The sequence below is a fragment of the Glycine max genome, chromosome 6, assembly GCF_000004515.6.
Source record: "Glycine max cultivar Williams 82 chromosome 6, Glycine_max_v4.0, whole genome shotgun sequence".
In the NCBI taxonomy this organism is placed as follows: Eukaryota; Viridiplantae; Streptophyta; class Magnoliopsida; order Fabales; family Fabaceae; genus Glycine; species Glycine max.
This window is the reverse complement of record NC_038242.2, coordinates 41,509,517-41,581,605: the sequence shown is the minus strand read 5'-3', so window position 1 is coordinate 41,581,605 and position 72,089 is coordinate 41,509,517. Positions and strand designations below refer to the sequence as shown.

The 72,089-nt window shown below is 32.1% G+C and overlaps 4 protein-coding genes and 1 non-coding gene across 5 annotated transcripts; 4 read left to right on the top strand and 1 right to left on the bottom strand.

The window, feature by feature from the left end:
• Positions 1 to 25,212: 25,212 nt before the first annotated feature.
• Positions 25,213 to 25,954, bottom strand: LOC100807760 (uncharacterized). Its single transcript, XM_006582121.4, has one exon. It carries the CDS (start codon positions 25,777 to 25,779, stop codon positions 25,573 to 25,575), a length of 207 nt encoding a protein of 68 aa, XP_006582184.1. The 5' UTR covers positions 25,780 to 25,954; the 3' UTR covers positions 25,213 to 25,572.
• An 11,317-nt stretch (positions 25,955 to 37,271) lies between these two features.
• LOC100814009 (PAP-specific phosphatase HAL2-like) lies at positions 37,272 to 42,952 on the top strand. The gene is made up of 3 exons (XM_006582120.4): positions 37,272 to 37,781; positions 40,754 to 41,441; positions 42,488 to 42,952. The coding sequence occupies exons 1-3, from the start codon at positions 37,628 to 37,630 to the stop codon at positions 42,789 to 42,791; spliced, it is 1,146 nt and encodes a 381-aa protein (XP_006582183.1). The 5' UTR covers positions 37,272 to 37,627; the 3' UTR covers positions 42,792 to 42,952.
• A 12,114-nt stretch (positions 42,953 to 55,066) lies between these two features.
• On the top strand, positions 55,067 to 56,621 carry LOC100807232 (uncharacterized). Its single transcript, XM_003527217.5, has 2 exons — positions 55,067 to 55,372; positions 55,509 to 56,621. Exon 2 carries the CDS (start codon positions 55,531 to 55,533, stop codon positions 56,416 to 56,418), a length of 888 nt encoding a protein of 295 aa, XP_003527265.1. The 5' UTR covers positions 55,067 to 55,372; positions 55,509 to 55,530; the 3' UTR covers positions 56,419 to 56,621.
• Positions 56,622 to 60,950: 4,329 nt separating this feature from the next.
• On the top strand, positions 60,951 to 61,022 carry TRNAQ-CUG (transfer RNA glutamine (anticodon CUG)). Its single transcript has one exon. It is a non-coding gene; the product is annotated as a tRNA-Gln (tRNA).
• A 69-nt stretch (positions 61,023 to 61,091) lies between these two features.
• On the top strand, positions 61,092 to 67,215 carry CYP48 (peptidyl-prolyl cis-trans isomerase CYP48). The gene is made up of 12 exons (NM_001357200.1): positions 61,092 to 61,268; positions 61,372 to 61,644; positions 63,152 to 63,241; positions 63,670 to 63,765; positions 64,253 to 64,360; positions 64,630 to 64,682; positions 64,914 to 65,013; positions 65,220 to 65,273; positions 65,815 to 65,973; positions 66,066 to 66,188; positions 66,401 to 66,450; positions 66,760 to 67,215. Exons 1-12 carry the CDS (start codon positions 61,167 to 61,169, stop codon positions 66,869 to 66,871), a joined length of 1,320 nt encoding a protein of 439 aa, NP_001344129.1. The 5' UTR covers positions 61,092 to 61,166; the 3' UTR covers positions 66,872 to 67,215.
• The last annotated feature ends 4,874 nt before the right edge of the window (positions 67,216 to 72,089 follow it).

The window sequence follows — 72,089 nt, the reverse complement described above, 5'->3', positions numbered from 1 at the left end:
AGTACACGATAATTAAACTCATGTAATTAATTAAAAATCATCTTTAATAGTATAATTTTTAAAAATACTATAAAAATTAATAAATTTATTACACCTGATAATTTACAATGAAATAAAAATGTGTGACGTTACCAAAAAAATAAAAATGTGTGTTAAGATATTAATTTCAGTGCATAAATAATTTATTTTGTATTGTCAATGAGATGGAATGGGAACATGTTAACGGTGTGATCAAATAGAGAATAGAGATGGGAAATGAAGACAATTAATAACATCGTGGGAGAGAATCTGAGAAGACCAGAGACAACCGCATATAGTTTGAAACTTTGACGTTAATGTGTGTACCTAAACAATACGACATATTTAAATAACCGCCGCATTGGAGCACATGGCCTCGCCTCGCACACCACACTAACGTCTCATTTCCAACTATTCTTCTTATCTAATCTAATTACTTTGTTATATTCCATTCCAATGAAATCTCATGAACAATATACCCTTCAAAGTCAAGTATCTTTTCAATAGGATATTTTAACAACTAGCTAGGGATAAGTTTTTATTCTTAAAAATATATATTTATTTATATATAAAAAATGAATAAGTGAACAAAAAATCATTCTAGACAATATTAATTATTAATTATTTCTTATTGTTTCAATAATGTAATTGGCTTTATTACATATTTTTAGACCCACACCATGTGCAGATCATCTATTATGAATTTTTTTAGCTTGATCAATAATAGTTTTGAGTTTAAATCTTATGTATATAAATGTGTTAAGTATTTGAAAAAGGAACTATTACTCATGATATTTTTACCTAGAATAGAATTATATCAAGTGAATAATACATGTAATTTTTAAAAATATATTAAATATTTCTGGATCTTCTATTTCATAACATGAAATTTTACATTTTTTATTTAACAATTTTTACATATAAATGTTAATAACATACTATTTTCAATACTTCCTCTTAAGATCCAGAAATGTTAGTATTTCTCTTAAACTAGTAGATGAAGATGAATTGAAATGTTAAGAAGATACTCGCTATGTTATTTTTCTTATTAGAAAAACATGCTATTAAGAAGAAGAAAAATTCCAAACTTGCTACTATTATTGTTCACACCAACTTTTTCCACCGTGGAGCCTCTAAGGCTCTAACCCAACTACGATTCAAGACTCACCTTAGCATAAAGTGTCTAGAGAAATCATTATCCATCAGATTTCCAGTACATCAGAATTATAAGCATAGAAAATGACAGAATAAAAGGTGACTTTTATACATGGGACACTATTAATTAATCTCCTAACAGTATAAAGTTTTTCGTCAAACTCCTCTAATCTCGGATAACTACTACTTTAATGATTGCAAGTTACAACAACTCTAAAAATGAAGCAGTAATGGGTACGAGAGTCCAATCTTACGTATTTGGTTGATACAACTTGCATGCAAGTATGATATGCATTATTAATTAATAATTTAGTAATCAATAGTTTGGATTTTTATGTGTAGAAAAACATATATTTCTCTTCTAATTATAAGCATTTGCTATGCCTGGACAATTTCTTTTCTGTTTATTCTCTTGCCTCAAATCCTGCATTTAGTTATGGATGAGTTTTTAAATGGTTAATTGTGTTAACTTTTTTCTTGATAAAAAAACTTGCATGTTGTTAATCAAAATATGTGCTTTTTTAATTAATGATTTAGTGAGCGTCGGATTTAAGGTGTAAGAGAATATTTTCTGGCAGTGAAAATTTAAAATTAGACTTCATTTCAATTTATCATTGGTTTAATATTTTATATATATTAAAGTTTAAGGGCTATATCAATGTAAAATTTTATAGTGTCAGTTTATCAAAAATCATCATTAATTAGATAAAAAATAATAAATTTATCATACATATTAGTTTGTGATTAAATAAAAATATAAAATTACTTTAGACTTGTTTTGATACAAAATTATTTTACAATATTAGTATATACCATGTTTTCATGATTATTATATTATCTTTTTTATCGACAAATATTAATTATTAGTTTTTTTTAATAAAGAATTCAAACTCACTATTTGTGCCATTATTCATTCTCTCTTCACCACCAAATCCATTTTATATCTCTGTCATCATTGTAATCTAAATTTGAAAAATACTAAATACTAACACCCAAAATATATTTGCACTTAAAGTAAATTTTAAAATAAGACATTTCTAAATGAATAAAATAAATAAATTATTATATATATATATATATATATATATATGTATAATTTTTTATTTAAGGATTTTTTTGTGTAGAAATTAGTATCTATATTAATTTGATCATTATGTATGAAAATATTGCATTCATTGTTTCATTGATCATTTTATGCAAGTGCTGAAGTGTAGGACAGTTGCAACGAATTTAAGGAAAAAACAAAAAAATAAAAATACACATGTGTCTTGTATGTTTGGCCTTGGAAGGTAAGTCTTTTCATAAATTCTACATAAGCTATTTTTATAAGTTATTTTGGAGAACTTAAAAAAAAAACTAAAAATATCTTCTAAACTAGTTATAAGATGCTTTTATAAGTTCTCCCAAATATGCTCACAAACACTAAATTATAATATAAGTTGTTTATAAACTATCTCCATACAAGGCTTTTATTATAATGACACTTGATTTTGTATATTTATTTTTCTTTGTTCAATGTTTTAAATTAAAAAAATTGGTTTAATGTTTTAAATAAAAAAATACGAAACAATTATCAAATTTAGAATATTAATTAGAAGAAGAAAAAACTACTATATGTCTACTAAAAATTTATTCATATAAGCATATCATTTACTTGCAATGTGTATTTTTTATGTAATGAAATTGGATTGGTTGATGAGTGTAACTTTTTTGCAATTCACTTATATTATCATTTTCGTAATATAATTGTTGAAGAATGTTAGTAATATTTTTTAAAAACATTTTCTTGTTAATATTTTCTTTATTATTAACTGAAATTTATTAAAAATTATAAATTTTTGTGGGTTTTGATTCTCATTTTATGAGTCTCTCGAACTTAGAAGTAAAAAACAATAAATTAAATTTGTGATTTTTAATAAAGTTAGATAGTAAAGCTTCATCAAGATGACGGAAAAAGTGATGGCTACCTATAGAGATTTTGACACCCAAGTGAGTGAGTGAATCAACATGTATAATAATAGTTAATTAGAAAGAATATAACGTATCTAGAGAAGGGACATGAAGGAGTTTACATAGAAATATGAGATGAAACATGTTATTTGATCAATTAGTGTCAATAATACACATATCATCAGAGCAAGTATTAGGAAGGACTCATGTTAAGTAAGTGCTTCCTCACGTAAAACACATGCCTATTATTAGGCATTTAAAATGGTTTTGTGACCGCACAAGAGGTTTGTTACCTATTAGGTCTATGTTATAGAAGGATTGTTTAAAAGTAGGTTTATTTAAATATGACATAACAAGAAACACACTAGAAGGTATTCAAATAAAACTTTTCACAAAAGGAAAACTTAAACAAATTTGGAAAATGATTATCCAAGGAAAATACTATGAAAGGATAAGCAAGAACAAAAGAATACCAGTTTTTTATATTGGTTCGCTCACCTTGAGTTATGTCTAGTTCTTCTTTAACCTTGAAAGAATTTCACTTACCAACACGATTACAAGCAAGTGTTTTTTATGCCATGTTTTGCTACAATCAACAACAGTCAACCAGATATAATTAAACCCAATACTCTTTAACATTAAGTCACTTATGGCTTTCACGAACAAACAGTTTGAAAGATTATAACGAATCAACTCACAATGTAAGGATATAAAATTTTAGCACAAACACAAACAACTTTACAAAACAAAGAATCAATTGTTTAAGCTCAAGATGTTATGTCCAAGAACTTTTTCAGCACAAGAGAAAGTTTCATCCAGAGATTGATAAATACTTGTGTTACTTTTCTTCTCTTCGAACCTTGCTTATATAGGTTTTAGAATCCATATTCCCATTGCGAATGAAGGTTGCTTCAATCTTCCCGTTTTGATTCTTCATTAAATGAATGAAGAATTTAGTCATGTTTTCTCTTTGGCATGTCTACTTCTATAGAGGAAAGAGAAAAAATAGGTGTCCTTTTTTTATGGCTTCTAGCATGCGAGAGTAGTATAGGTCCTACATCATACGAAAGTTTTGTGAACTGTGGGATATTGGAGTCACATAACGTAAGGTGGAGATTCTCTTGGAGGAAATGCAGTGGATCACACTTTAGCTTTTTAAAAAACTGAATTTAAAATGGTATATGACCTTGTTGTTGGAAGTTGCAACGTATAAAATCGGGATGGTGGTGTTTGAGGGTTGGGGAACATCGAAGGTGTTGCTCGCCCCTGAATTGTTGTGTCTGCATCGTTCAACTTCAGATTTGGCGACAATTGTAATACCCCGACGAATCACACCAGAAAGAGAGAGATCCAAAGGTTGTTTAGGTAAGAGATTGTACAGTTGACGATGAATTAAAGAAATTAATTGGTATTACCTATACCAACAAGATACATCTAATTTTCAATAGTCTATCACTTAAAAGCTTCACAGTTAAGCGTGCTTGGTTTGGAGTTATTATGGGATGGGTGACCTTGTGGGAAGTTTTCCGACAGGTGTATGAGTGAGGATAAAACACGTTGAAAAGTCTCATGTTGGTTTGTGGGGACAGTCATTAATCTTGAAAGCAACCAAAGCAGATTGTCGAGATCTCAAAAAGGACTACTTACGAAAGATTCTGACTGATGAAGGGTTCTGACCAACGAGGTAGTTGAGTAAAGTGTCACCGTATGAAGTGTTCATAGTGTGTGAGCCGCTAAGAATTTGAAAATCATGTGCATAACAAAAATGACAATGACTTTGCTTCAGGTTGGGGTTAGGGTTTATTTTTCTTTCATTGTCACAATAAACCCATGGTTTTAGATTGAATGGGGTTGGGCCCAAGGTCAAGACTTTCTTTTGCTTTTGTCGTGGATCTTGTGTTGGGCTTCCCGTTGTTAAAGAGGGAGAGGGTATCAAAAGAGTTATTGCATACCTCTGTCGTTGGATTCTTATCATAATTAATGGAATTATATTATTTAGTTCTTTTTATTTTCTATTAGAACCTTGTGCTTAGTTTCAATTCATGGAAGGTAGTCATGGGAGATGACAATGAAGTTGTCATCGTTGGATTTGCAAGCAGTGAAGTGGAGCATCAGTTTGGATGAAGAGGAAGTGAGAGTATGCAATGAGAGAGAAGAGCATTAGGGACAAATTAAAAAAAAATACAAAGAAATAGAAAGAAAGAAAAGAAAAAGAATGAAAACATGTAAAGACTTTTTTCTCCAACACAACTCTGCATGTGTGAGGTCCTCTACTATTGTTGTAGTTCACCTGGAATTTCACATTGATTTTTGTTATAAAAAAAAAAGTAAACTACAATCAGGTGCGATCACTCCCATATAATCCAAAGCTTCCCTTACGTACAACTCTAATCTAATGACCTATGACAGTTTTGCACTGTGTAGGACCTATACGACTTTTGCATGCTAGAAGTCATCGTACTTTCTTTCTCAAAAAGTATTGACACTCTTTGAAAAGTGAGCAAATTTTTTATAAATATTAAATTTACTAACAGAAGTTTCACAAAGTTAAAAAATAGATTAAAAGAAATACCAAAAAACAGAAAGGTGACGAGTATAACAAGAGCAAATCACTGAGATAGACATTGTAATTAACTCATTTTGTTATCATCAAAACTATGAATTTTTCAAGGGTTTGACATTTTCCATATTTTTGGTTTCAACAAAAAAAATCAAATAATTTAATGAATTACAAATCAATTGTACCTAGTTTAGAAAACATGATATTATTTAGACTTAATTGCAAAAATAGTCCCTCTATTTATCCCAACTCATTAAATTGGTCCCCTTATATTTTAATGTACCATTAGAGTCCTTTTTTTTTCAAATTGGCTATTTGGGTCCTCATGATTAAAATTGGACGTTGACTGTTAACAAAAAATGTTGACTGTCATGTATCATTATCTAATTGGACGTTAAATTGTTGTACGAAAATCAACCCTCATTGGTAATTTTTCTTTGCAACCTTCTCTTTACCTCAAAACCATAAACCCAAAAGCTTTTTCCTCACACTGCAACCCGTCGTAAGCTTCTCCCTCTCATTACCCCTCATGCAAAGAAAGAAATCACCAGAGTCACTAACCCCAACCCCATAACACCGTTTGTTCCATTAATCTTAGTGGATCATGTGCCTTTTATTGAAATTTCTGGTCTAAAATACCTCTTTCTTCTTCATGGGCTATACATTAACAAAAGCAACAATCATGATTATTATTGCAAAACTTATGAGGTCGAATCAAATGAAAATTTCAGGAAACACCAACCCAAACATACAATGAAAAAACAACATCGAATCAAATGGGATCATCATTGCACATACTAGTTACAAGGAAACAAATTGAAAAAAAAGTAAGAAAAACAAAAAAAATAGGGAACAAGAAAAATGGCATTGCCTTTAACATTGATGCATCTAGTGATACAAATAAATTCACACCTCACAACCTAGTGAATAAGGAAATTTGAAAAACAAGAAAAGGCATCAACAATTTCTACCTCCAGCTTCCAGTGTTGCTTCTTCAACTACTGTCTCTTGTCACAACACCATTCAACAAAAAAAAAAATTACAAACTTGTTTCCAAACCATAGAAAACACAACGAGATCCAAAAGAGAGAAATAATAAATAAATAGAAAAAAGTTTAGGAAACCTAAGATTGAAAGAGCAACAAGACCCAGAATCGAAACAAAGTCGAAAAACACATAGATCTTAGGAAAAGAGGAAAGAACAGTGAATACGAGAAGGAAACATTTAGGGGTTCCAAGTAGAGGAATAAGATTATGAGGTCTTGGGGTTGAGGTAATTACCAATTAGGGTTAATTTTCATATATCATTTTACCTTCGAATAAGATATTAACACGTGATCGCCAACATTTTTCCTTAATCATGAACGTCCAATTTTAGTCATTAGGACTACTCAAATAGTCAATTTAGAAAAAAAGGAGGAGCCTCATGATGAATTAAAATATAAGAGAATCGATTTAGTGAATTGGAATAAATGAGAAACTATTTTTACAGTTAAGCCTATTATTTATAAATAGTGTGCAAAAACACAAAGAATAATTTGGTCCTAAAGTCACGGTCGTCGCACCCGCAACGACACTGATTTTAACCTGCTTGATAGCCACCAGTCGTGGGGAGATATGAGAATCCCAAACGCAGTGCTCTAAGCATCACACAAACAACTTTTCATATGGACGTGCCTTCTGTCAAAGGCAATTAATTAAAAAGGACACAACATCATATATGAAAGTAAACATGTATTATGAGTGAGTATTGTACATGGATCTTTCACGTTGAAGTTTTTTTTTTTATTATTGTGTTACTTTTTTTGGTACGTGGAACAGTGGAAGAAGATGGATCATGGATGAGTGAGTGGTTGGTGTTCGTTATGTGTTTTTTTTTTTTTAAGGAAGTCGTTAGTTGTGTGTTTATTAAAGAATACGAAAAACGATTTTTGGATACAGAGATTTTTGTGGGTTATGATTTATGAATGATTTAGAATATTTCATTTTAAAAAATTATTCATTTTATTATGATAAAGAGTTTAGATGAGTTAAGTCTTAAAAACATATCAGATAGAATGATATTATGGGATATGAATTTGTATATTACCAACAAGAATTGTTATCATATATTTATGTTTTGGAAATTAATTTAAAATATATTATTATATTTAGGTAAGTTTCTTAAAATATTAACATTAAAAAATATATTTTGAATTATTTTGAGTAAGGATTAGCTTTTAAAAAGAGAAACCACTTTTTATACGATATTAAGAACATTTTTTTAAAAGAGAAATCACTTTTACATGATCTTAAGAATATTTTTTAACAGAAAAATCACTTTTTACCTGACTTTTAAATTTAAATTACTTTTTCTTAAGTGTTTTTTTATTATATAGATTCATAGTACAAAAAGAAAAGTATTACATCATAATAGAAAGTAAAACCTGCCGGATCATGAATTTAGAGAAGAGTATTAACAACAAAAAATTTTCTTAATTATATTCTTTTGTTTCATTTTTTATTTTTTAGACAAATTTTATCACCAACAAATTATTCTAGTACATTTTGTCCCTCACTTTGAATTTTTTTACAAATTGTATCTTTTGTCATATATTTATTAAATTTTGATTGACACTAATACTTTTTGGTAATTTTTAACTACTATCTTAACTAACCTATTTAAAGTAAGTCTTTGTAACATAGTGACCATTAAAAATCACCACAATTATTTAGTTTTATTTTTCTCCTTTTATCATTCTCTTCCTTTTTATTTGTCCTTACTCCAACCCTTTGTCTTTCACCTACAGTTCGAGCTTTGCGACTTGCACTATTTCATCACCACCAAAATTACCCAACTCTCCAACCTCCACACAGCAACACAAAGCTCCTCCAATACTCCATTTGCTCCCTTTGCTTCTCCAAGAAGCTCTAAGACCTCACAATCACTGATCCCGAAAAACTTAATATAACCAATGACGTCCAACTACACTTCAAGATCTTCTGGTCTATAATGAATACGACCTAGTTGATATTAATGTCATCGGTGAAGAACTCAATTTGATCAATGGAATAGGAGATTTACTACAAAGAAAGCCAATGAAGGTTATGAAACATGGAATGGAAGGGTTGAATCAGAGTGAGGTTGGGATAGGGTTGTAGGTTTTGTACAACCATAAAAGGGCACTCTAGATGAACGATGGAGTAGGTGACAAAAAAAGAAGAAGAAAAAGGACGAGAGGGGTAAAGGGAGAAAACAAAACTTAATAATAGTGACGCTTTTTAGATGTCACTATGTTAAAAATATTTATTTTAAATATGTGCATTTTATGGCATTTAAAAATGCTAGTAATGTTGGCACTATTTGGAATTTAATGGAGATATGACGAAAGATACAATTTGTAAGATTTAAAAAAGTAAGGGGTAAAATGTGTCAGAATAATTTGTTTGAAAAAAAATTTCCAAAAAGTAAAAAAATTACAAGCAAAAGGTGCAATTTATCGTTTTTTATGTTAGTTAGAATTTATATAAACAATTATAAGTGAGACTCCTCACATATTGTAAATTGACACTTTTTGGTCCTTATCAGTTTTTCTTTTCAATTTTAATTTTTGTAAGTTCATTTTTTTTTTCATTTTTTAATTCTTGTAAGTTTTTCTTTTACCAAAAAAATGTTAATGATAATGACATCATGTATCAAATTAGAGAAAGATATCATCATCACATATCATGTCAACATAATATCATGTCAGTAAAATTTCTAACTCATTACATCACATTTTTTTAATTCTTTTTCATTAGTTTATATATGATGGTGTCAAGAGAACTCTCATTTTTGCTCAAAAATACTTGAATGCACACCCTAACTAGTCAAAATATATGTCACATAATTAGAATATGTGACATACATGCAAGTGACAAAGCTCAAATGTTTATCACTAATGTTTTTATTTCTAGAATCTTGGATGAATATTTGTGCATGAAACAAACAGAATTCTGGTGTAGATAGGTGACTCATATGGTAGACATGATTGAAGGAACAAGGTTGGGTTTCAAAAATATTATTGCATCTCCTCCCCCTGTCCACCAAGTCAAGGTGAGGGTTGTGCGGGAAAGGATTAGGTGAAAAGATAAGAGATATTAGCCATGATGAACATTAAGAGTGAAAACGAGATTTTTCACATGGGTAGGTAATTGAACATATAGTTTGTCAAGATCCGAGATTCCATTTGGACAAAGTTCAACCACCTTGAGATGTGAATCAATAATTTGCACATACCACACCATATTGCTAATGGGGTCAATCACAAGCCAATCTAAAAAATAGACTAATTCTTTGTTTGGTTTACAAAAGAAAATAAAAAGAAAGAAAAGTAAAAGATAAAAAAAAAAAAAAGAAAGGAAAGAAAAAGAATGGAAAATGAGGTGATTTTTTTATTGTTTGTTATTAGAGAAAATCAAAAGAAAGAAAAAATGAGTTTTCATTTTCTTTGTTAGATTGTATAAAAAATGAGAAGAAATAAAATTATAAATTTATAAAAAGACAGGAATACCCTTAAACAAAATTATTTACAAAGTTAAAAAAATGAATTAACAAATTTTGAATATATTAATATATTCTTATAAATTAAATAAAAAAATAGAAAAATATGAAATAATTATAGAATCAAGCAATGGAACCCTTTGAACACCTTTGGAATCCTCATAGTAAATTATCAAACATTGCAAGTGATGAAATAATGAAAAAGAAAAAAATTACAAGAAACATCACGGCAAATTAATAGCACATAGAAGAAGGGGAAAAAAAACCTTAAATAAAAGGCGAAGAAAAGAATGGGAAAATGAGGAAGGAGAAGAACATCTCACATAAAAGCAACAACAAAAAAGCATGACAGAAATTCAATAATTAAATTGAGGATTTTTTTATCTTTTCATATATAAATTTGAGTTTTTTCTCTTTTTACTTTCCAATTTGAGTAGAAACAATTTTTAGAATGGAACCCACATCACTCAATTTTTCTCTCTCATTTTCACTAGAAACAAATGAAAGAAATTACACAGAATTTAATATTTTCTTTCCTCTATTTTCTTTTCTTTGATTTTTCAGTCCAATCAAACGAAGCCTAAATGTTAGCCACATGGAGAACATGCACAACTTTAAAGAAACTTTCTCATAGGTAAATCTTGTAATTAATTTCTTCTTTTTTACATATTAATTCTTAATTAAATTTATATATGATATTTAAAGCTTCAATATTTGTTTGTGTCCACAAATATATTACTTTTTTCATTTTTTTGTTCCTATAAGTTTTTTTTCATTTTTTTGTCATTGTAAAAAAAAATTTAGTTCTTTTAAGTTTTATTTTTCAGTTTTTAGTTCCTAAAACTCTTTTATTTATTTTTAAATTTTTAGTCCTTTTGACATCACTGTTGACATGATATTATTATTGACTTGAAGAAGTAACATGACACGATATTTAACTTAACTTTTTATGTAAATCAATATGGTTAACATTTAAAAAAATAATAAATATAAAATGTAATGCAACATAACAAATTAATAATAATGATAAATATTTATTTATTTTAAATAAGTCGCTTGTTAGGCATAGAAGGTTTTTTTATGGCCTAAGACCTGAGTTTTTTTAAATGAATAGGTATAATTAAAGTCTTAACCTGTTACTTTCTTTTTTTTTGCTTCCATGTATACCCCAATTTAACATGACCTAGATAATTATGATATATTCAACCACTACTCCCAGTATAGATGTTATAAAGTAAGGGTATTTTGGATTAAATGTGTAGTTTTTTTCATCCGTGGAAAATAAAGAAATCAATACAAAAAGAGAACTGCACTCTTAAGGAAGAAATCCCATGAACATCATACATCATCAAAGGACGTAACGAAACTGGACAAGAAGCCAACTAAATATGTAATTTATGAATAATAAATATTTCTTAACATTTGTATACTACTCTTAAACATCAATAGTTTTAGAATTGAAAGAGTAATTTTTACATCAGTTAAGTCCAATAAATCTCCAAGTGTGTTGTACACTTATCAAACATCTTTAAATTAATCCTCTCTCTAGTCTTTAATATAAGACATTTATAATTGAATTGCACACTTCAATAAAATTAGATGAATTAGTTTATTTTATTGATTTTTTTTAAAAAAATATTACTAATATATTAATTTTACCTTTGTTAATAATTATTAGCTTATTATTATGAATGACAAGAAAACGTTAAAGTCTTTTTATGTACCACTATCAAATATGGTCACACCTCATGATCTTCTAATTAATATCTTTCATTAAATTTATACATACTGAATTGAAAAATACTCATTAAAGTAATACGTTATTAACTTATCAATTAAATAACACCTTTTACACCTCTTTAAATTAATAAAAAATCCATGTTCGTGACATGATTTTTTTACGAATTTTCCTACATTTTTTTTGAAAGGAAACATTCATACATTTTTTCTTATAAACATGTACGTGAAAACATTAGAGTATAAAATAATCACTTGGAAATAAATTTGTGTGACGATGGTATGAATAATATGCGATATATGTGTGATGGCAGAAGAAGGCAAACATTTTTATTTACAAAAAAAGGCAAATATTTTTATTTACGGGTATCGACAACACTCCGTAGAAATTTGCTAAAAATCGTGTTTGCATTGCGTTGGGAAGCGTCTTGGTGAAGTTGATGAGTGCATCACTGTCACGCATATCTTTCCAACGCCACGTGGTTGACGTCATTCTTGTTGTCCATTCTGTCCCTTTTTCCTTCCTTCTTACGTCGTATTTTGTTGGATTTGTGTTGTCGACCGTTAAATTTTCAACTGCAGGAATCTTCAACGTTCTAAATTATTATGGATTATTATAAATAAATAAAATTAATTCTTTTTTCTGAATGGCATGACTGTGTACTTTATTCGGTATACTCTCCATGTCTTTTCATCTTCCCACATTGAGCATCCAAACTTTCGATGCTCTCAACCATAGATTTGCTTTGATTGAACGGTGGGGAAGTGTCATTGGTTAGGCCTTATTTCAGGCCCAACTCTTATAAATAGGGGGAGGTCCCCCCTCACTTTTCGCCCTTAATATTTGCTTATTTGCTAAGTCGAATAGTGCTTTTTTACTCTCAATCGAGTAGTCAAAAATCAATTCTTTTGTGAGGTACATAATAATGGTGTTGGTCAAAGGTTCGTTCTCGAGAGAGTCGGTCGAAGGCAAGTCTGAGGTACAAGTGTTCCGTGACGAAGTTTTTGAGGCGTCATCTGATTTCCACTCCTAGAGACTGGTTTCTCCCAGTTTGATTGACCTCTTGGCCACTGAGGGGCCCAGCGACCTTTTCGACTTTTTATGAGTCAATTGCCACCCAATGCGACCGAGAAGGTGGGTAAGAGTGTGGCCGTTGCTACTGAGGTGGGGACATCCGAGAGGGCCGCTTCTTGTCCCAAGAAGCACTCGATGCTGAAGGAGAAATGCCTGCCTTCTCCCATCACGCTTTCAAAGTATATGTGGGTCAACATAGAGATGGGTATCTACTTTTCGTGTTACAACCACAAATCGGACTTGACCAACCTCATTAGTTGGCGCTCGATTAGTGACATGATGAATTTGAAGACGTGCCCGATCACTCTTCGCACAGTCCGATCTGATGCCACTCCGCTTGTAGAGTTCGTGTTCATGAACCAAGAGGGGATGAACCGAGATTTCTTCTACATGTATGATTGCTTATTCCGTAATTTGCATGTGATGATTTTACCATAGGTGTCCTTCGGATACTCAATGTTGCTTCAATGCAACTACACCAGAACGAGTGGGTAGCCATGCAGGCATTTCGAGCACTTTGCTTATATAGCTCTGTGTCAGCAACGGTCGGACTCTTTTCCTGCATTATTTTTGCAGTCGTCCCTAAGAGAATGCTCAGTGGATATCACTGATTCGACTGCCAAAGTGTCCACTTTTCTATCCTTTCACTTCCTCTTATAAAAATTTTAAAACCAGGTACTTCAAAGTTACCGTAAGGCCTATTTTTGGGAAAAAAAAATCATTTTTATGCTTTGGCGGGGAACCCACTGTTTCCCTTCTACTGGCAACAGTGTCCTTAGCGGTATGACAATTATCTAAAAGAGTTGTTGACTAATGATGAATGTCGAGACCTCTCTTTCCTCAATCCCTTGAAAACTACCTACCCTCTGCCAGCAAGGATCCTAGGGGGAAGCAGAAGCACAAGAAACGGAGCCACTGAGACCATCAAAGTGGCTTGGGGGAACACTTTGGGCACCTAGAAGGCAGCTCCCGGGAGAAGAGGCTAAAGCAACCTATGCTTGAGTTTCAACTTGTCGTCACCTCCACTTTGGGCAACCTCGTGGCTCTAATCAATCAAAAAATTTTCAACAACAATTTCCAGTTGGATCTTCTTGTCTAGTCGAAGATGATCTCGGAGCATGGTCGCCAAGTGCTAAGTAGAGGCGACGACACGACCAACTGGGCCAACTTTTGGGCTTTTCTCTCTAGGGCGTGGATAGTCACTCAACACCTGCAAGGGTCATCCAACATTGAAGGCCTGAAAGATCAGTTGTTGAAGGGCGAGGACTTCTTGAATGTGGCATTTCAAGCCAACATGAAATTGGTCGATGATAATAAGAACCTAGAGGACCAGGTGCCTGCCTTGTCAAATGATGCCAAGGGATGGGAGACACGTTCCTTAAGTGTCGAGGCCTTGGTTAGGTCTTGGGATATTGATATTAGTAAGTTGAGGTCAGCCTTATCTAACGCCAATAAGGAGATGAATGAGGCTAATGCTGAAAAGGAATGTATTCAGCAAAAGGCCTTTGATGATGTCTACAATGCTCATGAGGTTGGCTTCAACCATTGTCTCCTGCAGATGCTGCAAATGTGTGATGTCTTGGACTCTAATGTCTTCGACATCGACAAAGATGTGCATTAAAGGGAGTTAATGCTAATTAATGAAATCACAGAGGATGATGCTGACCTTTCACCCTCGAGACCAACGACCCCCGTCGAGGAGACCCCTACCGAAGAGGCACATGCTAAAGACGTAGAAAATGTAGAGCCTAAGGACTAAGTTCTCTATGTTTTAGTTTATGATTTTTTGTAATGCTTGGTCTTCAACATCTTTTGCTTTTTGTGATGATGGCCTCAATATCTTTTTTGTAATTACCTTTTGCCAACTCCCAACTATTAATGAATGATTATTTCTCTTCCAAGTGTTGGTATTCTATATATAGTAGCTACTTTACTGTTGTTTTCGACAAGATGACGAGCTCGATTAGGAAACGATAAAGAAATTTGCACAAGTTTAAATTTAATTGGTATCTTTAATGAACTTAGTTGAATTGTATTTGTTACTGATCAATGAGTCTTTGTAGTTGAACCTTTAAGTAATCATGAGTCTTCTAGTTAAATAATTTGAATAAGTTTACCCTTGGCCAAGGAGAGTACCCGGGAGGGAATTGTAAGTAAATTTGGTGAAGCTCAACCTTAGTGGAGGAGCTTACTTAGGAGGGAACTGTTTATGAGTTTTGAAGTTCAACCTTGACAGAGGAAGGTACTCGTGAGGAAACTGTTTATGAGCTTTAAAGTTCAACATTGGCCGAGGAGGGTACTAGGAAGGGAACTATTCATGAGCTTTGAAGTTCGATCTTAACCGAGGGGGGAGGGGGGGTACTCAGGAGGAAACTATTTGTGAGCTTTGAAGTTTGACCTCAATCGAGCAGGGTACTTGGGAGGGAATTGTTCATGATCTTTGAATTTCGACCTCGACCGAGGAGGGTACTCGAGAGGGAACTGTTTGTGAGCTTTGAAGTTTGACCTTGGCCAAGGAGGGTACTCGGGGGGGGGGGGGGGGTGGAATTGTTCGTAAGTTTGGTTCTGCCAACTTGTAAACAAAGATAGACGATAAAAAATATATTAGGAAAGATATTTATTAGTAGTCGGTTGCCGAAGGATTCCTCGTTAAAATCTCCTCGAAAAAAAACCTTTCACATTTTTATAGGGATAAAAATTCAAGGTAGGAAAAAGAGTACATGACTCATTACAGGAAGGTAGCTAACTGTAATAGTCTTTTTAGTGTATGGAGTTCCTAGTCCTCAAGATGACCTTCCCGAAAAGTTCTTTCAACCTGTATGCTCTATTCTTCAGGTTGTGTCGAATCCTGAATGGTCCTTCGCAGTTGGGCGTGAGCTTCCCATCTGACAGGGGCTTCTGAGCTTTGCCGCATGCTCTCCACACTAGGTTCCCTTCCTCAAACTGTCGAGGGGCTAGCTTAAAGTTGAAGCGTTGGTTAATACGTCATTTATAGGTTTCAGTTATGATTACCACATCTTCACGTACTTGGTCTATCAGGTCCAAATCCACTTGTAATGCTTCATTTTTCTCGGCTTCAACGAAGTAGTGTCTTTGGAGAGAGACTTGTCCTACTTTGACTGGTAACATCGCGTTCGCACCGTATGTGAGCCAAAATGGGGTTTCTTGAGTTGTACATTGAGGGGTGCATATGTAGGCCCATAGGACCTTTACCAATGATTCTTCTCACCTCCCATTAACTCTATCTAGTCGCTTCTTAAGTTCATTCAGAATCACCTTATTCACAGCCTTGGCCTGCTCATTGGTTTGAGGGTGCCTTATGCCGAGACCACCAAAGAATTCATTGAGCAGAGATGAGGAGAACTGTAGGCTGTTATCTGTCACTAATGTATTCGAAATTCCAAAGCATGCGATGATGTTTTTCCAAAAGAACTTTTGGACCACTTGCACATGAGAATGTTCATTCCCTAAATAACGAATGGCTAAGGGGAAATTGTCAGATGCATTTCTTTAGCTAGGCGATGTATCAAGTTGCCATGCCTTTGGTACTAGAAGCAATTCTTTACAAAGTTTGAGTAGTTCGTCCTAAAGGTTAGCCAATAGTAGCCATCCTTGAGAACTATGGTGGCCATAGTTCTTTCTCTGACATATAGATCGTAAATGCCCTCGTGCAGTTCTCGGAGGACATCCTCAGCCTGGTATTGGTCAAGGCACTTGAGCAAAGGTGAGGAGAAACCCTTCCTATATAGTTCATCGACCACCAGGATGTACTTGATGACTTGCATTCTTATCTTTCTAGCTTGACTCTTGTCTATTAGGAGTACCCCATCAAGTAGTTAAGTATCTCCTTCTTCCACCCATGGGAGCCTTTTTCACCCTGTAGACATTCTTTTCCTGAGACGCTGGGTCTTGGCACCGAATGCAGAATAAAGGTTTTAAGCTGCCCAAGTTTAAGGGAGGTAGCTAATTAAGCCAATTCATCGGCCTTGTCGTTGACCTCTCAGCTTATATGAGTTACTTGCACTTCCTCAAGTTCTCCCTTAAGCTTTTCAAATGCATGATAGTACCTTAGGAGCTATGAGTCTCAGATCTAAAACACCTTGTTGATCTACTCGGCGACGATCTTGGAGTCGCTTAGGCATCAAACCCTTTGAGCGCCGACCTCTTTAGCGAGCCTCATACCTGCTAGGAGTGCTTCGTACTTGGCCTGATTGCATGTAGCTTTGAATCTGAAACGTAAGGAGTAGGCCCTGGCCACCCTAGTGGGTCCTTCCAGAATGACCCCTGCTTCACTCCCATACTTGTTGGAGGAGTTGTCCACATGTAGTGTCCACCATTCTTGTTCGAAATATGGTGGTGAGGGATGGAATTGGTTAATGAAGTCGACTAGTAGACAATATCATATTCCGAGAGCTTAATTAACCTTGTCATCATCTATCCAACCAACTTGGGCTTACGTAATATCTTGGCTATGGGGCAGTCAGTCCGAACAGTGATCTTGTGGCTTTGAAAGTATTGTCGGAGGTGATGGACGATGTTGACCAATTTGAGGGCTACCTTTTTCATAACCTGGTACCTCTTCTTCGGGTCTTGTAGTACCAACACCGCATTTGTGGCTTTGATTGAAACTGAGAGGTAAACAATCAATCTTTGATTGTTACCTTCAACTTCTGAAAGGCTTGTTCACAATCCTCATCCCAAACAAATTTTTTGGTCCTTTTGAGGAGGTGTATGATGGGCCTAACCTTTTTAGCAATTCTTGGTAGAAACCCAGACAGTGAGACTATCTTGTCGGCTAGACATTTGGCTTCTTTTATATTCTGAGGACTCTTCATCTCCAAGATGGTTTGACATTTGTCCAAGTTAGCATGTATTCCCTGGTGGGTGAGCATGAAACCAAAAAAATTTCCTCTTTCTACCCTGAAAATACACTTCTCAGGGTTTAGCCTTATGTTGTACTTTCTGAGCTGACCGAAGATTTTTTCTAGATCTCCCAAATGAGTTGTCACATTGTCGGACTTGACCACCGTGTCGTCCACATAGACTTCCAGGTTTCGGCCAAGTTTCCCCTAGAAAATTTTGTCCATTAAGCGCTGATATGTTGCTCTGGCATTCTTCAACCTCGAATGGCATGACTCTATAACAATAATTTGTGGATTTGATGTTGAACATCATATTCTCCTTGTCTCTCGGGTCCATCCTTATTTGATTGTATCTAGAATAAATGTCTAGAAAGCTTAACACTTGGTGGTCGACCGCTCTATCGACCAGGCGGTCAATGTTTGGGAGTGCATATGCGTCCTTAGGGCACATTCAGTTTAAATCTGTGTAATCTGTTCACATTATCCACTTGTCATTCTGCTTTTTAACCATGACCATGTTGGAAAACTAAGTGGAGTAGCAGATCTCTTGGATGAACCCGATGACTGCTAACTTTGCCATTTCTTGGCACACTACTTAGCATCTATCTTCACCTATGTTCCTCTTCCTTTGGGCGATTAGCTTGGCATCTTCACATATGGCTAACCAGTGACAATGGAAGCTTGGGTCAATACAAGGCATGTTTTTCATGGACCATGCAAACAAGTTGGTGTGTTCTGGGATCACTCGTGGTATTCAACTATTGTCGTCCTCGGGTAATTGATTTCCTAATGGCATAACCTATCCTTCTCTAGGGCCCAACTAGAAAGTGGTCCTACCTTCAATTAGAATCACTAGGTTGTCGTCATTGGTTTTGGGATCAAGCTTAAGTTCTTCTACCTCTTTGGCCTTACCTCCAGCCTCCATGTAGTGGACGGCTTCTGGGGTTCCTTCCCTTGCATGGGGGCATAGCCTAAGGCTGATCATATAACATTCTCTTACCGTCCTCTAGTCCGCATGCACGGTTATAATGGTCCCAACATTCGACGAGAACTTCATCGCAAGGTGAGGGGTCGATACAATTGCGCCGAGGACATTGAGCGAAGGGTGGCCAAGGAGTATGTTGTACGATGTGTGGGCATCTACTATCACGTATCGTATCTTCAACCTTTTTTGCAGTGGCCCCTCGTGCCCAAATTTAGTGTAGAGCCAGATGAACCCTTTGTCCCAACCTATTCTCCAACTAAACCAAACATGGGGTCGTCGTGTGGGAGGATCTCAGACTTAGGTATATCCATTTGTTTGAAAGTTTTCCAAAAAAAGATGTCGGTCGAGCTCCCTTGATCTACAAGGGTCTTCTTGATGATGTAGTTGGTTATTTCCACGCTAATAACCATTAGGTCATCCTATACCGGGTCAATTGCCTTGAAGTCCTCAATTGTGAAGGTTACAGGTGACATGTTCAACACTTGATGCAGGGAAATCATGTTGATGGACCAGACCTACTGAAGGTATCTCTTTCATGCAGAGGGAGTGGACCCACCCCAAGAGAAGCCTTCACCAATAGTGTTTATAACCCGCTTTGGCTGGTTGAGGGGTCTTTCTTCTCTCTCCCTAGAGCGGCTTCAGCTCCCCCGCCTTTCCGGTCATCCTGCATGTTCTTGGTGTCTCCCCCGGCTAGACTCAAGTCTATTCCTCCCCTCGGACCTATACGACTGCGACTTGTGGATGAACTCCTTCAGGTGGCCGAGCTTAATGAGCTATTATATCTTATCTTTCAAGGCACTGCACTCCTCCGTTGAATGGTCGCGATTGTGGTGATACCGACAACGCTTTGAGTGATCAGTCTTCTTATTGCCAATAGATCCAAACTTTTCAACTGTGACTTATGGATGAACTCCTTCAGGTGGCCGAGCTTGATGAGCTATTCTATCTTGTCTTTTGAGGCACTACACTCCTTCATCAAATGGTCATGGTTGTGGTGATACCGACAACGCTTTGAGTGATCAGCCTTGGGTGGGGTGTTGGCTCTCTTGGGCTTAGCCAAAATGTTGACAACTAAGGCCTGATCCAAAATGTTGGATTTGTTGGCAGTACGAAGACTATATTGAGGGAATTGTGATTGTCGCGATGACCGATTCATCTTTCTTTTGTCACAGACCTTGTTGTAGTCAGGCCAGTCGTTATCTTTCTTGGCCAATACAGCCTCGACCCACACCTGGTTTTGGTATTAGACCAATTCTTCCATTTGCATGTACTTGGTCTCTCTCGTTCGCAATTCATCCAGGTCAGATGCCGACTTCTTGCATAAGCTATTGACAAAGGGTCATGGCCGCAATGCCGTTATCAAGTGGTGCATAGCCATTGCTGGAGCTAGGTTCCGAATAGTCAATGTAACATTTCCAAAGTGTTCCATGAAAGTCCGTAGCCTCTCCTTCTTCTCCTGTGGTATATTGACGAGGGCAACTAATGTTAGATGGTGTGGCCGACTTGTTGCAAACTATGTCCCAAAATGGGTTGCTAAAGTGTCGAATGAGTCCACGGAGTTAAGGGGTAGTCGTGTGAACCAATGAAGAGTATGCCCCTTTAGTGATGTTGGGAATACCCGATAGAGGATCATGTCCTCCTTGGTGTACAAGCTCACTTGGGTAGTGTAGATGTCCAAGTGCTCTTCAAGGTCTGTAGTGCCATCATACTTGTCAATAGTTAAGTTCTCCCAATTGGAGTGAAGAGTTGCCTCCATAATGCTAGGGGCAAAGGGATTCTTGAACTGTGACAACTGTCTTCCTAAGGTGTTCCTAGTCGGGGGAACAACGTCTGAATGCACGCTCAAATTAGTGGCTCTGGGTAAACCTATGGTGGTTGATTCAGCCTCCCCTCTTCCCAGTGGGTTAGCCTCAGGTTCCCAAGACCTATGTGCTTCTCGAAGGTGGACGTTCTTTGGGCAATGATTTCCTCGGCATAATAATGTATTTTTTACATAAATAAATTTTAAATAAAAATCAGGTTTCATAAAATTTTATATATGTAAACAAATTAATTATTAGATCAAAATTAATTGTCATAAAATTTATTATGTAAATTTACATGTGCATTAAATATACATTAAAAATTTTATTGTTATATATAGTGACATTAATTATTTTATAACATAATTGATCTATTAGTTCAATTGGTTAGAACGTTATACTAATAACCAGAAAGTCACAGGCATGAACATATGGATTGCCAATCTGGTAGGAGGAAAGACAAGTATTTTGGGAATAAAAAAATCCAAAAATATTCGGAGGAGTGAAGAGCAAAAGGCCAAGGTTGGGTGTAAATAGTATAGTCCATAAAAGCATACAACAGTACAAGCCCCATTCAAACATTTTTAAGTACTTTGAACATGTCTATACATTGATGACAGAAAAAACAGGACGTGTTTATTAGATCTCAGTCTTTTTCTTTCTAATAGTCATTAGATGTCACTTCTGGGCTTCTAATAAAAGATGCCAGGACCCAAAATAAAATTTTATTAAGTATCACTTTGGGCTTCTCAAGACTTAAATGTCTAAAGATATTGCTTCCTGCACCTCTAGATAAGTGTAAAAATTTGAATATTTTTTTGGCTAATTTGGAATATAAAATTACATTTTGGATTAAACTTTTCAAAAGGTTAAAAAGGTGCAGGAAGCCATATAGAGCTGCAGAAAGTAATTGACCTTGCCCAAACTAATAAAAAAAATGCATACTACAGTTAACCCAATTTAATTTTTTTAGGACTCTTGATCATATTTATACATTATGTAGGTCCAAACTACAAATTAGTTGGTACCTTTTTTTTTTCTTTTTTTTCTAAGTTCACTTTTATTTTGTCAATATAGATTAAAGAAGTAAAATATTTAAAAAAAAACCAATTTAATTTTTTAATAACGAATATTAGTTTGTGATTAAAAGTAAAATTAAGAATAACACACGTTGTTAATAAGAAAAAGAACTTATTATCAAATACAAACACTCTAATTTAATAAATAAAGATAAATTCAAATCAAATAAAAAATATAAATAAAGACTTATTTATTATCAACTAAATTAACTACTTGAATTATTCGTTTTTATAGATAAGATTAGATGAAGTATAATCTTCAAAAAAAAATTATTAATTATTTTTAAAATATTAATTAGTTATCTCATAAGAAAATTCTTAAAGAATATATCAACTTTTTGAAAAGGTAGATACTAATAATGAATAATGAACCTTGTTACCAACCCAAACCCGTACCTTAGGTCCTATATATCATAAGGGTAGTGATATTTGAACACCTTTATATTTTAAGCACTTCATCAAAAAAATTTATTTATTTATTTATTTTTCTCTTTTATCACATCATATCATTTAATCATACTTATATTTTTCTCTGTTTTTTCACTCTCTTTCTAGGTATTAAAATGCACTTGGGTGTCCAAATATCTTTTTTCATATTTTAAATAAATACCTAATTTATCAAGACTAACAAATGTAATTAAATTAATTAATTTTAATTAATATTGACATAAATTTAAAATTTATTTAAAAAATACCCATAAATTACTTAATTTAATTGGTGGTTAGATATAATAGCATTACTCATAATTCAAGGAATATTTTTTTCAACCAACGAGAATATGTTATATTGTTAATAGCTCATTAAATACATTAACTTTGATGTGAAATTAATGATATCTCGTTGATAAATTTTATAATAAATTAAGGATATAAAAAGAAACTAACAATTAATACATTTGAAAATGGTAGTATGTTTTTGTAATTAGCACAATTTTTTTTCTTAAATAAATGAAAAAGGATAGTATTAAAATATTTTTTATTTAATTCAATTATGTTTGAACCAATTGTAAATTAATTAAAATTAAAATCACTTTAAACTATATTAATAATATTTTTCATTTTTAATTTCTTAGTTAATCTTTTGACGTTAAAAAGGTTAGTAAGCCGATCTTAATAAATCAATTTCTTAGTTAAAATATTGATTAGTATTCGTTAAGTTTTTTTTTTTAGTTATAACCCTACATTTTTATGTACAATGCATGCCCTCCTTTAAATTAATTAATAAATAAACAATTCCCTTAAAATGATGCCCATCATCTTGAGTCATGAATCATGATATATTGGTGCCCAATATAATGCATCCCATCCAATTCATCTTCCTTTGTTAGTTTGTTTCAATTCCATGTCGCATGCTGTTTTTGTAGTACCAGTTCTACTTTTCGTCCGTTGACAATTGTAAAGCATTTATTGCGTATGGCTTAATTTCCACATTCCCATGCCATAAAACCACTTTACCTAATTGCATATCAATCATGCATGCTATATTGCTATCCCTTTTCACACGACATAGAATTTTAAAAAACAATGTAAGAAAATTGCTATCCTATCATTTTTTTTATTGTATTTCTTAACTCATTTAAATTTAATTTGTTAAATACACATTAAAAAAATATACATTAACTAATTGTTAAGAATGAAATTAGAACATTCTTAATTATTCACTGAAATTGTAAAGCCTATATATAATCAAATTATAATTAAAAACTACCAAAACGTCAAACAAAAGAAGCTGACAGGAGTAGTTGGGAAGTTTTCAGTAGGAAATTTGATTTTTTCCATTTTTTAATCCTTGTTTGAGTTGAAAACATACCACTTCAATTTTTTTTCTTAAACCTACATCTACATTGAGTTGCAATTTTGCGTCGGCAAATTCAAACCGAAATCATGTATAATTTTCAAAAGGTAGTAAACATTTATTGGGCATAACATAATTTCCACATTTCCAACTTGTATATATCTACATTTACACATGAATCACACCGTTGCCAATTAAATTCAAATTAAAAAAACACATAGTTATAGACTTTCTAGCTCAAAGCTAGGTAGCTTCGTTGTCATTCATTCTAATCACTATTGTTCTAGTCGACCAAAACCTCACGTATGGAATGTGTCTTCTTCTATTAATGATACCCCTCTTACACTACGACACTTATGAAGGGTTCATTCACTTCTTTTAAAGGTACGAGACTAGTTATCGTTTTAGATGTTTGATTGCATGAATCTACAAACAATGCAAATTAATGTCGTCCTTTCAATGTGACTGATCTTGAGAAAATTAAAATGTATACACAATTATTTATGAAAATAAAAGTAGTGTATGACGTACTAGAGGTTTTTTTTCCTATATTATCATAAAAGAATTTCTTTTCCCTTACAATGTATGGATTCGTACAATATATATTGATTTATTAATATAATAGTGAGTTACCATGTATTTGCATGACTTATTGGCTCCTTTTTTCAATTGATGAATTTAAAAATGTCTTCCTTCAGATAAATCACCATGTCCAGATGGTTTGAACCCAATTTTTTTTGTGGCTCGATCGGAACTTTACCACACTGTAGTTACTTGACTTGAAACTGAAAATCTACCTCCTCAAGTGAACAAAACCAACATAGCTCTCATCCCAAAAAATAACAACCCCACAAAAACCCCAACTGATCCTACTATAGCTTTCTCCTTGGCAATTCAATAGTTTAGAGAATGGAAGCATGTTCAATTGGGTTCCTCCATGCTCGGGCCACATAAAATGTAACTTGGACGCAGCTAGCAATTTTCGAATATATTTGCTCTTTCGGGCTAGGTATTTGCCTTCGTAATGATAATGGAAACTTCATGAAAGCAAGAAAATTTCTAACAATGGTCTTCCAACATCAAAAGTGGCAGAAGCTTGGGCTCAAAAATCTTCAAGTTTTAAACTTTGTGCTGGAGCTGGATTGTAAAACCGTGGTTGACAACATCAAAAGTACTATTAGTACGTTTGTTACATGCAACTGTTTCCGAGCACACTTTAATAAATGCCCGTTAAACTTCTCCTCCAGCTGTGTCCAAGGACTTGGTCACAAGTGCTCCGCACTAAAGAAAACATGGGACCGGAAATGGCTCTTAGGACTAAAAATAATTATGAATGTAATTGGCATGATAGCTAAGAAAATTATAGTGAGTGCATTATCTACCAAAATGGAAAAATAAATTTATTTTCTTCTTTGTTTTTTCTTAGAGGCACAAAAACAAAAACATGCATGATATGATGATGATTTCTAACTTCCAAAGAAAAACATGCATGATGCATGATGATGATTTCTTCTTTGTTTTTTCTTAGAGGCACAAAAGTCTTTTTGATTAAACCATCCTCACTCACCTCAAGAACAATATCATATAGATAGATTGGAAGTATTTATCGAAGGCTTTGCATATAAAAAAACCAAATAGGAGTCATACACCAGAGTCCAGAAACACATGAACAGGAAATAAAAAAGACTTAAATTAATATTTTTGCTCCAATATTTACAACTCCAGAATACATTATAGCTTATCCCCAACTAGACCTCAAATATAGATATGTATTCTATACATTTAAAATATCCTATATGTAGCTATTTATAACAGAGAAATGATAGTTTGGTGCATACATGTTGATCTCATCATTAGCAATCTGTAACATCAAGATTTTTTAGTGTCTTTTGACACTACACAATTGCAATTATGGCTGCAGGTAGCATATATAGGTTGTATTTATCTGCAATTTCTTATAATATCAAGAAATGCAACAAAAAATCATGACCGCAATTACAATTTAAAACCTTGTTAATTTGTGAGTAATTTCTCATCTATAAGACTTTAGCATGGCTCCACAGAAAGTGCACATAATAGCCTTCCAAGATTTCCAATAGAAAGGAACGAAGCAGAATCTCGTTTGAGTAATCATGTCCGCCACGCTGGCACCGCCGCCGCACCGCGAGCACGACCCCGCCACCGGCTTGCTCTGCTTCACTTTCTTTGTCTGATCCACAAGAAAACAAAAGCACACCATGTTCTTCAACAACGTTGTTGCTCCAAAAAAATGAACACGTCTCTTGATTTTGTATCCGAAAGAATCAAAGATAATTAAAAATTTATAAAAATAAAAGCAAAACGTGTTCTGAAGTAGCCTCTCCTCTACCACGTTGTTGCTCCAAGGTTTTTGGCTATGAATTATTGAAGAATGCTTCTATGATTTGGGGAATTGGGTGCTATTAAGATTTTATAGAGGGAACAGAAAGAACTGACAAAAAAGTGAGGTTCGTTAAAAGGTCAACTATAGTATGGGCGATTATGGGCCGTTGGATGTGTGACGCGTGTCGCGGTGGAATTGAATGGTTGGACAGGTGTTGGAATCTGAATGGGTGTTCCTAATGATTGTGGTCATGTAAGACCTACTCGGTTCAGGTATATTGCGTGGATGATTACCACGTGGACGGTCAAGATGAGTTTGTGTAAATGAGAGAATGGGAATAGCAAGAATCATTCAGAATTTGAGGAATGGAAAGAGACTTTACTATGGCCTACTGCTCTACGGATAAAATCTCCTTTAGGGGTGGCAAAATGGCCGGTCTATACCGGGTGGTCCATCATAGGTTGGCACTTAAAGGGATAGACTTACTTTTAAATTAGTCACAAAAATACTAAACCAACATCATTTATTATGTATTGGTGGATTAGGTGAGTTGGATCATTAAATTTTGTATAATAGTAATAATTTAAAATAATAAATTTTCAAAAATATAAAACATTTTTCTCTGTTTTTTTCTATAAAAAAGTTAAATTTTTTAACCAAATATCTTAAGTAATCAATTAACCATTCAAGTAATTAATATAATCATGAAAGTGACTATTTAAATGTCTCAATTGTGAAATACATAAAATACCATTTAAACATCCTTAAACATCAAAGTCTTAAATCTAAATATTAGTCATAGTTCTACAACATTATAATCTTAAAATTAAAAATACCAAATTGTCAAGACAACATTATTGGATATATTATTTATTTATTTTAAATATAAGTGGGTTGGTTGGCAAACCCGGCTCGAACTTATGAGTTAAGTCCGTCAAATTCATTTTTTGCAAGTACTATGAAGTTTTTTTTTTAGGTTGATTGACTAGGTTTGGGCTCACTTTTAACATGTTACATGTGTCAAGTATTTATAGGCTATGTTAGTATATACTCTAAGAAGTAATTAGTTTTGGTTGAATAATTTGGTTTTTGGCAAACTAATTTTTAGTGAAATCTCTTTAAATTATATTTTGTTTCATTCATAAGTGCTTTAGAATAAGTTACATCCATTAGGGTTAGAGGTCTCTTACTAGAACATAAAAGTGTATTATATCCTTACTCCTAGTTCTAGGTGAGGTGTGGATTATACAAAGTTTCATAAATATGGTAAAATCTAATTGTAAAATATGACTAGATATGATTGAGATATACTAAAATATGATAAGATATGGTTACACATGACTAGATCCTCGGAGATTATAGAATGAGACATTGTCAATAAATATGATTAGAATGATCGACCGGAGACTTATTGGGTTTGATCTGATCGGTCTAGTGAGCCCAATGAAAATAGAAGGATCCAATAACATTCAAATCAGGAATGTTAATTAAGAAAATCACGACCAACTCTACTTGGATAAATGTAATATTGATTCATTGTATAGTATTATAATTATTTATAATGAGACATATTATTTTAAATTTTTTTATTATTAACTAAAATTTATTAAAAATTATTAATTTTTGTGCATCACACTTTTTATTTAATGTCACTCTTTCAATTTTTTTATTCAATAAATACTAAATAATGGAATGCATGTCCGAAAGAGTATGATATTAATATTTTTAATTTATAATATTTTTTTATTAAAATTAATATTTATTTTATTTTATGAATTTCTACATTTAAATAAAACTTAATGTAGAATTTTAAGTATTTATAATATATTTTAATTAAAATTGAAGTTTTAATTTACGAATTTCTATATTAAAAATTGATCAAGATAAATTTATTTTTTTAACTAATAAATAGCACCACAAACACTAAAAAAGAACAGTACTTAAATTTTTGTCCTTACTACAATACATATATGATGTGTATGTACCCGGCTATGATAGGTTGAAGTACTTGTCATTATTTCTCTTATAAGACCTACACTTTGAATCCTAATTAACCCTTGTACCGGCTAAAATATAATTTTTGTTATCATATTTTTTTAAATTTCTAATTTTAATTTTTTATTTTTTAATTGAGATATTTTGTTTTTTATTATTAGAAAATTTATAATTTTAGTCTCATTTTTAATTGATATTTCATCTTTTATTTTTAAAAATTCACAATTTTAATTTTTGTGATCAATTTTAAACATTGATATGTGTATTTCATTAACGCTAAATGACATGTGTCATTGTATTAGGGATGTAACAAATTTTCTTATTTATTTAATTGATAATAAGCTTAATTTATATAAAAAAAATTAAAATAATAAATCGTCAATATTTGAAATTGGTCATAAAGATTAAAATCATAAATATTTTAAATCTGAAAGATAAAATATCTTAATTAAAAAATAAAAAATTAAAATCGCAGATATTTTAAAAGTAAAGGATATAATATTTCAATTAAAAAATAAAGAATTAAAATTGTGTATTTTAAAAAAAATATGAGAAAAAAAATTATATTTAAGCCTACTATAAAATAAATCCAAATTAACACTTGTAAAAAGATATAGTTATCGTACACTACAGTAAAAAAAAAAAGGTGTTATCTATGTTATAGTTTTGATTTGAAAATATTATGTCACTTATTATGTAAAAGTATAATATAAAATACTATAGCACTCGTACGTTAAATGATAAAATTGAATTAAAATATAATATTTTTTAAATTATAATATTTTAAAAAATTAATAACAAATATTATAACAAAAATAAATTTATTAAAAATCAAAGTATATATAAATAAATATAAATTATTTTGAAAGCAAACTGTGGGAGTGTTATTACTTGCAACATACACTTACTTTTTTTAAAAGGACAGCATACACTTACTTAAAAAAAATAATAATGGCTATTTTAAAATATTTCATAGTAAGTTTCTACATGAAAGAAAAACTCAAAATATTTTGTAGTATGATTTATTATCCTTAAGTAGTAAAATTTAAAAAACATATGTAAGAAAGAAAAATGATATTGTTTTGAGTATAATTAATCGCAAGAAAAATATATTTATTAAATTATTCATTTTGGAATCATGATCTCTTCGACTGATGATAAAATAAAATAAAGAAAATTAGTTACATAAACCAAGAAAAATCAATAAAAAGATGAAAGTGAATATTAATTTTATAAAATTAATTAAATTTATTATTTTTTTTTTGTTTTTGTAGTTCTAATCATTAATATTATAAGGAATATAATAAAAATAATAATATTATATTAAAAAATTAGAATGATAATTATTTTAAGATAATTTATTTTATACCATAATTATTATGGGATGAAAAGAATAATATTTTTTATAAGAATAACATGATATTTTGGTCCTTCATAATGCATCTCGGTCATAATTTAGTTCTCAATTAAATTCTGTATGATATTAAATTTTAAGTTATTTAAACTCATGCCAAGTTACTTCCATAATAAATAACAAAATGAATACCAAGAAACGAATTTTAATAATTTAACGACTGAATCATACATATAATTTAAATAATCAAGTGGTATATAGTTAGCTAGTTTAATTTACTGTTTGTGATATTAACAGTAAACTATTATATTAGTTCTGTTTTGCGAAATTCAATAACTCATGCAAGGTACGTGCTACGTAATGGCATAATGCTAGCAATCTCCTTAAAAAAAAAAAAAATCTTGTTTCATTCCTTTCGTGTGCTATTTTCTTGAGTCTGATTTTGAAGATCTTTTTCTTTTTCGCGAGAAAAAACTTAGAAACAAAAATGGTTTTCATGTCTTTTTACAAGTTTCATGGCAGGATGTCTTTTTACAAATATGGGTGCTGATGACATTTGATGACAAGCAACATGCGCACACACAATCGTCATATTTTTCAAGCTTACAGACTAAGGAAAAGTTCTAACTCAAAATTGAAAGGTATCTCCCCACATGATTTGCTCTCTTGCTATATTAATTTTCTGCAATATTAATTAGATATTTGACCATCATGCCAATGGAATTTGAACAGGAGTCTTATTCACATAATTTTCTTTTGTCTTAATTCTCTGCTTTAGTAGGTTAAAGAAATTTTAATTAATTCAAAGTTTAACTAAAAAATAAATAAAATATAATTAATAATTATTTTTACTAAACATCAAACATAAATAGTACAAATAAATTTTAATATATTAATCATTTATACTCCATCACTTAATTAATCACAAATAAACTCCTACTTCATTTTTGTGTTATCTTAAATATTAATGATGTTCAATCTTCTCTTATCATCAAGTGTATCTATTTATATATATATATATATATATATATATATATATATATATTAATAAAGATTAGAAATCACAAACAAGAACGATGATTAATTAAACATGCATGACACCTAGACTGGGTGGGGTAGTCTATTTTGTTGGGAATTTGACAATTTGTTTTTAGACGGAAAGGAAGAGAAGAATAAAAAATTTCTTTTAGCAATTATTTTAAATGAATGAGATAAAATAATATATTAAAGTAAATTAATTGTTATAATCTCTTTTTTTATATAAATATTATATAGCTGTTTTTGTTTTAAAAAAATTACGTACCCTACTCTTTTGGGCCACATAACCCATGTGTTTTGGTTTTGGGTCAAAACCAATACACTATTTTTGCATTAAGATAAATGGTAAATATATCTCCCTTATTTTCCTTTGAATCCCCTTTTAATTTATTCTCAATTTCAGATAAAACATTATTTTGTTCACCCCGTTTCTTCTACCACCCCCGCTTCGCATCTCACCATCTTCCTCGGCTAATTATGACACCGTTAGGATAGAAATATAACAATTTAAGTACATTGTGAAATGATTGTTTAGCTTTTAGCAATAGTGCCTTTTGCTTGTGCGTGGCTCTTCATTCTTCAATATCCATTTATTTGAATTTCATGAATTGTAATGAGTAGAAGAAAAGGCATCCCTGGCTCATAGATCCCTTCTTTTCGTACTTTCTAATCATACAAGGTACCACATTTATTTTCTTATTCCTTTTTGGCATGGTCTAACAGAGGATCCTAGTGTGGTGGAGATGGTCCAGTTGGGCAAATCCAATTGGTTGGAGTTTGTATGGAGATATAAAGCAGATAAAAGGCAAATACATTGAGCAGAAACATAAATTAACAAGAAGACAAATAAAAGTTACAAAAAAAAAATATTAAAACAAATGTTCAATGGTGTTCTATGATTATAAGTGAACAAATATATATGTTCCAATTAACCACACATAGAAAAACTAATTATAAGAAACTTAACAAACATAGAAAGACTCTGAAGGGGAAAAAGGAAAAATGAACCACAAACGGTGAGGTAGAGTGAAGTGATTGTGAGTGCTAGGGCATGCGGTGACGACGATGACAACATGAAGATCTTCGATGTTTGCGCTGGACAGCTTTGAGATGACTAACTCGAAGAGAGAGAGAGAGAGAGAGAGCAAAGAAATTGAGAGAAAATGATGAGTAAGGGACTCTGAAAGCTATGGGTGTGAGACTATACAAAAAATACTTCACTTTCAAAGACAGATTCAATGATATTTTCACTAAAAAGTTGTGGATTTGCAATTTCAATGATGTTTTGTTTTTAAAACTGTCATTGAAATAGTATTATTATTTACAAAAATGTCACCATCTCCTTAACAATAATGACTTTCGTAAAACTGTTGTCAAATCCCAATTGTAAAAGATATGTTTTGTAGTAGTGCGGACACCACAATGTAGATATTGCAAGAAATTTTTGTGTGGAGCAAGATACCTAGTACTTCTATGCTAGTCAAGATTGCAGTAATTTCAGGTCTCATCTAGATTATAAAAGGTGTTTGTCATGTTTCTCTAGCACAAGAGGGTCATTGCAGACCTGAAGAGGTCTTGTTTGGTACTAATTGTCACACCACATCAGCTAGAGCATTTGGTCAAGTTGCCACCCTTAAATTAGGGACATGAAAGATCTTATTAAAGGTGCCTCCAACATTAATGTTTGTATTGGATGGTGAAATGTCCAACTATTTGCTTCCAAAGGGTCTAATTTTAAATATCATTGGTGCAATATCTACGTCTAGTGCAACATATTTTTGGATGGAGTTTGTAGGGACAACAGTTGAATGTTTAAGTATGGAAGAAATGATGGCACTATCCAACATGGTTATTGACGTTGTCAGAAAAAATGTTGTTGTTGCTGTTGATATGACCACATACAAATACCTTAGGGATATGACTCTTACACCGTATGAACTAGTTTTTAGTGATGAGAATGGAAGATTTCTAATCCAATATAGATTTAATGTATCAAAGATGGAACCATTGGTCCCAAAGCAACAATTCCCTGATAACCATACACTTTGGAGAAAATACAATAAAGTGAAAATGGATAGAATAGACAATGGATCCTGCATTGCTGGAAAGATTGAAGATTTTATGGTTGCAACAAATTCTTAGCTTGTGGTAAACAGTCACAGTTCCTACGTTTCTAGTTCTTGCTACACAAAATGGTTTGGATAGTTTTTTTTATCTCAAAATCGGTTCAAGGAAAAGTTTTACACCCCTAGACAAGAAATTCTTCATCCAAGAGAACATGTAATTTCTTTATCTTCATCCAAGAAACTTTTTTAAAGGCTTAATATATTTTTGGTCCTTCAAATTTAGCATTTTTTTTCATTTTTGTCCATGCCATTTTTTTTTCGTTTTAGTTCTTACAAAATATGATTGTTTTATTTTTCGTTCTTAAAGTGCTTTAGATAATATTTTTTCACTATTCGAAATACTTTTTTTACTAATCACAACACTATTTAAAATACTTTAAGGACAAAAAATAAAATAAATATATTTTTCAAGGACTAAAACAAAAAAAAATATAGGGATACATTAAAAAACGCTAAATTCCAAGGACTAAAAATGTATTTAAGTTTTTTTTTTAAAAAAAAATTACACGACAATTATAAAAGACAATAGGCACGAGCGAACACAAGTAGTGTCTATTTACTACCCACCTGCGTGCTAAAATATTTGCTCATGCCTGCCCCATGAACATGTGAATATTTGTAAACCTGTGGATACCCATGGATATCTATGAATATTTAAAAAAAAAAACTAAAACATTTGTTTTTTTAGCCAAACAAAGAAAATATATAATGGTCAAGAACTTCATGAGAATTAAACTCTTTAAAACATGTTCATTGCATAACTTCAAGGCATATATTCAAATAACATTAGTCTCTTTAAAATAGTTAAAATAAAATTAGTCTATCTAAACATAAGTCAAATAAAAATATTAGTTCAATTCCTTAAGTCTAAATAATAATAAAAACAAATTCAACTTTTGTTTTTCAATTTATATTTTACTATTCAACAACTTTACTCTTCAACACACACGAGAGGTTATTTTGGTAATTCTACGGTTAAGCGATACCCCTGGATGTGGGTACTATGATATTCATCTCCGTCAATTATGAAAGACAATAGACACAAGCGAACACAGGTAGTGTCTATTTACTACTCACCCTGCATGCTAAAATATTTGTTCATGCCCGCCCCATGAACCTATGGATCTTTGTAAACCCACGGATACCCACGGATATCTATGAATATTTAAAAAAACTAAAAAATCTATTTTTTTTAGCCAAACAAAGAAAATATATAATGGTCAAGAACTTCATGAGAATTAAACTCTTTAAAACATGTTCATTGCATAACTTCAAAGCATATATTCAAATAACATTAGTCTCTTTAAAATAGTTAAAATAAAATTAATCTATCTAAAACATAAGTCCAATAAAAACATTAGTTCAATTCCTTAAGTCTAAATAATAATAAAAATAAATTCAACTTTCGTTTTTCAATTTATATTTTATTATTCAACAACTTTACTCTTCAACACACACACACGAGAGGTTATTTTGATCATTCTACAGATAGGCGATACCCACAGATGTGGGTACTATTATATCCATCCCTGTCTCATTAACTAACAGATAGCTGAAATACTTGTATCCACAGGTAACGGATATCTGTTTACACTCGTTTCATATCCATTGTGGATCTTATCTATGGATATCCAAGACCAATCCAAAGATAAAACAACTAAAACTTGAACTTTAGGCTTATCAACATTATCAACATTTTTTATTAGTTTAAAGTAAAAAAAGTCTCACATGTTAACTAAAACACTTCACATAAGTAAAAAGAAATCTCTCTCAAATTTTTATTTAGGCCTCACATTCTATTGAGCTCTAGACTTATCAATATTTGTTATTAGTTTCTTAAAGTAAAAAAAAAAAAAAGTTACAGGTATCGACTGAAAGACCTCACATATATAAATAAAAAATCTCTTAATTTTTTATTTAGACCTATCCAAATATATGAATTTTTTGTCATTATCAACCACAATTGTAAAGCCGAATAAGAGGGAAAGAGTAGTATATTTCTTCTTTTTTTTTAAGAAAAATAGAAAAACGAGATAAGGTCATTTGCACGAGTTAGTTAGGGAACCACTGAACATTTTAAATTACTAATTATCATAATTTGAACAAAGAATTGATTAAGAATGTATATCTCCTAGCATCATGGGGACTCAAGTATAATCTAATACAAGTCAAACGATGACGTGGCAGGATCTGCGTAGCATGTAGAAATAAAAAGACCAAGTTGCCCAACTGCAAAGTGCACATGAATGTGATCCTCTGGGGTCACGAACGCTCACATCCTTTAATGTCAAAATAAACTGCGGAGTGAATAATTGTTAGATTGAAAAATCTATCAACTGTATCATTTTATTGTACACATTTATTATTTATGTATTTGAAGACAAGAGATATTCATATTTTTTATTTTAATGATACATATATAATTTTTTTTTTCAGATTCCCCTCAATTTATAAATTTAAAGGAAGGCAGTTTGTATAAATATTTTGAGTTTATGATAAAAGAAATAAAATTATAATATGGAATATTTTACTACAGAAAATGTTGATAAACTCATGTGTAACTATCTCAATTCAACTAGTGATATTGAATTAGAATCTTAGACATATATATGTATTAAATATTAGAATGTTTGCATAATGGTTTTATGTTTAAAAAAATGGTTTTATGTAACTTGTACAATACTATAGAAAATGTATTATTTTTCATGAAGACATATAGTTTGTAAAAATATGGAAAAAAAGTTATTATTATTATTATTGATAATTTGTTTTGAAAAATTATTAAGATTTAATTTAGAGATAAAAAATAAAAAAGGGTATATTATAAAGAAATAAATGGTTAAGTGGTCAATTGTATAAATAAAAGAGAAAAAAATAGTTTAAGTGTGTGTTTTATTTTATGTTAGATTCTTTAGAATTACATTAAAATATAAGTTAAAATTTTAGGTAAATTTTGATATATTTAATTTTATGTTGAGAAATTAATTTTGGATCTAAAATTGATTATGAGATGAACCATTTTTATGTTGAAAATTTTTATATTTTATGCTAAATTTTACTATCAATTTATTTTTATAATTATAATTTCTAAACACAAATTACATCATTTCAAAATCAATTTTAATACAAATTAATTTGACAGCTTTACTAGTACTAATCTAAATACACATTAAAATAGTTAAGATAATTATTATTTTTTATCTAATATCAAGAAAGTGTGTGAAATGCACAACCAAACAATAATACATGAACAAAAAAAGTTATTGGTGTGAGTGGTACTTGATGTAACTCCATGTAGAGCTTGTAGGTCTTAGATCTTCTTCATCAATGGAGATCAATGGTAGCGGAATGCAAAATGAGAAAAGATGATTAAAAACGTCACTTTAAGGAGAAGATAAGTCAAGAATAAGTTCACCACCATAGGAAGCCATAGATAAAAGTTTGAAGGTAGGAGAAGATGAGTGGAAGGAGAGGAAGAGAGGGGGGCACAAAATTTATGCCTCAAACTAGGTCTGAATTTTGAAATCTAATTTCTCATATGATCAAAGTTAACAAAATACACACGCAAGACCTCTATTCATAGCATAGTGTCACACAAAATTGGAGTGAAATTTGAATTTCTATTCAAATTTCAGTTGAATTCGAATTTGAATTTTAGCTATGGTTCAGTCCACTAATCCAAGATCAAGTCCAAGATTCTTTACTAAGTGTGCTTAGGTATCATGAACCATGTAAAGCATGAATGATATGTACAAAGTGTACTATATGATGTGGTGGCAATGAGGTGTAATGTTCACCTCCCCCTTAGGATGGTCCAAAATTTAATTAGATTGAGCTTCTTCCAATTCAATTAAATTTCTCTCCCAACACACAATGCATGTGAAATTACAAAACTACCCTTAATACAAAAATTAGTCTATGTGCCCTAAAATACAAGGGCTGAAAAATTTTACATTACTAGGGTACCCTCCCTACATTATGGAACCCTAAATACAAGACCCAAAAATAATGAAATCCTAATCTATTATGTACAAAGATAAGTGAGTTCATACTTAATCCATTCGTCCAAAATCTATCATAAGACTCATGAGAACTCTAGGGTCTTCTCTTGCATCCCTGACCCAATCTTCTTGGAGTCCCCTAGCCATGACTCTGGTGATGGGTCCTCTCCTTGGGAGAATTGCATCAGTACTAGCCTAGACTCAGTCCCCAAGTAATGTTCGAGATTCATGTCTTCTCATTGGTAGAAAAAACGTGATGAGAAGAAAAGAATTTCGCTAAAAGATTCTCAATGAAAATTAATCATTGATAAAACTAGTAAATATTTTATACAAATGACATGATAAACAAAAAAATAATAATCATCTTAGATTATTTTACAGTGATCAAGAAAAAAAATAGATAAAATAAAATAATAATTTTACAAAATTAACCTTATATTATCAATAATTTATTTATAGATTTTATTATCGTTCATTAATATTCTAAGGATATAAGTAGCAAATCATAATAAATATTACATTTAAAATCTAAAATAATAATTATTTTGAGACAATTTTTATTTTCTCTTATACAATAATAATAATGAAACAATACCAATACTAATACTCTCACTTGTATCAAAACATAAGAAGGAAAAAAAATATAACACACGTCTAAAAAGTTAATATCATATTTAATTGTATTAATTTTAATTTAAAAAATATATTTTTAACTTACCCTTGGTTGGAATTTGTTATAAAAGATAAAAAAAATAAATAAACTAATACCTCAATTAAATAAAAAATATTTTTAAAATTATAATATTAGATAAGATAATGGTAGCATTAAATGTGGATATACATATGAGAAAAGATATTGAAGTTCGCATGTGCATATAATTTGTGCTTATGTTTTATCATGGACAGAGTGCAATTCAGAGAAACCAAATCCCAGACACCATACAACACAACACAGCACTTTGGTCGTGTTTCGTTTCATCTTTTTCTCCGAGAAAGATCCACCCCACGTTTCAAAATCACTTTTTTTCTCTGCTTTGGGAAATGATGCCATTGTTGTCCCTTGCGAAGCCAAACCCCATCACCACCATCATCATGTAGGAGCGACTCAACAACTCGAGTCTCGCGTTCCTCTTCCTCCCCCTCTGGGCACGTGAGAATTCTCCGATTCTGAAACCGAGGCACGTGACGTTAGCGTGCGTGTGTTTTTGGCTATGGAGGAGGACAAGTACGCGAAGGAATTGGAGGTGGCTGTTAGGGTGGTCCACGTGGCGTGTGCTCTCTGCGGGAGGGTGCAGGAGAGGCTCCTTGCCACCACCAATGATCACGTTCTAGCCAAGGATGATGATTCTCCCGTTACTGTTGCAGGTACTTTGCATTTAATTTTAATTTCAATTTAAATGTACCCTTTTGCCGTTTTTTTAATTTCTTTTCTTGAAAGTGGCGTTGGTGTGAATGAATTTAATAATTGATGTTGGGTTTGATCTTTTTTATTGTTTTTTTGGTTTTTGGGTGTTGTGGGAAAGTGTGCATTTGAATCATCATGTGATGATAGTTGCTAGGAAGATTGGTTTTTTTGGTACGAGGAATCGAATGAGGTTGTAAAAAAAATCTTCGTTTTTATGAGTATTGTAAAGTATAGGATGGCCCGTTTGGATCAAAATCCTGGGAACCATTGAAATTTAAATCTTTAATGGGTAATGCAGCTTCAAGATTTATGTGGGGTGGGCAAAATTTTCTCTTGGCTTTGTAAACTATAGAAGTGTGTTATGATGGACCAGTTTCGAAATTAATCCAGTGAAGTATTCTGTTTTTTTAGTGAGGCTGAAATCATTAGTGGGTAATAATTTAGCTTAAATTGTGATATTGTTTTCAATTTTCAAAATGCAACTAAACAAGGTTGATCTCACAGTTGGTGGAGGGTGATGCATGTCACATAGCAGAGTGTAGAACTGAGGTAAAGGTTGAGCAAGATGAAAACAGGAGAAGAAAAATGAGAAAGCATCTCCCAGCTGTTTTTGGTTTTCAAAACACTTGTTTCAGAAACAATTTTCAAAACTTAATAGATTTTGGATGAGAAGTTTATTGCTAAATAGTGCAAAATTGTTCTAAAAACAGTTTTTAAAATGATAAAGTGAGAAGAGAATCAAACAGACCCTAAAATTCTATCATGAGGATTTCTATTCCTTTTCTATTTCTTTGCTGAAGTCTGTTTTGTGTTTTTTTGGAGCTCTGACTGGACACTGAAGTGCTAGGATAATTCTTAAGCAGATTATCTGATAGCATTGTTTTTTTCATCTTCATGATTTAATACATTAATTTGATCTTGGAATCATAATAGAATCTCTCCATTTATCCTAGTCCTTTGTTAATGGTGTCATTATAATTGCATTGTGTGTGTCTTATAGATTTATGATTTCAGCATCCACTCTGCACCTGCTTGTTCATCTTATGTGCTGTATTATATAATCTATAATAAAACTAAGAAGATAGTCGTGGCCATGGTAAGGGACCATAAAATGTAAAACAACTTGTTAGAGAAAAGTACATTGTTCATTGGAGCTTGAGTATTTGTTTCTTTAACATTGTTGGTGAACTTTTCCATTAAAGCTCTTGAGAAACTTCAGCTGTTTCTAAAGCCTAAGTTGTTAGATGAAAGCTCATGTTTGGTTTTATATTTAACACATTCCCTCTCAAGTAATCTTTCAGACTTAAAGGCTTGGCAATGCATAAGCCGACCTACCTTATACTCAAATTCAACTTTTATTTATAAGAATTAGGGCAGAAAGGATTAAACTCCTAACTACATCATAGAGGCTATGATACTATATCATGAACTAGTTATCTCCAAATCTTTTTTTAGGTAAATACTCATAAATGATTTTATAGTAATAAGCTATTTCATACCAGGAATTTTAGGCTGTGGCATCATTTATATTACGAGATAAATGTAGTGGGTGTACAGATGCATGATAATTATACATCTAGGTTGGTGGTTGAAATTATGTGAAAGTTTTTGTACATATCTATTTTAAGTTTACACCAAATCTGTATGATGGTTCTTACAGGATTAGATTTCCTTGATCTTAGACTCATAATCATAAACAGTCAGAAATGCATAAGCGGTTTGTAAATTCACATAAGCATTCTGGCCTAGTTGAAAAGTTTCTGGTGTGATTATCCACTTACCCTATTGCATAGTGCACTTAACATTTTAATGCAGAAGAAAGAAATATATTGTTTGTCCATTATCATCCGGCTGGACAGGAGCATTCGATATATATATTTTTCCATCACAAATTATTATAGTAAATGTTAAACCTTGTATCGGCCCCCCAACAAACTCATCTTGGATGCTTTCTGTGTTAAAGCAAACCATTGAATCTGTGATGCAATTAACTGCTGGACTTGTGCAACCAGTAGTTGAAAGTTTCTAGATGGTTGGGATAAATTGAACTTTCAGAGAGAAACTTTTGTTTTAGAAAGAAATTTAATCCAGCAGTTCAAAAACTGTTGCAGATAGTTGTAATGGTTCATTCAAATGAGCTGATTGCACAGTAGGCCTAGCCAGTATATAATGCCAGGAGGTTTGTTTTATTGTTAGAATAAGGTATGAATCTTTTGCAAAGGAGAATCCAATAAGTTGAGTATGGATTACAAGTGACTCTTTGGAAATATTGCAGACAAGGTGTATTTTTCCCTTCATTTCATGGTGCCACATTGTTTTGATGGCAGTATACATTTTTTTTTTTTTTTTTTTTTATGTTTGGTTTCTAGTTGGCGTAAATCATATTAACATTGCAGCTGGAAGGTTTTAATTTTTATTTTATTTTAGGTAAATATAAAGTTAGCTTTATCAACATTTTGATTTTTTGGTATTTTACTTTGATTGAACATATGACTGAGCAATGTTTGAATGTCAACTTATCATTTCCAAGTTGTGACTATATAGAAATTGTTAAACCTGTTATACGGGACTTCATAAGGTGGTGACTTTTTCATTTTTGTTATTAGTGACAGTTCAAAGATCCAAGCTCTAACGTACTGCACATTTTTGCTTCTACATAGTGGAGCTAACAACACTTTTGTCTTTTTCTTTCTCTAGTAGATATTATTAATTTTCACAATTTTGCAGTCAGACCAAACTAGTTTATTTATATTCCTATAGCCATGAAACAAATCAGTCGTATTGGAAATGGAGATATTTTAATCTACTATAGTAGTCTGCTCCATTTTATCCTTGCAAATAAATGCATGGTGCTCAAAATTTTTGTTTCTGGTGCAAATATTGCTCACAGTTAATTGACTGATTATTTCATTTCATATCTCTGCATGAGAAGACTTTAGTGTTCAAGCAACTATTAGTTGGTTACTATCAGAAATTTTCGGGGTTCAAAATGTGTCAATCATTGCCGAAGAAGACATACAAACCATCTCCAAGGATGAATCAGCAAGCTTACTGGAAGCTGTTGTGAATACTGTGAATGAGTCTTTAGCTTTTGCATCCAAGTACGGTTTTCAAAGTCCGGAGACAACTCTAGGGACATCTGAAGTTCTTGAGGCCATTGCCCGTTGCAACTCAACTGGAGGCTCCAGGGGAAGATATTGGGTGCTTGACCCTGTTGATGGCACATTAGGATTTGTACGCGGGGATCAGTATGCTATTGCTCTAGCTCTGATTGAGGATGGAAAAGTTGTTCTTGGAGTTCTGGGGTGTCCTAATTACCCAGTAAAGACAGAATGGCTTAGTTATCATTACCAGCATCATCAAACAGCGCCAGAATCATCTCTAACAACTCCTGATACTGGGGGAAAAGGATGTGTATTGTATGCAAGAAAAGGAAGTGGTGAGGCATGGCTGCAGTCATTAATTGATGGAGATAACATGCTAGAATGGTCGAATTGTGCTAGACTTATTCGTGTTTCTTCGATTGAAGATCCGGCATTGGCAACTCTTTGTGAACCAGTGGAAAGGGCAAACTCAAACCATTCATTCACAGCTGGGCTTGCTCACAGTGTGGGACTTAGGTATAATGTTCCCCCCTTTTTCTATCAAAATGTCAATAGTTTGGACCTATTTCATTCGCAAATTGACTGAAACTTAAAGTACTTCCATATAAGTGCATTAGAATGTAAGGATGGTGTTAAAAGGTTTAGGATTTAACTGCCATGGCAGAAACCATTTCTGGACCAACAATAGGGTCACTACAAGTAGAAATTAGTCAGTTTTATAAATAGAATTAGAATTAGAATTAGTGAAGAGAATATAAAAAATGAGCCATACATTGTAATTTTTGTTACTTTAATGGGAATTTAAGGAGCGGAAAAAATTCTTGCACAACATATCTACTGATCATAGAAATTGGTTTGTCGTTTATGTATAATATTTTTACTGGAAACATTGGAAAATTATAACTGAATTTGTATATTGACGATTATACTAAGTTATCATACAAAGCTTTAGGTAGTGTTTGGCTCAACTTTTTTTAGTTTTTCTTTCCTTAAAAGGAGAAATTAGGCCAAACACATCTGAATTCTGAAGAAAAGCTCTTAAAAATTAAGGACTTTATTTTTTATAAAAGAAAAAGGGGAAAGTAGCTTGAAAATAAAAATAAAAAACTAACTGAACTAGCTTTCAAAGATAAGTTGCATACTTTAGCCTCCCTCTCCCTTTCATCCAGACCAGAACTACTCAATGTGGGACAGAGAAATAAAAACTTAGTTTTAAGGAAGGTTTTAAGCTAAAGCTGCCAAATATCTTAAATTTATTTTTATACACTTATTTTGAACTTTAACTTCAAAGTAAAAAAAGAAGTTAGAAGGCTCAATTCTGTAATGCATTTCTAGAAGGGAATTCTGAACCAGACACTTTACTTGTAGCCTGTTTTAGTTCTATCATTCCATGGTTTCATTGTTAGCAAGTGTTATGGTGAAAGGTTTAATTTTCTGTTCTCTGAAATTCCATGTTTGCAATTTCTTTCCGAATTGGATCTGAGCTTATGAAATTTATATTTTTCTCTTTTGAAAACCATTGCTGGTATTGAATCATTCTTCCCTTTCAAAATCTGGTACAGAAAACAGCCCTTGCGTGTGCACAGCATGGTAAAATACGCAGCAATAGCCCGGGGGGACGCGGAGATATTCATGAAATTCGCAAAGTGTGGCTACAAGGAGAAGATATGGGATCATGCTGCCGGCGTTGTTATTGTTGAGGAGGCTGGTGGTGTGGTAACTGATGCCGGGGGGCGCCCTCTGGACTTTTCAAAGGGAATGTACTTGGAAGGTCTTGACAGAGGCATAATTGCATGCTCTGGTGTCACATTGCATGAAAAATTAATTGATGCTGTTTATGCTAGCTGGGACTCCTCAAATTTATGAGCCATTCTTTCTTCTGTCAATGAGGCAAAATTTTGGTAGAGGCAATCTGGATCACTTCTTTGTTTTTTTTTTTTCTTGTGTTCATATTAGTAGGCAGTAGCTAGCTAACTTTCCACTATTATACTCTGATAGCATATTATATTAAACTGAAGATATATTTATATGTGGGATTTAGCTCCTCTCTGAAACAAGGGAGTATAAAAGAATAATTATAACCATTGATTAAAAAATCAAAAGGGGTGTTCGATTTGACAAAATTGTTTTCCGTCTTTTGTTTTCTATTTTTATTTTTAATTACAAAAATGTCAAATCATGTTTACTTTGTTTCTGGTTTTTGAAAGTTTGTATTGGAAACAATGAAAATAACTTGTTTATTTTTTCACTGGTTCTTTTATATACTTTTGAAAATAGGAGACAAAGTGAGAATAATGCGATGTTTTTGTAATTAAACCCTAAAACAAAACTAAACAGTCTTTAATGATGATATACAAATGCATTTTGTAATCTCAATTTGGTAGCACTCATTTTAGATGAGTAAAATCTATATGTGTGCCCCTTCACATAGCAAAATGTCACACATTGTGATGTGCAAATAGGATATAAAAAAATAAAGGTTTATTTGGTTTGATAAATGTCTTTTATTTATAAATAATTTAAAGTATATATTAGTAATTTTTACTTTGTATCCCTTTATTAGCCTTCTCTCTCTTATTTCAGTTAGAGTAGTTATAACTCCTTTAATTGTCTTAGCTGTCAGTTAGTTTGTTATAAACTAACTCTTGTATATAATTTGTATTCATGATTGAATTGAGTAATGAGAAGCGTTCTTTTCGTCTTCATCTTCGAGCTTCTTTTCTCTCTGTTTTAGAATATGTTGTGCCATGAATTTTACATGGTATTAGAACTCTTCAATTGAAGAGCTCTACTATGCACTCTTTTTGTTCTTCCCCGATACAAGCATTGTTTCAATTCTCCCATGGCTTCAACCAATCCTTCAGCACTAGAGGATTCGCTCAATCCTCACAGTCCATATTATGTGCATCCAAGTGAGAATCCATCAATCTCACTTGTTTCTCCTCTTCTTGATCCCACAAATTATAACTCATGGTGCAAGTCAATGTCTACTGCACTCAGTGCGAAAAATAAGCTGGAGTTTGTCGATGGTTCTTTGCCGCAACCAGCGCCTAATCATGCTCTTCATACTGCATGGAAACGTTCCAACAATATGGTGGTTTCGTGGTTGATACATTTGGTATCACCTTTAATCAGACAAAGTATATTGTGGCTGGATAATGTCGTTGACATTTGGAGAGATCTGAAATCAAGATATTCACAAGGTGATTTGTTGAGAATCTCAGAATTACAGCAAGAAGTTGCTTCCGTCAAACAAGGTGATGTCTCTGTTACAGAATACTATACGAAATTAAGAGTAATATGGGATGAATTAGAATCATATAGACCAGATCTAATATGTAGCTGTGTTCAAAAATGTTTATGTGATGCTCTTGTAATTGTGAAACAAAGGAAGGTACAAGATCAAGTTATGCAATTCTTAAGAGGATTGAATGATCAGTACAATAATGTCAGGTCCAATATACTGATGATGGATCCTCTTCCCTCAATTAATAAGGTTTTCTCGTACGCTACTCAACAAGAAAGATAATTCAATGGGACTGTTAATATGAATAATCTCAGCTTGATTAATGCTACTAGTGCTTCTCACTCTAGAAATCTGTGTAGCTATTGTGGGAAAAATGGACATTTTGTTGATGATTGTTGGAAAAAGAATGGCTATCCAAGTAATTTTTCATCGAATAGAGGAAGAGGAGGTCGAACTTTTCATGGTAATGGTAGAGGCTCAAATGCTGACAAAAGCGGCAAAGTGTGCAATTACTGTGGTATCATTGGCCACACTGAGACAGAGTGCTTCAAGAAACATGGATATCCACCAGGACATCGTTTGCACAAGGCGCTCGGTGCTAATATCAATAACACAGCTACAGAATCAACGAATAATGAGAATTCAGCAGCAGCAACTACAATTCAGGAAGGACAAAATTCAGAAATGAAATTGACATAACAGCAATATCAAGCTCTAATGAGTTTGCTACAACAGACATCTACCATTGGATCTTCTTCTTCTACACAGACAACCCATATCAATCAACTTGGTATAGTTCCTAAAATTGATTTTGTTATAGGAAGTGTTTTACTTATAGTTTGCACCATAAACAATGATTCTGATCTCAATACTTGGCTTCTTGACTCGAGGGCTACTGATCACATTGCATCTTCCCTTGATTTATATAGTGAGTGTAAACAGATTTCTCCCATCATTGTTAGCCTCCCTAATGGAGAACAATTGATTGCTAGATACTCTGGGACTGTGCATATTTCAGAATTTCTTGTTCTGACTAATGTGTTGTATCTATCTAATTTCAATTTCAATTTCAATTTGATCTTCATTTCCAAATTGACTAATTCCATGCATTATCAGGTTGTATTCTTGGCTAATAAATGTCTGATACAGGAAATCTCCACCAAGAGGATGATTGGTACAATTGATGTTGAATATGGTTTGTACAAACTCAAGTCAACCTCTAGCCATCACAACAATACATCCCTTGCTATACTTAATCCCTCCAATTATGTCAATTCTTGTAATACAATACTATTGATATATGACACTGCAGGTTAGGACACTTATCCAATGAAAGAATGTTAGCCATGAAACAATATTATCCCATTTTAAATTCTATCAGAGAGATTATTTGTGATACTTGTCACAAAGCCAAACAAAAGAAATTGATTTTTCATGTTAGCAGTTCTCATTCTCTTTCTCCCTTTGCTTTAATACATGTTGATATTTGGGGTCTATGTTCAACCACTACTATACATGGTCATAAATATTTTCTTACTATTGTTGATGATCATACTAGATTTGTTTGGGTTTTGCCAATGTCTTCTAAAGCTGAAACTCAATCTCTTTTACAAGATTTTATTAAATCTATTGAAAGACAATTTGATACAAAAGTTAAAACTATTCGCTCAGATAATGGTGTTGAATTTATCATGAGTCATTTCTTTCAAGCCACTGGTATTATTCATCAAACAACATGTGTTGAAACTCCCCAACAAAATGGGATTGTCAAAAGAAAACATCAACATTTACTTAATGTAACTCGGGCCCTTTAGCTTCAATCTAACCTTCCAAACATTTTTTGGTCCTATGCTTTACTTCATGCTGCTACTTTAATAAATATCATTCCTACACCTTTTCTGAAAAATGAGTCCCCATATCAAAAACTCTATTCTGCATTATATGATGTTAATTTTCTTCGAGTTTTTGGCTGTCTATGTTACACTAGCACTCTAAGTGCTAACAGAAAAAAGCTGGATCCTAGAGCCTTACCTTGTGTGTTTTGGGATTTAAATCCCACAAGAAAGGATACATTGTGTACAATCTCAATACAAGACCATTGAAGTGTCTCGAAATGTCATTTTTTATGAGAACTGCTTTCCCTTTTCCACTCTCAACATTAATGACCCTACCATCCTTGCTCACCCTTCCATCACTACCCATAATCCACAAGCCTTTTCTTCTCCTATAGATTCCCCTTCTCCTACACCTTTACCTCCTCAACCTAAACCTATATCTGTTGACCAGCCATATACTGAACCCACCTCCTCTGAACATTCCCTTTGTAAGACTGACAGAGTTCGAACCAAACCCATCAAATACAATGACTATCAAACCAGTTTCGCATCAACCACTATCACCAATCATCCAGGCACCAAACATCCTATTTCCTTTGTGATTTCCTATAACAAGCTCTCTTCCCATTATCACAGCTTTATTCTTAATGTCTCTGCTAATTATGAGCCTAAGTCTTATACTGAAGCCTGTAAACATGATTCATGGGTTCGAGCTATGCATGATGAAATTTCTGCTTTAGAAAGGAATCATACATGGGTGCTTACTGATTTACCTCAGCATAAAAATGTGATTGGTTGCAAATGGGTGTACAAGATCAAACATAATGCAGATGGCTCTATTGAATGATATAAGGCTCGCTTGGTTGCTAAGGGCTATACCCAAATTGAAGGTCTGGACTATTTAGATACCTTTTCTCCAGTAGCCAAAATTACTACAGTTCGACTTTTGTTGGCACTCGCTGCTTCGAATAAGTGGTTTATCAGACAGCTTGATGTCAATAATGCATTCCTTCATCGTGATCTTAATGAAAAGGTGTATATGGTTCTACCTCCAAGTATGAAATCTACTAAACCTGGTCAGGTTTGAAAGTTACAAAGATCTCTCTATGGGTTGAAACAGGCCAATCGTCAATGGTATGCTCGATTATCTACTTTTCTTGTGGCTCATGGCTTCAAACAGTCTGTTGCTGACTATTCTCTCTTTACTTTCAAAAGAGAAAATTCATTCACTACATTATTGGTCTACGTTGACGATATTGTTCTGAGTGAGAATGATCTCTCTGTTATTTCTGATATTACAAAATTACTGGATGACACTTTTAAGATCAAAGACCTTGGTAATTTGAAGTATTTTATTGGATTTGAAGTTGCTTGTGGAACCTCTGGTATTAACATTTGTCAAAGAAAGTATGCTTTGGATCTTCTCATCGATACTGATATGTTAAATTTCAAGCCTGTTTCTACTCCTTTTGATTATTGTACCAGACTGCATCAATCCTCTAGATAATTGCTTTTTGATTCACAAATTTCTTCATATAGACGCTTAATTGGCAGGTTAATATACCTTACAAATACCAAACCTGATATCACCTTTGCCATTCAACACCTGAGTCAGTTCAATGCTTCTCCTACTACTGCTCATTACACGGCTCTTTATCGTATTCGTCAATACATTAAAGCTGCTCTTGGTTTGGGTATTTTCTTTTCTTCTACCAGTGAGCTTCAACTCAAAGCCTTTAGTGATTCTGATTGTGTTGGATGTATTAATACTAGGAAATCCATTACTGGTTTTTCTGTTTATCTTGGTTCATCACTTATATCATGGAAATCTAAGAAGCAAGCCACAGTCGCAAGAAGTTCTTCTGAAGTTGAATATCGTGCCCTTGCTATTGTAACTTGTGAAATTCAATGGCTCACATATTTGCTTCATGACTTTGGTATTATTCATAAGCTTGCTTTGGTGTTCTGTGACAATAAATCAGCTCTCCACATTGCAGCTAATCATGTCTTCCATGAAAGAACCAAGCATATTGAGATTGATTGTCACTTGGTTCATGACAAGCTGTTGATGTTTACACAAAAGCTTCAGCACAACAACTTGCTGATGTTTACACAAAAGCTTTAGCTCCTAGTGCTTTTCATTTTATTTGTTTCAAGCTGGGTATGAATGACATTCATTCCCCAGCTTGAGGAGGGATATTAGCCTTCTCTCTCATTTCAGTTAAAGTAGTTATAACTGCTTTAATTGTCTTAGCTATCATAGTTGTCAGTTAGTTTGTTATAAACTAACTCTTGTATATAATTTGTATTCATGATTGAATTAAGTAATGAGAAGCATTCCTTTCGTCTTCTTCTTTGAGCTTCTTTTCTTTCTATTTTAGAATATGTTGTGCCATGAGTTTTACATCGTTTGCTAAAGATTTATATTGGGAATAATAGAAATTACAACAAAGTCTTGTTTTTACTATTTTCTATCAAATGCTTTTGAAAATAGAAACAAATTTATAATCAAGTGACATTTTTATAAAACAAACTAACTAACTTTAAAGGATTATAACAAAGAATAATTTATATCACCCCAGTTTGATTTTAATAATTTTCCTAATTGTATGAATACAAATTATTTTTTTAATATTTTCAGTAAGTTTATTTTGAATCTTGTTTTTAAAAAATGCATCAAAAAATATTTTGAAATTGTTAAATTAGAAAAAAAAAAAGTCACCTAGGAAGTGATAAATCATAGTTTAAACGCATTCAAATTAAGTATTTGACATTATCTTAAATAAAATTTTTACCTGTCTATACTTATATGATAATACTAAATTTTTTATTTCTATTTAATATATTATTTATTTATTTTTTGGTCAAATATTTTATTTATAAATAATATAATTATGTAGCATTATTCATTTTGAGCTTCCTAGTGTTGCTTTCTTGTCTATAAATGACAAAATAAACATACTCGGGCCCATTTGAAAGAAAAAATAAACTATAAATGCAACTAATGAACAAACACAGTGTCGCTATATAACAAGATATGTGGTTTGGCATAAAGAAACGGAAATATGCTCCATAAGATTCAAATCAGCAATTTCGTCAAAATAAAATCTAATTTTTTGGTAGGTAGATTATTTGTATAGTTAATTAGTTATCGAAACTAAGGGCTATATATCCATTGCTTAAATAGAATAATATTTTTTAAAACCAAATATCCCTCCATTGACTAATCCTCTAAAGCAGTAAGATTAATTTAAGAGAATGAAATCAAAATGTGTTTTTTCATACTCATGGGTTAGAGATTAAACCATGACTACATATTTAAATGATAACATGTCATACTTTGTTGATCTTAAATAGAATAATATAAGTGAAGAAGGTTTTTTTTTTATCAAAAATAAAAAATAACGCCTTTTAAAAACAGTATTCTTTTTGCTTAAATCTTTTTTAAATTCCTAAATCCGGAATCAGTAATCAAAACCCAATGCGAAAGCATCTCGTTGTATAGATGGCTGTACATTCCGGTCCTAATCCACTGAAAAGGATATTGTTGACGTTCAAGGAAACTTTGGATTGGTGCAGTGTAGTTATTGCTAGAATTTTTCTACATTGTGATCACAAAGTCCTAATTTTATTATGCTGAGTTATCAATAGTCTTCGTTTTTATTATGGATTATTTATGGACAAAAGTTAGGTATTAGGAAACTTCAATTCCTCAAATCACTTTGTTTATGAAGCACATGGGAGTCAAAGTTAGGTTTGATTGCCATAACATCAGTCTTATCTATTTAGGTAGCTTTCAAATAGCTGTGGGTACCATGCATGATGCATGCTCGGTTTCACTTTGACTAATGTTTACACACTATTTCTATTAACTATTTTTTTTTTTATCAAACTTTCTTCTAATACGATAAAATATAATGGATATGCACTACTCAATAAATATTTTTCTTTCTTTTTCTTATACTTTGTTGATAGTATTCTTTTTCTTATATCAGTACTGTATAAGTATAACAAAAGGTATAAAAAGTTGTATATATAAAGAGTATTTCCTTTTTAACTCTTTTATCTTTTACTTGTTAAAATTCTATATAGAAATTCATCTTTTTATTTCATAGTGATACTAAAACTCAAATCCTTAACATCATTATTATGTGGTATAATGAAAACCTATGTTTGGTTAAGAAAAGAAAATGGAAGAGAGATGGAGCAATTCATTGTTTAGTATATTCTAAAAAGTGGAATGACAGAAGAAATTTTTTTTTTCCTTCTATAGTTTGGTATGTTTTAAAAATTGAAAGGATGAAAAAAAATTGTACAATCTATTACTAATTGTAATCCATTCAATTTAGAGAAGAAAGAAAATTAAATGATGATTACAACTAGTAAAAGATTTCTTTTAAGAGATAGATAATTTTTCATACATACGAGTCAGAGATCAAACTCATAACCACATATTAGATAAAATGTTATTTACCAATCATATCACACCTTGTTGGAGTATACACTTTTTTTTCTTTATTTTATTATTGACATTTTTTATTTATCATTTTATCATAAAATATGAATTTGAACTTAACTCAATTAATACACCTTCTCACACTTAATACTTTTTGAATTTTGCACCTAAATAATATGGTGAATGACCACACTTGTGAACCCAAGTTATCTTGAGGGGGTGCAAGTGCACACCCCCTTAAGTTTGAGAGAAAAGAATATAGGTAGTAATGTTATTTTATGCACCCCTTAGACCTTTCTCTCTTCAATTTTTATAATTTATTGACTAGTTTTTTTTTTTTCTTATGTTTCTTTTATACTTTAGTTGGTTAGAAATTTCATTTTGTTTTAAATTTTATTTTCATATGTATGATAATATTTTTTTTTTAATTTTTTTTTACTCACTGACTTCGAGTCTTGAATTCGTCAATGTGGATGGTCATTTCAACCCCAAAACTAGTTCAAATGGTGAGAAGTGTCCTTTCAACCCCAAGACTAGTTCAAATGGTGAGAAGTGTCCTTTCAGTTATAAGTTTTATCTTACCATTATTATTTTTAACCAATGACACTTGGTTTAGTAAAAAAAAAACCCGAACATATATCTAAATTAAACTCATATAATCAATACTCTCCCTTGCCTTTTATAAGAAAAAAAACACAACTTTTTTGTTTTCTTTTATAAGCAAATTTTAATCATTTTTGTTTCATTTGAAGACATTATGTTCAAATAATCTTTATTTAATAGGATATTTATACTTAATATTAAAATATGTTTGTTTTTTTTAATTAGAAATGACACCATTTAATAAAGTTTACTAATTTTCTTAATAAATGTGAAATCAAATTTTTTGGCTTATAAAAAAAATAGAGGAAGTACTCCCTCCTTTCCCATTTACTATATAAGATGTAAGTTTGAAATAATCTTTATTTTGTTTTATAAGATTTAATTTATAATATTCCTTGTATTAATTATTTTTAAATTAGAAATATTCATAATTTAAAGAAGAGAAATAATGTATTGATAAACAAATAAAAAATAGAAAAATATTAATTATAATGATAGTTTTGAAAAAAGTTATAAATTTAAGATAAATTTATTATTATCAACTAAATTAATATTTTTTTAATTTTGATAAATTGGATAATTGAGTGTTATCCCTGAAAAAGGAACTGAGTCTTATACATAAAAACATATGGAGTATATATAAATTATGGTTGCTAAAAAAATTAATATAAATTATGTGTCACGTTTCTAGTACAACTTTAATTTGTTCAGTGATTTGAGTTCCGACAGAGGAATATTTAATATATGAAATGTGAAATACTATGGCGTAGACAAAGCTTCATTAGTTTGATTCGGTGCTAATTATCTCAATACTTTGGTAGACAAAGCGTCCTCTTTGACGTACTTGTTTTTTTTTTTTTTTTTTTTTTATGAAATCTATGGCGTAGTTGAAGCTGAATCATCCTATTGAATTAAAGAAATCCTTAAAGTAATAAAGATTGCTCCTTATTCTCGTTGAAAAGTTGCAAGATTCCTTGAACGTGTACTTGTCTTTAAATACTTGTTTTTGTACTCCCAAAGGAAAAGGGGAGAGGGGGAGGAGCCAATAAGAAGAAGAAAGCTGTGTTCCGGTGGTATTTAACAAGAGGGGTGAGTGTCGGAAGCAAAAGCTTTGTACATAATCTCTTGTGAAACTGAAGGGTGCTGTAATTTATTCTTGGGACCATATGATCCCATTATGGCAATCATTGCACGTTGCAAGAGGCTGTTATCTAGGGTGAGGCCAAGGATATACACAACACAACTAAAAAGTTTAAGGCCAAGAAAAGTTGATGAGGGAGATATATATGTGATGTGATAATAATAATTAAATGAAGTGTTAACAATATATTTTTAAAATATTTTTTTAACACATATTTTATTATTAATAGATCGAGTTCATTAATTAAGAAGTGAAATTCATCAAATTTGTATCTTTAACAAAATTTAACTAATAGTTGAGAGTGTATTTAAAAGAGTGTGGTGTTGAGGTTTATGAAGAAAAAAAAAATGACTAGCTAGTTCTATGAAGAAAAAAAAAAAAGAAATGGAAAAAGTGTTGAAATAGAGGACAGTCCGATAATATTTCTCTTCAAAGTGATAACTGTAGTTAATTGGTGCTGATTTATCATCCCAAACAATTAGATCAATATGTGTCTATAAATTGGGTTTAACATAATTTTTCTCAATCGATCTGAATTTGTCTCGAATCCAACATGATGAACCCACTTACACTCTTGGTTAAAACTTTGTACTATGGAGTGATGATGAGTTATTTTATTTTATTTTTTTTGTGAACGGCCAAAGAAATTCTATAGAGTGATGATGAGTAGAAATAACAAATACATAGTGGGGCTCTTTAATTTCCGAAAGAAAAGAAGAAAAAGAGAGAGAGAGAGAACAAATTAAAGGAAGGGAAATCAAAGATTCGCCTGCTAATGTATTTTAATTTGGAATATCATATTTAAATTGGACCCTCAGATCAGAAAAGAAGGAGAAAAGTTCCGTTTTAAAAGTCTTAACAAGCCTCACAAATATGAGAGTGAGAGAGATGTGAAGTGTGAGAGTGAGACTAACATAAGAATTAAGAATATTGGAATATTGGAGTCAACCAACAATTCAATCACCATTTCCCATGCTAATGATACGCCACTTTGAATTTCTTAACATGTCCCCATAATTATATTTGCGGATTTTTTTAAAAATTCAATATAGTTATTCTTTTTTATTTTGTGTGATAGCAGTAAATGAAAGATCTTGTTTCAAAGGTTGTGTAGTGGTTTTTATTTTTCTTTTGATATGGTTTGATTTTTGAATAAATTAATTGATAATCGTATTATAGGAAGATGGTTGTTTTATGCATTTGTTCCATAGGCAGATATTTTCATTTGGTGTTATTGGTGCAAAATAGGATTTGTCTTTGTTACCTAGTCATCATTTTCTCTCGCAATTACGTATTGCGATAGCTAAGAAGCTGTATCCAGAATTCTCACTTATTTCTTTCTGGTATTTTTTGTGTCAAGAATAAATAAATAAAAACTATTACATAAGGTTAATTAGTTTTTTTTTTCAATTATGATATTGATACAAACTAATTTGTCAAAAATGATGATTAACACAAAGTCAATTAGTGTTACCGCATGATTCTGATTTTGTTCCCGCTAGTGGATAGATACTTCATGTAGGACTAGTATAGGAGGATTATAAGTTAAAATCAATTAGGTATTAGAATTTTAAAAAAAATTGTTGATTTTATTTTTTTATTTCAATCTTTATCATTTATTTGTTATATTTCTCTTTTATTCTTGTAATTATAAAGGTTTTCTCAAAATTTGATAAAGCACTTTAAAATCTTGAAAATTCATAAAATCTTTTTAAATATTTTGAATTCAAATTTTATTAATCCATTAAAACTTAAAATCCAAAAATCTTAATGATATAAATCTTTAAAATCATTATATTTTTACACAATCATCTAAAATCTACCAGAATTTTTATGTCGAATACATCTCCCTAATAGTTTAAAAATTCATCACTAATAGGTAACATTGTATTAGTTATGTTGTTTGTTTTATGTTATTGTTAAATGTCATAGTATTTTTTTTAATGCAAATGTCATAATATTTGATGCGATGAAAATAGTCTAACTTAATATTTATAAACAATAATGAAAAATAGATCAGTAATAAATATGACAATAAATATAATTTATTACCATTATTAGTAATACTTTAATGTCTACAAATAAAACAAGATAATAATAGTCTCGTATATAATTATAAGATAATTTCAATTAATTCATACCATTAAAAAAAAGTAATTAATTAAATTAAATTCGTTAATTATTTGAATTATTATTTTAAAACTATTATTTTTCTTCTCTTTATCTATTTAGTTGCTTCTCATTAATGTTAAGATAATATATAAAAAAACAATAATTAATACATCTAAAAATTAAAAGATGATTTTATAAAAATGACCAAACAAATTTATGAAAATGATCTAATGATTAGAAATGGAAAGAATATCAACTTTTAAGAAAAATACTTAGCTACTTATTTTTTCTTCTATGTCACTTTTTTTTTCATTTCTTATCGTATTATTTGTCATATCTATTATTTTCTTTTTCCTCTTTTTTCAGTATTTTTATTAAAAATAATTTTATTTGAGTCTAATGAGATTACCATTTATTCACAATTTTTTTTTTCACGCCAAATATTTAAGTGAGTTATATATGCAAGATTTCAACTCGAAAACTCTTATTTAGCTTAAATAATTTCCCAGCAATTGATTCATGGGTTCAAGATTTTCTTCCACTTTATCCCTCATCTCTTTCAACCTATACACCTATAAAAACAAGTGTATATTTATAATTACTCAATTTTAAATATGAACCAAGTCATTTTTATCCCTTGTAACATTGTAGTGTTTTTTTTTAAATGTAAGAAAAACTTTGACAAGTAGTAGCCCCTAACCTTCTTTACGGTCCACGGTGAAGCCGTATAGGCATTCCAAAACCTTATACCGTATATTTAGTTATAAATACGCGAATTCATGTATTCTTCTCCCTCATTTACTCTCTCGAGAGTCGTGCATTCTAGTCACAAAGCGAGGTTCACCTTTTCCCCTTCCGTTTTTCTTCGCTTTCTCTGACATTCCCAACGGAAAACGAGGAATCAAAGTGCGTTTGTTTGAACAACCCAAATGACATCACAATCACCAATTCACCGGTATCACACTCTTTCATGCAGTAGCAGTACCACCATTCTCTGCACCCCATCAAATTAAATATAACAAACCTTCCACTTCGTACTCCCAAACCGTAACTGTAAGCGACACACTCCTAGAAATCTGTCTCTTTTTTCGGCTCAATTAAGGATTTTTTATTTATTTATTTTTTCATCTTCTATGCTTTTCAAATTCTACTTTCCTAATTATGAAACATTTTCTTTTGTGAATTGCAGAATCAAAATTTGATCGAGGAGAATGGGAAAAACAACATCAAGTAGAGATTGGACACGGATCTACCTCATCTACGGAATGGATCAGTGGCAAACCTTCGTCTTTCTTCTCTGTCAAGCGATTCTCTTTTCGGTTCTCTCAATACTTTACCTTCTCTACTTCAATGACATCTCTCACACTTTCCAAAGCCTTCTCAAAATCGTCGCCGTGCCCGGCGGCGCCGCCCGCTTCGCCGCCGGGTTCACGGGATCCGTGATGGCGCTCTCCGCCCTCTGTCTCTTCTACGCGGCGGCGAATTTTTTTTACTCTGCCGTCCCACTCCATTCCGAGATGACCCAACGCATCGTCGATGCAGTCAGTGACTGGTCGACGGTGCGGCAGGTACTCGATCTGGGCTGTTGTGGCCGCGGCATTTTATTGAATGCCGTGGCCGCCCGCCTTAAAAAGGAAGGAAGTTCGGGTCGGGTGATTGGGTTAAGTGGCCCGAACAAGGCCAAATTATCGGCCACGCTTCGGGCTGCTAAGGTAGAGGGTGTGGAGGAATACGTAACGTGTCGGACAGGTGATGCAACAAAACTGCCATTTACGGACGGTAGCTTTGATGCAGTGGTGTCCGGCACATTCGTGCACACGGTGGGGCGGGGGAGTACTCCCGACGTGGCGACAGCGGAGAGAGGGAGGGCGGTGGCAGAGGTGGTGAGGGTGTTGAAGGAGGGTGGGGTTGGGGTGGTGTGGGACCTTGTGCATGTGCCTGAGTATGTGCGACGGTTACAAGACATGAAAATGGAAGACATAAGAGTGAGTGAACGTGTGACGGCGTTCATGGTTAGCAGCCACGTCGTGTCCTTCAAGAAGCCAACTCACCACGTGCATGGCCCACCTGAGGTCAGGTTGGATTGGAGATTCTGCTGACGTGGATTTTCTTACACACACATTTCTATCTATATATAGAGTGATATACACAATGAAGCATTTTGTGTACTTTTATAGTTTTGTCTAAATGTTTTTCATTTTTTGTTTTAACTATGATGTTATGAAGAAAAGCAGTACTTGGCTGGGGAGGCAAAGTCGAACCATGCAAATTAAAAATGAGTAAAGTTTTCTGTAGTTTATTGTATATATTGTTTAATACATGTATGTGTGAGACTGAGTTATAATTTATCCATGCACCCTAACTTAGTTTGTAGAGTGTAGGCTAATTTTCTTTCACAAATAACAAGTTCCACAGAATTATATATAGTTGGGTTGTCATTAAATTTAATGTTGAGTTGCAAATTAGGATTTGAGTAGAAGAAAAAAAAAAAATTTTGGGCTAATTAAGCTGTGGCATAGTTAATAATATCATCCAATGATCCAAATATACTGGGTTAACCAACTGCGATTTGTAAATGGATGGACGAAAGTGTTATCCAACTGTTGGGAATGCTACTATAGAAATGACATAAGTAAAATTACGTGACATGTTTACATTGATGCGTTTTGGAATGGGATTTAAAATTTAAGAGTAAATTGTAAGTAGTAAGTAGTAAGTATGAATAAAAATTCAAAGCAATAAATTAAAGTAGCATGTATATCGCTATAAAGTGTATTCGTCAAAGGAGCAAATTCATTGGACTGATTTCTCGAAAATGGTGACCCTTTTATGTGTTGGTGAGATTTATCAACTTATCTAGTGCTTCCCTGATCAATATTCATTCAATCATTTGTTATTTTGTTTGTTTTTGTTCTATATGCAAGTGTTTTAACCTAACAGATATGCACATGTAGTTTGAGTGGTGAATTAACACTACTTGATCAGCTGTTGTTTAATTGTGACGCAAAAGAAAAAAAAAGGGATCATGTGTCGGCATCTAATTTATTGTTGTTTGTGTTTCAAGTGTTATTCCCTCCATGTGGGATTTCAGTATATGAATAAAAGTTGAAAGCTAGTGTTATGAATTGATGGAAAACAAAAGTAGAGACATGTTTCTAGACTCTAGTACAATTCAACTTTGTGGGTGCTGTAATTTGATATGATAAACGTGGCAGGGTGCACCTGAAGTGTTATTTATGGTCATAGATTTTCTGGTTAAACTAGCAATGTTTTGGATGAGTTACTTAGGAGTTTACATCAGAACGATGGTACTATCAAAATGGTTATGAAATTAACTATAATGGTAAGGAAATAAAATCATTTAATAAAATTATGTTAATTTTTACCAAATATGATGTGATCTTCAGAACTAATTATGTTGGGTACATGAGTAATCATAGTTCATTGATCAATGACTTAATTAAGAACATGCGTAGTGTGCTAAATTGGATCTACAACATACATTAGCCGCTATTATTTGAGGATTGGGTTCGTCTTTTGCTTTGTTATTGAACCAATTTTCTTTTTGTCTCACTAAATCAGCAAGTGTGCATTAGAAGACATTTCTGAGTTTTTATTTCCCTTCATTAATTGATATGATAATAATGTTGATGGTAGAGCATGGTGGTAGCCTTTTCAAGTAGCACATGGAGCATGTGCTTCTGCCCCTCTTAAATGAACCATGTGTCGAGAGATTAATCAATTTCAGTTGTTTCAAATAACTAATATGATTAAACATGTGCTAAGTCCCAATCTTGAGTGTGAGGAATAAATTTATAGTCCATAACCAGTGACCATCTGGTCCTTACTATGTAGGAAGATATGAACAAATATCATTCTATGTAGGGAAGACGAATTTTTTAGAATACTCTGGAGCATACAGCCTGTGATCTATTCTATAATCATAATTTGTGATAAGGATTCTGTAACTACCATAAATTGGGATCGTTTACTTTATGAAATAAAATTCTAGATCGTGAGGTATTGCGAAAGGGTGTCTTTTGTAGAACAAGGGTCAGAAACATGATAATATAATCTTATCCAAGTTTTTTTTTTCTTTTCTTTCTCTTTCTTTTTATTTTTAGCCCGGAACCATTTTTTCCCCATGTAACGTGTTGTTTTAACATCCTTGTTGGACTTTCTGGTGGCAATTATTTAATGCACCTCATTTTTTTGCTTGGTCCATCTCAATAAAAATAATAAAGCATCTGAATGAACTCTTCTATCCTTTATTAATTTTAGTGCACCCCTAATTTTAGTGCCATCTTCTCCCTAATCTATTTTCGCTTCTTTCTTACTCTCCCATCATCGTACCCCGCAGTCTTCGCCGTATAAATTTAAAATTCTTACTTATATTACAAATTGATCAACCCGTAAAAACATATACATTAGGGATTGCTCCATTAGTAATTGTATCAAATAACATTATGGAATGACTAATGAGTAATGCAGTCAATACAATTACACATTGTACAATCCGTAGTGTATATGTTGTTATGGATTGTCTAATCCATAATGAATTTTTTCGTATTATGAATACTTTAGGGATTGCACAATCCGCAATACGAAAGAATGTATTCAACTGTAACAACATGTATACTATGGATTACACAATTCATAGTAAATCGCCTCATTCCAGCTTTCCTTTTTCACAATCTGTAATACACTATGGAATTTGTATTTGAACCCATGGATGACGTACACTTCCCTCACATCACTTTCTTGCCTCTTCTAACACTCATGTTTGCACATTTCACTCAAAGACTTTCTCTGGTGGCGGCGTTCACAAAGGAAATATGGGTATGCAGATCTAGGTGGTGATGGGGTGGCGACGCGCACACGGAGGAAAGAGGGGGTGAGTGGTGGTGGTCCAAGGAAGAGGTGGTGGGAGAGAGGAAGAAGGGCAAAAGGGAGATATTAGAAACTTTGGAGGTGTACCAAGCAAAAAATGGAATGCGTTAAATAATTTCCTATGGAGGTATCATGGATTGAATTTACTTTGCCCTCATTGGCTTTTCTATTCCCACCTCACATATTTGGGAATCCAAAAATACCCCTAATAGAAACCTGAATTTGTAGTTCAAAATGTACAACGGAAACACATTTATGATACATATTAGGGTTGCAACCTAAAGACACAACAACAATGCAGTTTTGTTGTGCATTTTTGAGCCATAGAATCACATTTTTGGTGTACATTTAAAAAAACACAATGAAAATATTATTTCATTGTGTTTTTCTCTCTTTAAAAAATATTCTTCTGTTAAATAAACTAACATTTTAACAACTAACATTTACTGATAAAAAGTAAATAAATAATATTATATGTTCTTTTATCTAAAATGTAAAAGTTGACGTGTTTTTTTTTTAAAAAAAAAAAAAAACTCAATTAGATCCCTCTGTTTACAAATGCTCCAATCAAGTCCTTTCATTTTCAAAAAGGTCTCACCCCGATCATTTTCGTCCTATTAAATTAATGTTGTTAGGATATGAATTGTGATAGTTCTCCTTTATGAATCATGGAAATTTTTAGCCACTGCTACATTTATTATTATTTTCAAAAATAACAATTTGAAAGAAAATTATTTTCAAAAATAACTATTTGATCAATTTCAATAACAATTTGAAAGTTAATGACTCACCTAAATAATTTTGAGTCTCTAGAAATAATATAGGATGATTGAGAGAAAATTTCTAACTCATAAAAATTCTAAACTCGTGCACTATGAAAAAGTTGAATTAAAATAATTAGTATTAATCATTATCATCATAATAAGATAAATTTTCCACATAGACATAATATAATTAATAAAGATCAATTATAATGAAATCTTTATATTTTTTCTTGACTGATTGCTCACTTTCATAGTGTATTCTTACACTGTTAGTGTACAATGCAATCCCATTTCCAATTGAATTTCTTATTGAAACTGAATTCAAACATCAAAGTATTTATTTTATTAAATATTTCATGAATAAGTTTAACGATATCTTGTAATTATTTTCAATCACTTTTATCATAGATTAAAAACACCTTAGTTACAGATGGACGTGTAGGGTAGGTCAACGATAAACAAGCTTGTTATAATGCTGGTGGTAAGGGAGGGAGGCAAGGCAGAGGGACCATATACACCACCGAACCTGCATCTTTAACCTCCGAACAACATTTGCATTTCTCCCATTTTTCAATCCTAAAACTAGCTCTCACGAGTTGTCAGTAAGTTGTTCCTACGATTAACAAAATAAGGACGTTAAATAGGACACAATAGATATATATCTTAACAAAAAAATAAAAGATTTTTTCGTCTTCTTAATTTTAAGTGTTTTTGTGACTAAACACTATTTGGAGAAATAAAAGTAAGATATGAAAATAGATAATTTCATTAAACTTTGAGAGAGGTTTTCGAAACTCATTTGATAATATAAAAAATATCTTAATCAAATTCATTTAATCAATTTACTTAAAACTTTATTAGTAACGGAAAAAAAAATTTAAAATGAGGAAAAGCTTTCATAAATATAATACATACTCGTATTATTTTAAAGGAAATTACATTTAAATATAGTAATATATTAAGAGTTATTATAAAGTGGTCCCATGGTCTAGTGGTTAGGACATTGGACTCTGAATCCAGTAACCCGAGTTCAAATCTCGGTGGGACCTTATTTTTTTCAATGTTTTTGGTTCTTTATATCGAGGGTAAAGATGTAATTACCCATAACCAGCCACAGAGGGCACGTGTTCTCGCTCTTCCACTTCCACACAAAGAACAGATTAGGCGCGCACTCACCACACCAATTCGCTTCAATGGCGTTCCCTCTCTCTCCCTCCTTCAACCCCTCCATCGCTCGAAACCGAATCGCGTGCTTCTCGAAGAAGCAGCACCGCCACGTCATCACAAAGGATACGGTTTGTTTGCACTTTGCAATGCCGCGTTTAGCGTTTTTGTCACTGTCACGTGCGGGTGTGTATGTTTTGCTGAAGCGTGTTTTGGATTTTGGTGTTAACGCAGGAAGTGGTGGTGGTAGACAGAGACACGGCGCGTGCCACGTCAGCGGGCGCGATGCTGGAGAGGATAATGAAGCGGTTGAGGAGTGTGGCGGTGGTTCCGATCGTGATTGCGTCGGTTCAGATAAGCGCGTTGGTGGCGCCGTTAGTTGATTACGTGGCGTCTCCGGGTGCCGCCGAAGCGGTTCTGTATTCGCCGGATACGAAGGTTCCGAGGACGGGAGAAGTTGCTCTCCGGAAAGCCATTCCTGCCAATGCTAACATGAAGGCTATTCAGGTCTGCTAATTTTCCTTCATCGTCTTCTACCCAAAGAATTATTTTCGTTTCTTTAACAAATAAATATAATTATTTAATGTGAATGAGCTAGTGGTTGGTCCAAACACGCATTTTATTACGAGGGTTTTACAAGGGTTTAGCTCAGTATTTAGCAGGATGCACGAGTTATAATTTAAACACCTGGAACCTGTCTTTGATTCCACGGAACTGAAAAAACAAAAAAAACATTTTACTGAGGGTAAATTTGGATAAGCAATTAATTGAATAATTTAATAAGCATGCACTGCGAGTTTAAAAACAATTTAAATTTAAGAGAGTTTGGTTGGATAGACTTATTCGAAAATACTTTTAAGAGAAGAAAAAAAAAATGAAATGAGTTTATCTATAGTTAAATTAGTTCATGCATAAGCTAATTTGGAAAAGATAGGCGAACCAAGAAAATAAGAAAAGAAAAATGAGATGAGCTTCTCTAAAGGATGAAAACAAGGTAAACTTACCAGATTTGATGGTCACTAATCAGAGATCATCCTTGCCCAGTAGTTATTTTAATAGCAAATAAATTTATCATATGTCTGTTTGTGATTTGATGCTAAATACTCTCTTGGAAAGGTACGCTCAAAAACTAATAGTGTTTATCACTTTTTTGAAACCCGCAACGGACCGGCTGGTTCGACTGGGAATCAGTCATGTGTCTGGTCCAACACTTCCTAACAACCGGGGTGTCCTTAAACTGGTTCAAAATCGCTGAACCGGTTAAAAACCGGTAAAACTTAGAGGATTAACCGGTTTCGCTTAAAATTATTTTTTTCTAAAAAAAATATTTCAAAACAACATTGTTTTGGTTTTAAAAAATAAGAAATATTATCAATTTATGCACATTATGCTATATTTTGTTCAATATTACTAGAATATTATATTAAAATATTTTAAAATAATATTTTATTAAAATCGGTTCAATCCTGGATGAACCATTGACTCTTGAACCAGGGTCTTCATCGATTCTATGACCAATCCAGTTTTGAGAATATTGGTGTTTATAATAGCTCCTTAGCTTTCACCTCTCTCGGTGCTGCCGGCGTAGTATGATTTATTTTTTAATTAATATTTATTTAATATAAAGTGAATAGTCCATGTATTGATAGTGTAAGAGGTTTTTACATTGTTGTCAAATTACAAATTAGTGTGGTAATTTTGTTAACTTTTAAATAACTACTTAAAAAAGAGAACTTTTTTTTGATAAAGTTCTTCATTAAACTTGAAATAAGTTTAAAAGAGCTGTTAGAAAGTTAATCTAAATGAGTTAAATCTAGATTTGGACAGTAGAGGGGCTTGAAGCTACTCTGACTGAAGCAGTGAATAATGCACAATGGTGAGATGCGAGGTCAAAATCAATTCTAGATAATATATCCCTTCTGATTAATGTGGAATAAGAGGATAATTGTTTTTCAGTTTTTATTTGCTCTTTGAACATATTAATGATCAGCATTACATATTATATCTTTTTCAGGACACTCTTGAAGATATTTCGTACCTGTTGAGGATTCCGCAGAGAAAACCGTATGGAACAATGGAGGGGAATGTGAAGAAAGCTTTGAAGGTGTTCAATTATTTATTTTATTTTTGCTTTTTGCATCCTTTGTTCTTTGCTGTATTTGAGAAACAAAGTACTGATTATTAGGTGCTGTAATGATCTTGCATCTGTGAAAGTTTCAAAGATTTGTCTTTCAATTAACGGATAAGTCAAATGTTTTAAATTTCATACATGTGCGATTTTGGTGCTTTTTCCAGCCTTCATACATCAGCAGAGCCTTACATTTTTTGTTGATAGAAAAATTGGGGTATATAACTGAAGTACTTATTTAGAACTTAACTTCATATTTTTGCCTATGAAATTTTGTAGTATTTGTTGCTCCTCAGTAGAATATCTTTCTACATCTTTAATATTGCATTTGGTCTGTTAATAGTGTCTTGTTGTACATTATTCCTTGAGGACTTTGAATTTTGATAATTTCCTTCCTTCATCAGATAGCAGTAGATGAAAAGAATTCTATATTGGCTAGTATACCAGCAGAACTGAAGGAAAGGGCCTCTTTGGTACATGCGTCTCTAATAGAGGGAAAGGTATGCTCAAAAATTGTATCTTCTGGAATATATGAATAGCAGTATTTGTATATCTTAATATAATTATTGACATTTTACATACTGGCATTCATGGGCTAACTCCCTCTATTCTAAAAAGTAGCTATTTGCATTTCAAGAAAATTGATTATTTTTTATGATGACCTCAGTTGAATTAATTTCCGAGGTTATACATATGATTATAGTTCTTACATTGCAAAATAAATAAAGTTTTCTATTCTTAAATGTTTCTCGTGTGAAACTAATATACCATGTGCTTGTAACCAAAAGAATGTTGGATGCAAGAAAAAAGGTTTCATATATAGAAACTACAATGCGGAATTAGGCTAATTTTACTTATTTTCAGTTCATTGTGTTCTGTCTTTTGTAGAATGAAATATACTACAATATCTTATAATTGACAATTTATGCAAAATTGGTAGTTGTGGTTCATTGTAGAAGCTACCACAATGATGCTAATATTTTGCAGGGGGGCTTGCAAACTCTACTTCAATCTATAAAGGAACAGGATGCAGATAAAGTATCTGTGAACCTTGCATCTACACTGGATACGGTAGCAGAGCTGGAGTTGTTACAGGTAACTGAAAACTATATAATCTGATAGTATCTTGAAAACAATGGTATTTACTTTCACTTCTCCAAAAAACATCACTGATTCTTTTTATCAGCAAATGTTAATTTTCAGTTTGTTAGTTTTTTGTTAGCATGATGAATTGAACCCACGACCTTCTCCTCCTTCCCTTCCTTCTTAACCACCCAATTAACCTTATGTCTCTAAACATCACTGAATTTATCCAACAATATTATGATCTTGTGCAGAATCTAAACTTAATTTTGTTGCAACAGGCACCAGGATTATCATTTTTGTTGCCAGAGCAATATGCACAACAATATCCACGGTCAGTGACTCCAACTGAAAGTCATGTCAATCAGTAATTTGATGTAATGCATAGATCTGTGTAATGGATACTTGAGTTTTCCACCTTTAAATCTTGAACATACACCATGACCATTTGACATGAGTCTAATATAAACAAAAAGATTGACAGTAATCGTTCCTTGCTTAATTCCTTGGGAAAACTAAACACTCAGAACATGGGGAAAATTCAATATCTTCCCATTTCTTTTAGGCTTTCAGGGAGAGGAACTGTTGCGTTCACCATTGAGAAAGGAGATGGTTCAACATTTTCTCCAGTTGGGGGAGAGCAGAAAAATACTGCCACCATTCAGGTATAATTCACTCCATAAATTTTCCTTTGTGATTAGCCATTGGTTGTTGATTTCGTGGGCTCCAGGTCTCTTAAGGATCCATAAGCAGTAAGAACAGGTCCATTTTAAAGAATACATCAAAATCACAGTTTGGTAAATGATGCATGAATAAGTGACTGCTCATAGATGGTATATTAAAGATAAATTGATAGACCTTTGTTTTTCAGGTTGTTATTGATGGATACTCAGCTCCACTAACTGCAGGGAATTTTGCAAAACTGGTAAGGTAGTGGAACGGCACTTCAGCCTTGTGAATTTTCTATATTATTCCTTGCCAATAGCCATCATGTATACCATTCTTGATTTCCATCACTTCTGATGGTTCATCCACTTTCGTTCAGATTTCCTAAGTTCTCCAAGTGAACTAAATCAGTAATGCTGTATTTTATTTGAATGAATGATCTATGATTAATGTCTCAGTCATTAAGTCTTTTTTCTCTCAAACTTTCCATGCTATCACTGTAAATGATGCAGTCAATTAGTTGTTTTCTTGTGAAAATAAGAGTTTCTCAAGGTCTAGAATTGTATATTCTCAATTAGTTGTTTTCTTGTGAAAATAAGAGATTCTCATGGACTGAACTTGTTGATTCATTGAAAAATGAAAAATATTTCCGTTCGTAGAATATATAGTTTTAATTGTGCATTTGAAGTTGTATTAATGTGGCATAATTCCTGATTTTAAGTGATTGGTGTTTTGGACATCTAGATTATTAGATTGTATAACCTAGTGAAAACAACACACATAATCCCATAATCCTTCAGGTGATGGATGGAGCCTATAATGGCACAAAGCTCAACTGTATCAACCAAGCTGTTATCTCAGATAATGGAGTTGATAAGAACACTGGTTATAGTGTTCCCTTGGAAATAATGCCCTCTGGACAATTTGAGCCCCTTTACAAAACAACATTAAGTGTGCAGGTATGCCTTTTGTTTCATTTTATAGAAAAATGGTCTGCAGGCATTACAGGCGTTTATCATACTGTTCTCATCTGTTTTCTGTCTGTTGGAAGGATGGAGAACTGCCGGTTCTTCCGCTATCTGTTTATGGGGCACTTGCTATGGCTCACAGCGAAGCCTCGGATGAGTATTCATCGCCTTATCAGTTTTTCTTCTATCTCTATGATAAACGAAGTGTAAGTGCAATCTACAACTATTCCCTCTGTATCCTTTGTTTATTTGTTCACAGGATTTGGTAGATTTTGTTACCCAAAAATAGCAAAAAACGGAAGCTGAATTTTTTATGCTTGGATGTAATTTCCTTTTGCAAATTTAGTTCATTCATTTCTTCTTTTCCATTTATGTAAAGCCTTGTTAATATTATTTTTATTCTCCTCCTCTTTTGTAGGCTGGTTTGGGAGGGATATCATTTGATGAAGGACAATTTTCAGTTTTTGGGTAAGCCTTGTTAGCATTCACATACCCTGCCTCATAATTGATTTTTGAGTTTAGTTTTTGGGTAAAATATGTGTTGTCCTCAAAATATCTTGAAATTTGATTTCACTCTCTAAAAATAAAAATTTAATACGTTTTTAATCTCTATATTTTAACAAATACACATATTTTTAGTCTCTTCTATACACAAAAACCAGGTCACTTTGGATAAATATAGAAACTAAAAACATATTCTACCTTTATCTTGAGAGACTAAAATTATTTTACGCTTAATTTTTTGTCCAATGTTTTTGTTGCTATTAAAACATGCAGATACACGACTACCGGGAGAGACATTCTACCCCAAATAAAAACTGGTGATGTTATTCGTTCTGCAAAGCTTATTGAAGGCCAAGACCGTCTTGTATTGCCGAAGGAAAGTTGAGTAGATTCCCTTACGGTGTTACCCAAGTAGGAACAAATCATTCATTCTTTTTAATATATATAAGCTTTGTGGACGGCATCAGCCTAATTTTCTTGTTGCAGGTTGTGTTGTAAATTACTAAATTATATAGAAATGAGTTGAAATTTCTATTGATTAAATATCCAATGAAACAGTGAGAGAAATTCTCCAGAAAGGAATCCCTTTCAGTGACTTAATTCTTCAATGTTATCCCCTGATTTCTTGTACAATAGAGTATATCACAGGGTGCGTGTACCAAATGGCTTAATTTTGGGAAGAAATTATAGTCATTTTCTTAGCATATACCAGAGGTGATTATAGACAAAGGTGCATTTCATTCTTTACTCTTCACTATTAGAAGTTTAGAGTATATTATGCTTTAATCATTATGTATGTTCACTATTAACTATTAAGAGAATGGTTCGGCCGAGGATGAGTTTCTGACTTGTCTGAACTGATTTTTGACTCGACTGTAATGATTATTGGCTTGACCGATCTCTTTGATACAAGCCAAGACATGACTCCTGCACACTGAAACACTTGAAGGGTGAAATATTTGTAAAAGATACTCCGCTGTTAATAATAATTTTACGAGATTGACGAGGTAATTATAATTTTACCAGAGTGATGAGGTATATTACAAAAACGTTGATACTAGTGTAAAACTGTATATACTTACATAGAAGCCAGATTTGGGCTGAAATTTTTACAAAATTTAGGAAGTTGCTATTGTTACCCTCAGACTTGTTATTCTCCACACCTAAGTGGGTGATTTTTCTTTTTATTTTCATGGAATCATGATTCTTTTATGCAACATATATAATGAAATCATGTTTTTGCTAATGGGAACATGATTCTGTTGTATGTTTTGATTTTTTTGAAAGATATTTGTTGAAAAATTGAATATTAAATTATTGATATTTTAATTTTTTCATTGACACAAGCAACTAATGTGTATAGATTATTGTGATTTGGATTGTTGATATTTCAGGACAAATTTGGAACATTATTTTCTATTGCATAGAACCGTTAGCCCCACCAACATCATCCCCTTCCTGGGGTCTTGTCCAACAACATATGTCATTCCTTTTGTGCGAGCCATAATAAATCTGGAAAGAAAAATAAAAATAATATTAGTTAAACTCACAAATCAATATAAAAGAAAACACTCAGTAAAACCTATAACAATTTAATTTGCATATTTTAATTAATAAATTAAGAACAAACACTAATTTTAAAAAAATACCAAAATAAAAAAAATCAGCATCATAAAATAAAATAACAAAAACATCAATTTCAAAAATCTTTAAGTAACAAATAATTATTAGTATTTGAAAAAAACACTACATATTGCACAAGGGAAGTGTATTTTTATTGTGCATCATGTCAAGATATATAACGGAAATACACTTTCGTTGTGTGCCTAATAAAAACACACAACAAATGTATATTTCCGTTGTGCATCTTGTTTAAACACAATAGGAACATGATTTTGTTGTGTATCAATAAACAACAAAATTAAGTTTTTGTAGTGTTATTTGATGGGAAAAAATATGTGGTAGGGAGGAGAGGCAAAGTTGAGGCTGAGAAGGTGAAGGAGAAAAATAGAAGAAGACTGGGGAGATGATAAGGAGAGGTAGGGGTGGGGTGGGAAAAAACTGAAATGGGAGAGGGAAGAGGGAAGGGGCGGGTGGGAAGAGGGAAGGGGAAGGGCAGTTTTGTCCTTCCATTGAAAATTCAAAAAAGGGGTGTAAATAGCAATAGAGGGTAAGAATAACAACCCCTAAAATCTAAGGTCCCTTGTACGAAATTATATGTTATTTTGACGTGTATGTAGAATAGTTTTACTTCTGGTGCTGACCTTTGTCAAAACTAGTGAAGATATGATACGAGTTGGGCTTAAAGCTAAATTTGTATCAGAAACCAATCATAAGTTCTTGTTGTATTTGTGGTGCAGAGTATATATATGAATAAGGAAAAGGGGTACTAGCTCCATAAAAGACATTTAGGTTAGTGACAATCCTGTAGTTTATTTGTTCAGTTTTTTTTTTTTAAATATAGATGACCTTGTAAGTTCAACAAGTAACAATAATAATTGGTAATTAATTCAAACTTATTGCGAAGGTTATATTTTAATGATCTATTTTGTTCACTTTTTGGAACGACTCAACAAGGTTTTGATTTATATATCTAATCCTCTTGTGAAAACTGAGTCTAGCAGCCGTATGGGACTTAAAAGCCGGCACAAAATTCACATTTGGATTCGTTTTGCAGTTTCGTTGATTTACAAATGTATGCAGAGCTAGGGAAAAAACAAGGACCAGAAACAACAGAAAACACTTGAAAAAACCGCACCTTGCAAGTGCAGCCAAATTTTCTAGCTTAAAGCACTCTTATTGTCCCAGAATCATCTTTACTCTTACTATATACATGTGTGTCTTCTCTTCTATTTCCAACTTCCAAGAGAGACCTATAGTTTGTAACAGCAATTTGTCATGCCTATTTGCATTCGTCAATTCACTTTCCTTGCCTTCTTTTGCCTTGCTCTTCTCCTCTTTTCTGCTCCGGGTTAGATTCTTCTCTCTTAATTAATTAATTAGACTTGTCATCACAAAAGCAGAGTTTAATTCTTATGCCGTGTTATTTAGTACAATTTTACATGTCAACAAATAAGAAACAATAATTAATATTATTAATAGATATGATTTAAAAATAATTATTATAAAAGTTAACAAATTTAATTTATCATGTATAATAACCAAAAATCATTTCCTTACATTAATTGTCAACCCAATGAATAATATATACTCATCAAACAACCAAAATCATTTTTTTTTACATTTGTTTTTTATTTTTACTATCTACACCTATGGAGAGAAAAACTCAAATTTCATTTTCTCTTACCATGTTTTACCATAAAAAGTATGAGTGTGGGGGATAATGTATTGTATTTTATTAATTTGCCGAAAATTAAGGAATTAATTTATATACTTGCATCTTTACATCTCGTGAACCAACAATTGATGTGTTTTTTTTTCTTTTCCTTTCTTTGTATTTTCAGAGGTTAGTAATGCTGCAGCAATCTGTGGGAGGCCTAGTGGAACATGGAAAGGGCCTTGTATAATCTCTAGCATATGCAATAATCAGTGCAAAGAGAGGGAGAACGCACAGGGAGGATCCTGCTGGGTTTTAGCTTGTTACTGTCAATTTTTCTGTGACGGGAACTGAAACATTCCACCATCACTATATCCATTGTGCGCTCTGAAATCTGAATAATACATTAAACACTGAAATGATCAGTATCAGTCACAGATACTACAGTTATTCTTGTACATCATTGCCATGCGTCGAAGCCATGTGTATGTTTGGGTTAAAGTTTGTAAGATTGGTCGTAATGTTTTGAAGCTATGTGTATGTTTGAGTTAACATTTGTAAAATTGATTGTGATGTTTCAAAATTGAGCTAACATTTGTAAAATTGATTGTGATCTTTCCATTGTGAAGGTTTGAATGTTTATTATTTTAAAAGTAAGTTAATAGTAAAACTTAACCCATACACTCATAAGTCACCATTTAAGATGAATTTAAATATGCATATAGTAAGAGTAAATTATACTTGTAAACTTTTTTTTTAATTATACAAAACACTACTTTTTTCTTCTTCTATTCCTACGCTAACTCTCCTGATGAATGTTTAAAAATATTGCATTAACACCATCTTATATATTATAGAAAGATGGAATAACTAAATAACTATGATTTTATTCAAATTTAATTGAGTGTACTAGAGATATGTTGATGGAACCCTGATTTGCCGATCCGATTTTTAGCATAAGTAAAATGAGAAATCAATTTGAGGCTCTATGAAATTGGAAAGAAGAAAAGGAAAAAATGGAATTAGAAAATGAGATGAAAAAAAAATGTCACAATCATGAGAGATTGATAAATTGAGGATGATTCCTCATAGGAAATATAATTTTGTTTGATAAGAAACTATGGTTTCACACAGGAACTAAGAGAAACACTCTCTTAACTTTGTCTGAAAATTTCATAAAAACTTCCAATAAAGTGTTTAAGGAGTATATTTATAATTTCTACTAATAATTCTAAATTAGGCGCAATGCCTAATAACTAATCTAATAATTAAAAGACTTAAATAACATTAAAAGAGGCAGTAGCCCATTAAGTCCAAAAATAGCCCCAAAAATATAATTAAAAACGAAAATAAATCTTATTCTAAAAGTTGATTAAAACAAATAAGTTTCGCTTCTTCTTCTCTTTCGTTTATAAGAGAATTTAGTATCTCGTCAAACTCTTCTTGAAATCTCTTACTCATTGCTCCGCCCAAGCCAAACTCTTCCTCCTTGAATAGTCCTCTATCATATGTATTGTGGCGCCAAAGTGTAAGAGCTTTGGTAAGAAGGTCTACACATTGATGAGTAGATGAAACATGGAAAACCTTCAAATCTTAAACAACTAATAAATACAAAACTATCACAGCTTAACCATAAAGAGTAAACAACCCAAGATAGAAGCTGAAACCAAAAACCAAATGCTTAAACACCATAAAGACAAAAGCTAAAACTATCAAAGCCAACATGCAAAGCTTAACCATTAAGCAGAAGTCATACCACATGGATTAACCATTTAAATTTCTTATGTAACTAAAGTTTAAATTTCTTATACATATTTGAAAATAATTGACTTATCTTATTTAATTTCAATTATCAACAATTATTATCTCTAAGGGCATTTAAAAACAAACTTGACCAACACCAAATTTAATTTATTTTTCTTTATCTTATACTTATATTATTTATAATTTTTTTATGCTAGCAAAAAATATTCCACTAAAAATATATATTTGATTAAATTAAATTCTCTAATTTAATTATTAAATAAAAAAATTTCTTATTCAAAGATTGAAACACTACTTATGTGTGACTTAGTAGGTTCAATGTCAAGCAAGTAGTAATTTATTAATTAAGATAGACATCTAACAACCCTCCTTAATATTCAAACGACATGAAGTAATGTCTTTTATCTTCAATAATAAATAAAAGAATAATATAATATTTTTATCCATCATTTATAGCTATTGGTTAACTCTAGAATATGATATTATTGTCAAAATCTAATAAGTAAATTAACACATTATATTCAATTAATAAATGACTTATGAAACTTATTTCTCTTTCATT

What these genes read in the sequence shown, in the direction of transcription:
- LOC100807760 (XM_006582121.4), bottom strand. Translation starts at nt 25,779, where the DNA reads ATGGTGTGCTTTTGTTTTCTTGTGGATCAGACAAAGAAAGTGAAGCAG.
- LOC100814009 (XM_006582120.4), top strand. Translation starts at nt 37,628, where the DNA reads ATGGAGGAGGACAAGTACGCGAAGGAATTGGAGGTGGCTGTTAGGGTG. An exon ending in TTCTCCCGTTACTGTTGCAG is followed by an intron (nt 37,782 to 40,753) that starts GTACTTTGCATT and finishes CTGCATGAGAAG; the next exon opens with ACTTTAGTGTTCAAGCAACT. An exon ending in GCTCACAGTGTGGGACTTAG is followed by an intron (nt 41,442 to 42,487) that starts GTATAATGTTCC and finishes AATCTGGTACAG; the next exon opens with AAAACAGCCCTTGCGTGTGC.
- LOC100807232 (XM_003527217.5), top strand. Translation starts at nt 55,531, where the DNA reads ATGGGAAAAACAACATCAAGTAGAGATTGGACACGGATCTACCTCATC.
- CYP48 (NM_001357200.1), top strand. Translation starts at nt 61,167, where the DNA reads ATGGCGTTCCCTCTCTCTCCCTCCTTCAACCCCTCCATCGCTCGAAAC. An exon ending in AAAATACTGCCACCATTCAG is followed by an intron (nt 65,014 to 65,219) that starts GTATAATTCACT and finishes TTTGTTTTTCAG; the next exon opens with GTTGTTATTGATGGATACTC. An exon ending in AAACAACATTAAGTGTGCAG is followed by an intron (nt 65,974 to 66,065) that starts GTATGCCTTTTG and finishes GTCTGTTGGAAG; the next exon opens with GATGGAGAACTGCCGGTTCT.